The sequence below is a fragment of the Nicotiana tomentosiformis genome, chromosome 4 (assembly GCF_000390325.3).
Source record: "Nicotiana tomentosiformis chromosome 4, ASM39032v3, whole genome shotgun sequence".
Classification (NCBI taxonomy): domain Eukaryota; kingdom Viridiplantae; phylum Streptophyta; class Magnoliopsida; order Solanales; family Solanaceae; genus Nicotiana; species Nicotiana tomentosiformis.
In genome coordinates, this window is record NC_090815.1 from 36,071,369 (window position 1) to 36,143,457 (window position 72,089).

The following is a 72,089-nucleotide window of genomic DNA, read 5'->3' on the forward strand; positions in this document are numbered from 1 at the left end:
ATAGCTCCAAATCACTCAAATATATTTCATATCATCTACATAGATTGGAATCACTCCTACAAGGCATATAATACATAATAAGTGTAAAACACTATCAATTAAAGCTCAAAACGAATAAAGTGCTGTAAATTAGAGTGCAATAAGTGACTAAAACACAGGATTATAGCCTACCATCAACTTGGTGCTGGAAACTCAGCCCATATCTATTCCTCTATATCGTATGACTTTAACAGAGTTGAAATAATTGAAAGAGCTATTTCAGGAGCTTCTTGATAAGGGGTTCATTAGGCCTACTGTGTTGCCTTGGGGTGCACCGGTTTTGTTTGTGAAGAAGACGGATGGTACCATGCGTATGTGCATTGATTATAGGCAGTTGAACAATGTTACAATTAAGAACAAATATCCTTTGCCGCATATTGATGACTTGTTGACCAACTTCAGGGAGATAGCGTGTTCTCTAAGATTGATTTGAGGTCTGGATATCACCAGTTGAAGATTAGGGACTCTGATATTTTGAAAACAACATTCAGGACACGTTATGGTAACTACAAGTTCCTTGCGATGTCTTTTGGGTTGACCAATGCCCTAGCAACATTCATGTATCTGATGAACAACGTATTCCAACCATATCTTGATTCGTTTGTTATAGTATTTATTGATGATATCCTGGTGTACTCACGTAACCAGGAGGAGCATGCACATCATCTGAGGATTGTACTACAAATATTGAAAGAGGAGAAGCTTTATGCTAAGTTCTCCAAGTATGAGTTTTGGATCAGTTTGGTGGTGTTCTTGGGGCACGTGGTGTCGAGTGAGGGAATCAAGGTGGATTCGAAGAAGATTGAGGCAGTTCAAATTTGGCCCAGACTGTCTTTAGCTACTGAGATTCAGAGTTTTATTGGCTTGGCCAGATATTATCGTCGCTTTGTGGAGGGTTTTTCATCTATTATAGTGCCTTTAACCAGGTTGACCCAGAAGGGAGCCCCATTCAGGTGGTCTGATGAGTGTGAGGAGAGCTTTCAGAAGATCAAGATTGCCTTGACCACAGCTTCAGTTCTAGTTTTGCCTTCAGCATTGGGTTCTTATACAGTGTATTGTGATGCTTCTCGGATTGATATTGGGTGTGGCTTGATGCAGGAGGGTAGAGGGATTGATTATGCTTCACACTAGTTGAAGACCCATTAGAAAAATTACCTCGTTCATGATTTAGAGTTGGCAACCATCGTCCATGCATTGAAGATTTGGAGGCATTATCTCTACAACGTGTCTTGTGAGGTATTTACAGATCATCGGAGTCTTCAACATTTGTTCAAGCAAAAACATCTAAATTTGAGGCGGTGGAGATGGTTGGAGCTATTAAAGGACTATAATGTTACCATTTTATCATCCTGGGAAGGCCAATGTAGTGGTTGATGCCTTGAGTAGAAAGGCGGTGAGTACAGGTAGCGTTGCATATATTCCTGTTTATGAGAGACTGCTTGCATCAGATGTTTAACACTTGGCCAATCAAGTCATGAGGTTAGATGTTTCAGAGCTTAGTCGGGTTCTAGCTTGCGTTGTTTCTCTGTCTTTTTTATACGATTGCATCAGAGAGCTTTCATATGACGACCCCTATATGCTTGTCCTTAAGGACAGGGTTCAGCACGGTGATGCCAAAAATGTTTCTATTGGGGATGATGGGGTGTTGCGGATATAGGGTCGGCTTTGAGTTCCTAATGTGGATGGGTTACATGAGTTAATTCTTAAGGAGGCCCACAGTTCATGGTATTTCATTCATCCAGGTGCTGTGAAAATGTATTAGGACTTGAGGCAACACTATTAGTGAAGGAGAGTGAAGAAAGATATAGTGGAGTTTGTAGCTCGGTGCTTGAAGAAATGGGAGCGTATCACCATGGACTTCGTAGTTGGGCTTCCACGGACTTTGATGAAATTTGATGGTATTTGGGTGATTGTGTATCGGTTGACTAAGTCCGTGCATTTCAGTCCAGTTGGGACTACCTATTCTTCGGAGCGGTTGCCTGAGATCTATATCCATGAGATTGTTCGCCTTCACGGTGTGCCAGTGTCCATTATTTCAAATCGGGGCACATAGTTCACATCGCAATTTTGGAGAGCAGTGCAGCTAGGGTTAGGCACACGGGCTGAGTTGAGTACATCATTCCACCCTCAGATGGACTGACAGTCCGAGCACACCATTCAGATATTGGAGGATATGCTATGCGCTTGTGTCATGGATTTCTGGGGTTCTTGGGATCAGTTTCTACCGCTTGCAGAGTTTGCCTACAACAACAACAACCAATTGAGTATTCAGATGGCTTTGTATGAGGCCTTGGGTTGAACAATGCTCATGAATGTAAAGGAAAATTTTTGTCGGAAAAATGCGTTTATGCGGTCCATTATGCTACCGCATAATCACTTTGCGGGCCGCATAATGGCCGCAGAAGTGAGCAGGAGAGGGCTATTCTGGAAGCAGCCATGCGGTCGACTATGCGACCGCATAACTGTTATGCGGTGCATTATGCGATCGCATAACAGTTATGCGGACCGCATAGTGACCGCATGCACAGGCAGTTCTTTTGGCTATTTTGTAACCAATTATGCTACTGATATGCGGTCCGCATAACCATTAGGCGGTCGCATATGTGACAGCAGAACCTGTTCCGGAGCTTCATTTTTGGGTTTTTAAAACCCGACCCTACTTCGTTATATACACGTTTTGGGTCATTTTTGAGAGATAATCTGACATTTTAGAGTGAGAGAGAGTGCCCTAGAGTAAGGTGTTCTTCAATAATTGTTCTTCAATTCTTGCTCATGTTTTGGAAGATTAAGAAGGCAAGCTCATTAGGTCTTCATCCTAGAGGTAAGATTCTACACCCTAAACCCTAATTTTGAAATCATTTAAAAATGGGTAATTAGCAAGATTAAATTTGGGCATGAGAGTTGATTATTTTACATGCATGTGATATCAAGGGGTGTAGGAAGATTGTTGAAGTAAGCATGGTAAAGATTGGATTGTGGGATGATGGAATCCTCCATAAAAAAGACCTTGAAACCTTGTGCACACCTAGTGTTTGATAAAATGCTCAAATGAGTTAGAAGCATGATCATCTTCCTAATTTTGGTTTAATTTGTTATATTTCTAAAATAGATTGAAGTTGCTAAGAATTCCGGAACATTTAGAGTGTAAGGAAGCTCAAGTGAGGTATGTTGGATAAACTCTTCTTTAAGAATTGGAATTCCCAATATCCTTGTAAGTTCCGAGATGTTGATTATAAGTGGAGTATTCCGATAAGTTTTGTGATGAAGATATATGTTCAATTCGTGTTTTAAATGCTCTTATCATATTGCATTATAAATTGAGGATGTGTCCCAAACTATGGATTACATGTTATAATTTCTAGTCGTGATTTTTGTGAAAGTTATTATGCCAACTTGTGTAGAGATTGTGATTGTGATACACCTCCACCCGCATGCATTGGGGTGAGGCGACATGACCGCTTTGTGTGGGGATTAGGGTATAGATATTGTGATTGTGATACACCTCCACCCCTATGTATATTGGGGTGAGGCGGCATGACCGCTTTGTGTAGGGATTATGGTATTGTGGGACTACACCTCCACCCGCATACATTGGGGTGAGGCGGTACGACCGCTTTACGTATAGTTTGGGTATTGTTGTGGCACCACCACCCGTATACATTGGGGTGAGGCGGCATAGCCACTTTGTGTAAGTTCTTAGTACTGTGGTTATACATCCACCCGCATACATTGGGGTGAGGCGGTAGGTCCGCTTGATTAGAGTTGTAGTGTTGTACGTACACTTTCAACTGCATACATCGGGTGAGGCGGTGGGGCTGCTTTGTGTGAAGATGGTTACAGAGGATCTCATCTTAAATCCTATAAATGTTATTGACAGCTCTTAATAAGCTTGCTCTGGTTTAAACGGTTATCTATATTATACTATTGTCGTACTGGTTCATCATATTCATCTTGTATTTCTGAATTCTTAAATTGGTGTTTAGTTTTCATACTAGTACTATTCGACGGTACTAATGTCCCTTTTGTCAGGGGCGCTGCATCTTTAAATGGATGCAGGTGGTTCCACAGCAGGAGATATTGATCAGTGATAGCAGTATACCTACTTCCCAGCTGACTTGGTGAGCCCCACTTCATCCCGGGGTCATGTATCTTTTGTTCTTTGTGTATTCTATTTGAGGTATAGCCGGGGCCTTGTTGCCGGCATTATCATTGTACTCATCTTTATCTATAGAGGCTCCGTAGACATAGTGTAGGTTGTGTATTGGTGCTGGGAAAGACAAACTATGCTATGTTGTGGTTGTATTACTTGTCCATTTGAGACTTTAAAAATGGTGAAACTTATGGCAAGAAATTGGTAATTGCAGACATGACCACTTTATTATTTAATTAAGGAAAACATATATTCTCTTTATTCATGAATGAGTTTGGGTAGAAGGAATCTAACAGGCTTGCTCGGTTGGGTTCACTCGATTGAGCGCCGGTCACGCTCCTCGGTTTTGGGGAGTGATACTTACAAGCTTACATTGCCACTTAGTCTATCGAGTGGTCATCTAATGTTTCATGCTTCCATGCTACGAAAGTATTTTGTTGATCCGTCACATGTCTTGGACTTCAGCACGATTCAGTTAGATAGGGATCCGACTAAGAGCGTGATGCAATGATGAGTGAGAGTTGTGACAGTCAGATTGAGTACTCTAAGAGCGTGAGTACCTGTGATTATCACTGTGATGCATTGAATTTGACATGCATATTTGATATATAGACATATAGATATATCATTCCTCATGCTAGCTATACTTGGCATATTTTACCAGTATTGAGCTTAATTGTTGAATTTTAAAGCATTTCTACATTCCTGTACTGTGTACGAACCGATTATGGATTTCTCTGAGTTATTACTGTCATATCCCTATTTTTTTGTACTGTTATTATCTGGATTTGGACTGTATCATTTTGAGCTCTTCACTACTTTCAGCCCAAGGTTAGTCCTGTTACTTATTGAGTACATTAGGTCGATTGTACTCATATTACACTCTGCACTTCATGTGCAGATCCAGGTACATTTAGACCTGGTGGTTGCTAGACTTGGAGCAGTATCTGCTTGGAGACTATTGAGGTAGCTGCTATGGCATTCTCAAACCTCGACTCTCCTTCTTTTTAGTTTATTTAGTGTTGTTCTATCTTTCCAGATAGTTGTATTAGAAGTTTTGACTGTGTTGATACTTAGTAGCTCATGTACTCGGTGACACCCAGATTTTGGGGATTTTGTAGTTGAGTCGCAGTTATTCTTATTGGTTATTATGAGCTTTTCATTGTTAAACTTATTACATTATGTTTTAATTTAAAATGCGTAGCTATTTTGTGATTGCCGGCTTGCCTAGTACTGTGATAGACGCCATCACGATATATTGAGATTTGGGTCGTGACAATCATCCGGGGAAGGCCAATGTGGTGGCTGATGCCTTGAGCCGAAATGTAGAGAGTTTGGACAGTTTAGTACATCTGCTAACAACAGAGAGGCCATTAGCATTGGATATTCAGGCCTTGGCCAACCAGTTTGTTAGATTGGATGTTTTGGAGCCCAGTCGAGTCCTGGCTTGCGTGGTTTATTGATCTTCTCTATATAATCATATCAGAGAGCATTAGCATGATGACCCCCATTTGCTTCTCCTTAAGGACACGGTTCAGCACAGCGATTCCAAGGAGGTTACTATTGGTGATGACGGCGTGTTACGGATGCAGGGCCGGTTATTTATGCCCAATGTTGATGGGCTGCGTGAGTTAATTCTTCAAGAGGCCCACAGTTCATGTTACTTTATTCATCCTGGTGTCGCTATGATGTATCAAGATTTGAGGCAGCACTATTGGTGGAGGATAATGAAGAGAGACATAGTGGAGTATATAGCTCGGTGCCTAAATAGTCAGCTACTGAAGTATGAGCATCAGAGGCCGGGCAGTTTGCTACAGCGACTTGAGATTCCCGAGTGAAAATGGGAGCGTGTTATCATGGGCTTCGTTGTTGGGCTCCCACAGACTCAAAAGAAATTTGATGCGGTATGGGTGATTGTGGACAAGTTGACCAAGTCGGCTCATTTCCTTCCGGTAGTGACTACTTATTATTCAAAGCATCATGCTCAGGTTTATATCCACGAGATTGCCCGACTTCATGGAGTACTAATATTCATCATATCTGACTGGGGTACACTGTTCACATTATATTTCTGGAGAGTTGTACAGCGTGAGATAGGCACACGGGTTGAGGTGAGTACTACATTTCACCCTGAGACGAACGGACAGTTCGAGCGTACCACTCAGATATTGGAGGATATTCTTTGTGCCTGTGTTATGGATTTCGGTGGTTCTTGGGATCAGTTCTTGCCGCTTGCAGAGTTTGTCTACAACAACAACTACCAAGCGAGTATTCAGATGGCCCCTTATGAGTCCCTATATAGGACGCAATGTCGTTCTCTAGTTGGTTGGTTTGAGCCGGGAGAGGCTAAGTTTTTAGGCACAGATTTGGTTTGAGATGCCTTGGAGAAGGTCAAATTGATCTAGGATCGGCTTCGTATGGCCCAATCTAGATAGAAGAGTTACTTGGATCGGATAGTTCACGATGTTGCATTCATATTTGGAGAGCGAGTCTTGTTCCGGGTTTCACCCATGTAGGGTGTGATGAGGTTCGGGAAGAAGGGCAAGTTGAGCCTAGGTATAACGGACCTTTTGAGATCCTTGAGAGGATTGGTGAGGTGGACTACAAGCTTTCATTGCCACCTAGTTTAGTTGCGGTTCATCTGGTGTTCTATGTTTTTATGCTCTGGAAGTATTATGGTGATCCATCTTATGTTTTAGACTTTAGCACAGTCCAATTAGACGAGGATTTGACTTATATTGAGGAGCCGGTGGCTATCTTGGACTAACAGGTCCGGAAGTTGAGATCAAAGAACATTGCTTCAATAAAGGTTAAATGGAGGGGTCATCCGGTCGAGGAGGTGACCTGGGAGACTGAGCACGACATGCAGACTCGTTATCCTCATCTATTCATCATTTCAGGTATGTCCTTGTGGACGTTCGAGGATGAACATTCATTTTAAGAGAGGTAGAATGTAACGACCTGGCCGGTCGTTTTGTGTAATTGCGCCCCGTTACCCTTTATGCTTCACACATGTGTGTTTATGATTTTATGACGTGCGGGGTTGGTTAGTTTCGTTCCGGGAAGCTTTTGGGTTGGGTTGGACCCTTTGATTTTTTACTTAAAAGATTAAATTAGAAATGTTAACCAAATTTTAACTTTTGTGAAAACGACCCCGAAATAATATTTTGATGGATCCTATACCTTCGTATCGTTATTTTGGACTTGGGCGTATGGCCGGAATTGATTTCGAAAGTCTGTAGGTTGATTTGCTAAAATTTGGCAATTTGAAGTTGAAATATTTGACCGTAGGTTGACTTTTAGCTATTGAGTTCGGAATTTAATTTTGGGACTTGGAATAGGTCCGTTAAGCTATTTAGAACTTGCCTGCAAAATTTGGCATCATTTGGACTTGAATTGGTAGGATTCAGACGTCTTGTTGCAATTCTAGAAGTTATTGAAATTTACTTTGAAACTTATGCATTTGAGTGTTCAATTTGTAGTTTTATATGTTATTTTTGTGTTTTTATCGTGCGAGTGAGTTCGTATGATATTTTTAGACTTGTGTGGATGTTAGTTTGGAGCCCCGAGGACTCGGACGAGTTTTAGACATGTTTCAGAAGGGTTTGAGTTGAATTTGAACTGCCGGTGCTGCCGGTGCTCAGGTGTCGCAATTGCGAGCACCAACATTGCAATTGTGAAGGTGACAGTGGGGGCTCAGATGTCGCAATTGTGACTTCCCCTTCGCATTTGCGAAGTCTGTCAGATTTTTCCTTAGTTCGCATTTGCGAACATTTTTTCGCTTTTGCGAGGTTCCCAGCTTTGCAATTGTGAAGGCTTTTATCGCAAATACGATTATGCATGAGGCTGTCAGGGATCCCAAATACGAGCCCTGGTCTGCAATTGTGAGCCCTGGTCCGCAATTGCAAGTATTCGCAAATTCGATCTCTATGTCGTAAGTACGACAACTGCAACTGGTACAAAGGGCTGGGAGACAGGACTTTTGAATACATTATCTCATTGTTGAACCCTAGACTCGGTATGAGGTGATTTGGAGAGGGGATTTTTCACCTACAAACTTTGGGTAAGTGATTCTAATCTATTTCTAATCATATTCCATCAATATATCTTAGATTTTAACATCAAAATCATGTGAATCAAAGTGAAAATTTGTGAAACTTTATCATGTTTTTGAAAAATAAGAATTTGAGGTTTGAGAGTCGATTTGGACTCGAATTTTTAAACTAATCACATATATGAACTCGTGGGGTCATGGACTCATGGGTAGTCAGAATCTACCATTGGACCCAAGTTTTGACTGGATGAACCCCGACTTAACTTTTGTTTACTTTTTGATAAAAGTGTAAAGATCTTAGCTTTATCTATTTTAATTGATTTCCCTAGCATTGCTTGTTGATATTAAGTCGATTTTGGTTAGATTTGAGCTGTGTGGAGGCAAATTTTAGGGGTAAACCTTTTTTTGAGGGTTGAATTGGCCTAGTTGAGGTAAGTATCTTGTCTAACTTTGTGTGAGAGAACTACCCCTTAGGATGTGTGAAAGGTGATGATCAGGTACGCGGGTTGTACGTGGTATTTGACCGGTTTAGGCTACTTAGACTCTTTCCATGCTTTAATTGAATTGTTGTATCATGTCCTAAAGTCTCATAGTCGATCTATTCTTACTTGTTTTAGTCTATCCTTACATTCCTTAAATGATTTCATTAACACTTGCTCTACATCTTAATTGATAAATTACTCTCATGCTTTAGTTGAACTTGTCTCTATTATTGTTACATGTTATCTCTTTCATTGTTGATTATCACTATTTGAAGTTATTGTTCGTGTTATCTCTTTCATTATTAATTATCATTACTTAAAGTTATTGTTCGTGTTATCTCTTTCATTATTAATTATCATTACTTGAAGTTATTGTTCATGTTTTCTCTTTCCTTGTTGATTTCCATTATTTGAAGTCATTATTACACGTTATCTCTTCCATTGAGAGTTATTCTTATTTAATATCGTGGTTATACATTATCTCTCATTGTTGAGTTATTGGTGTTGAAGTTGTGAAAGTCGTTATCACGTTGAGGCAAAATTATTATTGTTGAAACATCTTCCTTGTTGAGCATTTTACATTTATTGTTGTTATTGATATTCTTGTACACGTTGTGGTGGAGCCATGAGCTATTATTGTGGAAACATTGATATTGTTGATTGTTGGCAAGTTGTGATATATGGTCACTTATGCTGCGAGTTGTTATTGTGATGTGATATTGACGCACATGCGGCAGTATAAGGCTTGGGGTTAATGTGCATACGACAGTATAAGGTGGGACTTATGTGCGTGTTGCTTGTAAGGGAATTACATGAAGCCACACAGCATCATAAGGTGGGCTAAAGTGTGTATAGCTATTTCTGGAAAAATATTTTTAAAACCTATTTAAATGTAAGGCTCACGCGACGGTATAAGGAATGATTGTGATTGAAATTGTGAATTGTGAATACGAGGCGGTACCTCGGTTGTGATTTGTGATATATACACGAGGTAGTACCTCGGTTGTGATTCTTATTGTAAACAAGGCGGTACCGTGTTGTGATTCTTGTTGCTTATCTCATGGTGCAAAGTGTTTTGGTGGGAACACTTCTTGTTGTTTTGTTTCTTCCTTGTTCTATCAGTTGTTGTCCGGATACCCTCATTGTGGTTCACTTTACTTGCTTCCTTTATGTTATTTCCATACTTAAAATTTTCGGTATTAGTTCATGCTATTAACTTGTTTTGTATCAGTTATTCTTCGCCTTCCATTATTTATCGTTCTTATGTTTTCATACTTTTTAATTTATCCTAGTAGGTGTCTTGGCCTAGCCTCGTCACTACTCTAGCGAGGTTAGACTTAATACTTACTGGGTACCGTTGTGGTATACTCATACTACGCTTCTGCACATTTCTTGTGCAGATCCAGGTATGTCTGCCTGTGCCGAACGCTAGAGTTGATTTGAGTTGCTGTTCTTAGAGACTTCAAGGTATACCTGCTCAACATTCGCATGCCTCGGAGTCACCTTCCTTTTCCTTACTTCCTATTGTATTTTCATTCAGATAGTGATGTAGTAGACATATTAGCTTACTCTGTAGAGCTTATGGCTTAGTTCCACCGGTTTTGGGAAGGTATTTGTTAAGATTCTATTTCAGGAGTTTATATCAGTTAATCAGACTTATTTTAGCATTTTGTTGATTATTTTTGTCAAGTATTATTAAATGTTAGGCTTACATAGTCTTAGATATTAGGTGTCATCATGACATCCTACGGAGGGAAATTGGGGTCGTGACAAGACCCTATCGATATTCTTTTGAGCAGAAAAATATAATTAAAAAGAAATAGTAGCTGAAATGCTTAAAGCTAAAATAGTAACAAAAAATGTATCCATTTTGCCTCTCCGGTTCTTTTGGTTAAAAAGGACTCCAACAGGAGAATGTGCGTTGACTATTTCAAATTGAATGACGCTACGATGAAAAATAAGTATCCCATACTAGTAGTGGGAAACTTATTAGATGAGTTTCATGGAGCCAAGTTTTACTCTAAGTTGGATTTTAGGTTATCAACAAATTTGAATGCGCAAAGGTGATGAGTACAAAATAGTATTTTGAATCCACCATGGGATTTGGAAATTCAGAATGATGCTCTTTGGGTTGACCAATGCACTAGTCAGTTTTCAAGCTTTCATGCATCATAGTTTTGGCCAATTCCTTCGATAATGTGTTAGTACCACACTCAAATCGGTGGATAGTCCGAAAGGTTAAATAGGTATTTGGAGACAAACCTCTGATTCATAACTGGAAGCAAGCCCAGTAAATGGCTGGCCCTCACTGGTTTTTGGTACAATTCTAACTTTTAATCGGCTATTGGAATGAACCTTTTTCGAGCCTTGTATGGCTACGACCCCCCCCCCCCACAACCTACATTTGACTTGATTGCTAGATCTAAGTTGGATGCGACTGATCTGGTGCTAAGAGAGAGACAACCGATGTCCAAAGTTTTTAGAATAATATCACAAAAGCACAAGCAATAATGAAGGTTTATGCCGATGGGAAGAGAAAAGTACGAAGCTTTGAAACTGGGGATTGTGTAGTTTTTGTATTTACATCCTTACCAACAATCTTAGTAGTTTTTTGGCGAGAATTCAAAGTTGTCAGCTGGGTACTTTAGCCCATATGAGATAATTCAAAAGATTGAAAAAGTAGCCTATGAACTCAAATTGCCAATTGGATCCAAAATACACTATATATTTCACGTCTCACAGTTGAAAAATATGAAAAAAAAATTGCAACCCAAGATCTGCCTTATGCACCATAGACAACCAGATGCCAGCAGAGCCTTTGCAGATTTTGGAGCAAAGGATGGTCAAAGAGAAGAACCGAGTTGTGGTTGAAGTACTTGTTCAATGGGCAAATTTGGCACCAAAGAGAAGCTACATGGGAGGAATCCTCCTTTTTGAATAGCCAATTTTTGAGTTATGAACCTTGATTAACACCAATTTAATATGGTAGAGGAGCTCCGATTGACTAAGTTAGAGAGATGAGGTAATACGATTTAAGTCCTTTAATTTTCCCTCTTTTTTTTATACTATTATTAAGGTAGTTTTGTAGCCCCGTTCCCTCATTCTTTGCTTCTTTATGTTCATTTGTTGTTATATGACTTGTCAGATGGTTGGTTTGGTTCTGAGGATGTTTCAGAGTGAATAGGGATATTTGGTCCCAAGGTTGGAAGCTTAAGTTGAAAGATTTAACCGGATGTTGACTTTTGTGTAGACGACTCCAAAATGGAGTTTTGATGATTTTGATAGATTTGTATGGTGGTTTTGGGACTTAGAAGTATGTCCGGATATTGATTTAGAGGTTCGTAGGTCGTTTTGTCTTGAATTGGCGAAAGTTAAAGTTAAAGGTTTGGAAGGTTGAGAAGTTTGACTTTATTGATATCGGGCTCGGATTTTAATTTCGAAAGTTGGTGTAGGTCTGTTGTGTCATTTATGACTTGTTAGCAAAATTTGAGGTCAAACGGAGTTGGTTTTGTATGATTCGGCATTAGTTAGGAAGCATCTAGGTTGCTCAAAGAGATACACGCCGGAACCTGCAGACCTCATATGAATGGGTTCGTTCTAGCCAAAAGGATATTAAGGACATGATATTTTTGGATGACCATGGAAACTTATTACATCAAGTATGTACAAAAGTGTTACCAATGTCAGGTGCATGCTAATATGATACGAGTGCCTCCCAATGAACTCAATGCGACAATTTCACCTGGCCTTTCTCCGCCTGGGGCATGGATATCATTGGCCCAATCGAGCCCGCTACCTCCAACGGGCACAGATTCATCTTGGTAGTCATCGATTACATCACAACAAATATCGCTATCTTCAGACGCTCTAAGCATCTAGCAATATCGACCACCTCGTCAAACCTCGTACCTACCACAACCTCAAGCCATAATGAAGTGTAATCCATAGTTGAGGCCATCAATGAACCTCCTAATCTTCTCCCTCTCAGTGGGAACCAACCATACCACGTGATGATCCAACTCTGAAAACCTTATCTCATACTAAGTCATGGTCATATCCTTCTAGCGTGGCTATTCAAACTACCTACGTAACTCCTCTTTGCGAGTTTGTGGGACAAACTTCACTAGGAAGAGAAGTGAGAACTCATGCCATGCAAGTGGTGCCACATCGGCTGACTTTTTCAACTCATAAGCCTTCCAACATCGGTAAGCTTCCCCCGTCAGTTGAAAAGTAGTAAATAAACCCCAGCGATGTCCAAAATATTCGTTATGCGAAGGATCTGCTAACATTGGTCTATAGAATCCTGAGCATCCTCCGACTCTGCTCCACTGAACTCTGGAGGCTTAAGCCTCCCAAACTGCTCCAGTCTCTTCTATATATCCGGATAACTTAGACGACTCCGAAATGGAGTTTTGATGGTTCTGATAGATTTGTATGGTGGTTTTGGGACTTAGAAGTATGTCCGGATATTGATTTAGAGGTTCGTAGGTCGTTTTGTCTTGAATTGGCGAAAGTTAGAAAGTTGAAGGTTTGGAAGGTTGAGAAGTTTGACTTTATTGAGATCGGGCTCGGATTTTAATTTTGAAAGTTGGTGTAGGTCTATTGTGTCATTTATGACTTGTTAGCAAAATTTGAGGTCAATCGGAGTTGGTTTTGTATGATTCGGCATTAGTTAGGAAGCATCTAGGTTGCTCAAAGAGATACACGCCGGAACCGGCAGACCTCATATGAATGGGTTCGTTCTAGCCAAAAGGATATTAAGAACATGATATTTTTGGATGACCACGGAAACTTATTACATCAAGTATGTACAGAAGTGTTACCAATGTCAGGTGCATGCTAATATGATACGAGTGCCTCCCAATGAACTCAATGCGACAAGTTCACCCTGGCCTTTCTCCGCCTGGGGCATGGATATCATTGGACCGATCGAGCCCGCTACCTCCAACGGGCACAGATTCATCTTGGTAGCCATCGATTACTTCACAACAAATATCGCTATCTTCAGACGCTCTAAGCATCTAGCAATATCGGCCACCTCGTCAAACCTCGTACCTACCACAACCTCAAGCCATAATGAAGTGTAATCCATAGTTGAGGCCATCAATGAACCTCCTAATCTTCTCCCTCTCAGTGGGAACCAACCATACCACGTGACGATCCAACTCTGAAAACCTCATCTCATACTGAGTCATGGTCATATCCTTCTAGCGTAGCTGCTCAAACTACCTACGCAACTCCTCTTTACAAGTTTGTGGGACAAAATTTACTAGGAAGAGAAGTGAGAACTCATGCCATGTAAGTGGCGCCGCATCGGCTTACTTTTTCAACTCATAAGCCTTCCACCATCGGTAAGCTGCCCCCGTCAGTTGAAAATTAGTAAATAAAACCCCAGCGATGTCCAAAATATTTGTTATGCGAAGGATATGCTAACATTGGTCTATAGAATCCTGAGCATCCTCCGACTCTGCTCCACTGAACTCTGGAGGGTTAAGCCTCCCAAACTGCTCCAGTCTGTTCTATATATCCGGACAACTTAGACAACTCCGAAATGGAGTTTTGATGGTTCTAATAGATTTGTATGGTATTTTTGGGACTTAGAAGTATGTCCGGATATTGATTTAGAGGTTCGTAGGTCATTTTGTCTTGAATTGGCGAAAGTTAGAAAGTTGAAGGTTTGGAAGGTTGAGAAGTTTGACTTTATTGATATAGGGCTCGGATTTTAATTTTGAAAGTTGGTGTAGGTTTGTTGTGTCATTTATGACTTGTTAGCAAAATTTGAGGTCAATCAGAGTTGGTTTTGTATGATTCGGCATTAGTTAGGAAGCATCTAGGTTGCTCAAAGAGATACACGCCGGAACCGGCAGACCTCATATGAATGGGTTCGTTCTAGCCAAAAGGATATTAAGGACATGATATTTTTGGATGACCATGGAAACTGGTTACATCAAGTATGTACAGAAGTGTTACCAATGTCAGGTGCATGCTAATATGATACGAGTGCCTCCCAATGAACTCAATGCGACAAGTTCACCCTGGCCTTTCTCCGCCTGGGGCATGGATATCATTGGACCGATCGAGCCCGCTACCTTCAATGGGCACAGATTCATCTTGGTAGCCATCGATTACTTCACAAAATGGGTCGAAGCCGCTTCCTACAAAGCTGTGATTAAGAAGGTCGTAGTAGATTTTGTCCGGGACCGTATTGTCTACCGGTTCGGGGTTCCTGAATCAATCATTACCAACAACGCCGCCAATCTCAATAGTGATCTAATGAAAGCCATGTGTGAAACATTCAGGATCAACCGAAACTCTACAACATATAGGCCGCAAATGAATGGAGCCGTAGAAGCCGCCAAAAAGAATATTAAGAAGATATTAATGAAGATGGTGGACAATTACAAACAGTGGCACGAGAAGCTACCATTTGCTCTGCTCGAATACCGCACCACGGTCCGAACATCAACTAGGGCAACTCCTTATTTATTGGTCTACGGTACCGAACCTGTTATACCCGTCGAGGTTGAAATTCCTTCCTTGAGAATCATACAGGAGGCCGAGCTTAGTGATGCAGAATAGGTACAAAGACGATATGATCAATTGGCTCTTATTAACGGTAAAAGAATGAACGTGATGTGTCACAGTCAACTCTACCAGTATAGAGGCAAGGGCTTTCAACAAAAAGATCAGACCGGGGCAATTTATAGCGGGGCAATTAGTGTTGAAGCGGATTTTTCCACATTAGGATGAAGTGAAAGGAAAATTTTCACCTAACTGGAAAGGGCCTTACATAGTTCATCGAATGCTGACGGGAGGAGCACTCATACTTGCAGAAATGGATGGAGAGATATGGTGAAAACCTATCAATTTGGACGCCGTCAAGAGATATTATGTTTGAGATTGTATTTGCACTTTCTTTGATGTAACATGAACTATGCTTCACCTGATTCCCATTTAAGAAAGGATACGTAAGAAGCCTTGTAGGTTCGGTCACATTATTATAAAATCTTCATTCCCCTCTATGGTCAGAAACTGGGGCAAGATTTTGAGTTTCGTCAATCTCATTACGTCAAGGATCACCAAAAGAGTACTGCTGTAAGTATACATCAAAATTGGGGCAGAATTTTGAGGGAGTCCTCAAAATTTCAAGATAAGGATGTCACAATGTCTCAAAGCATGTCACGGCCTATGATTCGACTAAATTATATATTTTATGCATTATCTTTTAAAGCTGCATTTTCTTACAAATAATTTATCGCAAATGCATATCTTCAAAATTTCCAATTCTGTAATGGTCGGATGCTACCCATGATGACTCAAGCACAAGGCGTCAAGATAAGAGAAAGGACAAAATAAGGAATCAAAAGCACGAACCAACCTTCCCTCGACTTACAATTTTTCATTGGATCTAGGAATAAATGATACAACGTTGTCAAAAATATCGACGAGGGATGCACAACAAATATCGCTATCTTCAGACGCTCTAAGCATCTAGCAATATCGACCAACTCGTCAAACCTCGTACCTACCACAACCTCAAGCCATAATGAAGTGTAATCCATAGTTGAGGCCATCAATGAACCTCCTAATCTTCTCCCTCTCAGTGGGAACCAACCATACCACATGACGATCCAACTCTGAAAACCTCATCTCATACTGAGTCATGGTCATATCCTTCTAGCGTAGCTGCTCAAACTACCTACGCAACTCCTCTTTGCGAGTCTGTGGGACAAACTTCACTAGGAAGAGAAGTGAGAACTCATGCCATGTAAGTGGCACCGCATCGGCTGACTTTTTCAACTCATAAACCTTCCACCATCGGTAAGCTTACCCCGTCAGTTGAAAAGTAGTAAATAAAACCCCAGCGATGTCCAAAATACTCGTTGTGCGAAGGATCTACTAACATTGGTCTATAGAATCCTGAGCATCCTCCGACTCTGCTCCACTGAACTCTGGAGGCTTAAGCCTCCCAAACTGCTCCACTCTCTTCTACTCCTCATCACTCATATGGGGACCGACCGCGGCCCTATCGGCAGCAATCGGCTGAACTGGCAGTACACCCTATGTTTGGAGTCCCTGATCTAGCTGCTCTGGAGTACGAGCGGCAGGAGTTTAGGCACCTCCTCCAGCTTGTGAAGTGGCTGGTGCAGATGGAACTGAAACTGCCTGAGCCAAGCTCGTGCACACAGTCAAAATCTAGGTTAAGGCCTCCTAAAGGCCAAGAATCACAACGGACACTACTGGTGCCTAAGCTGGTCCCATCGGCTCAATCACATCTGGCACCTACTCCTGAGCTGGAGCAACTTATGGGTCCACAGATGTTGCTCTGGATATAGTATGAGCCATACCTTGGCCTCTACTGTGGCCCCGATCTCTCGCGGCCCTAGCTAGTGGTACTGGTGGCCTTCCACTTGATCCGACCGCATGTGTCCTCGCCATATGTGAGAGAATAGAAGATTCAAGTTTAACCTTTGGACATAACAAGTCTGCACGATAATAATACAAGAAAGTGAAGTTTTCCTAACAGTTCGGTAGCTTCTCGAAGAGAAAGCCAGACATCTCTCTACCGATCCGCAAGACTCTACTAAACTTGCCCATGACTTGTAATACCTATGAACCTAGGGCTTTGATACCAACTTATCACGACCCAAAATCTCAACCCATTGCGATGGCTCCTAACACACCGGCTAGGAAAGCCAAAACATAACAATAAAGAACCAGAACAATTATCATAGAAATAGCATAATTCTAAAACCTCAATATAACAAAATACTGCCAATAAAAGGTAAATCCCCAGAAACTAGTAAATATGGAGTCATAAGATCTACATCGGAATATAGTTCTGAAAACTAAATAGCAATACTGTCTGAACTGAAACAACAGTACATAAGAAAAGACAAGTCAAGACTGTGGCCAAGATAGCAGCTCTACCTCACCTCTCGAAGCTGGGTCCAATAAGTAAATCTACCACTGATAACTGGTCTCACACCTGGATCGGCACAATTAAGTGTAGAGTATAGTATGAGTACAACTGACCCAATGTACTCAATAACTATCGTAACTAACCTTAACGAGGTAAAAGAAGCAAGAACTATAAATGATACTTGCTATAACCTGTGAAGTTTTGTCATTCTTTTACAAGTACAGAACAATAATAAAAACAAGTCATAAAGCACATGAAGAAGCATTTGTGTGTGAATGTGTACAATTAGTCAAATACTCTGGTCAGTCAACGTTCAGCATATAGAGATAATAATCCATGGAAATTTGCAAGTAGAGATGAAATGCAATTCCAAACAACACTAGCCAGACTTTCCTTAATATCTGCGTATACACCATCAAGAGAGAAACATCACAGTGTGAACCTAGGGGGATAGATCTGTATCCATATGCTGAACGGACATCTCACGTGCTGCACGGACAACTCACGTGCTAATAATATAAACTGCACAGACAACTCACATGGTGCACGGATAACTCACGTGCTAATATTATCAATATCTAGATCCGCACGGACAAATAACGTGTTGCATGGATAACTCACGTGCGAATAATGTGAACCGTATGGACAACTCACTGCCAACAATCACAATCTACCTGGCTAGGTCACAGCGGACCAGTGTAGCTTATAACACAGAGAAAGCAAAGGTACGAGAATACATGTACATGATCAATGATTACCAATCTCATACTCCTAGACTGGTATATCTAGCATGCTATAGTGTAGGCATGTGCAATGTGTGCTATCATATATAAAACAGATAATTTCATCATGGGATAGCAATTTATCAGTTCCAACCGGGAAAGTAATCTCAATGAAACCTCAACGTGGTACAAATAGCTCACAGAGGGGTACAAATAGGAGAAACATCTCAGTTGAAACTTAACAATCAATTCAAGGCATGACATAGCCTAAATATTACCCCGAGCATGTAAATAGTACCCTGGTGCACGCATATGGGCTCAACCCCACACATACGCGCCACTCATAGCACGTAGTTATCACAAATAATTCTGGCAATTAGTGCGTCAACTAGTTTAGATAAGATACTTACCTCAAGCAAAACAAATCACTCTACTAACAAGCTCTTCCCGTGCATATCAACCTCCGGAAGGCTCGAATCTAGATAAAATAACGTAATACTATCAATACAAGCTATAGGAAGTGATTCTAAAAGATAAATCTAAGATCTTTAACTCAAGTCAAAATTTAACCCTGAGCTCGCACTCGAAACCCGACAAAATTAACAAATTTCGAACACCTATTAAATTATGAGTCCAACTATACCAAAATCATCCAATTCCAACCACAAATCAACCCTTAAACCTCCATATTTCATTTTTGAAAGTTTCCACAAAATCCCCATTTCTTCACTTTAATTCACTAATTAAATGCAAAGACAAAGATGAAATAATGATTTATTGACAAATCCGATTCAACAATACTTGCCCCGATCAAAGACGTGAAAATCCCCTGCAAAATCTCCCAAACTCTAGCTCTACAACTCAAAATATGAAATACTAACTCTAACCCTCGAAATGAGATTTTAAAACCTTCTGCCCGGTTATTACCCTTCGCGATCTCAGAAAGTCCCTCGCGATCGCGAAGAACAAAATTCTCTAGTAGGAAAATCCTTCTACGTGAACGCGATGACCAAGTCGCGAACACGATGCCCAATCAGCAACACCTATACGATCACGATGGACAAATGCGTGAACTTCCCAAGCCTACCCTTCCTTCTTCGCGAACGTGTCCCCTCACCCGCGTTCGCGTTGCACAAACAAACAAAGCTTCACGATTGCGTTCTTTACCTCACAAATGCATTGAACAAAATCCCACCTGCCAGAATTGACCCTTTGCGATCGCGTCCCTATCTTCGCGATCGTGAAAGATGAAACTAGATGCCCAGAAATCAGCAACTCCTCCAAGTCCAAAATGAGTCCGAACTTGATCCGAAACACACCTGAGGCCCCTAGGACCCCATCTAAACACACCAACAGGTCCTAAAACATGATACGAACTTAGTCGAAGCCTTAAATAATATCAAACAACATCGAAATCATGAATCGCACCCCAATTCAAGACTAATGAACAAATAAACTTCCAACTTCTAGGCATCGACACATCTTAGCAATCCCAAGTCGAGAGTCCTTCTGTACATAATTCCTCCACTATAAAGAAATGTTAGCTAACCTCCAAAGCGTGCGCTTCTGAGTGTGTGTAGCGTTTTGTGGGTATTCTATTTTCTCCAAGTAATCCTTGATATTGTGAAACCAAGGATTCCCATCGAACTCTTCTTCGATGTGAGCACAATAAGCAGCCTGTTTGCGAATCTCTATTGGGATGGGATCAATGTAGTTCTTGTTTGGATGTTGTATCATGGAATACAGGGTGTCTAGTGCATCCACGAACTCGTTCTAAATTCTGGGAACATGCTTGAACTTTATCTTTGAGAACCTCTTAATCAAATCCTGCATACAGTGTAAGTATGGCAATATCTTGGTATTCTTAGTGGTCTATTCTCCGAGTACCTAATTTATTAGTAAATCAGAATATCCGATTACCAATAATTCTTGGATATTCATGCCGATAGCCAATCTGACTCTCAGAATGCAAGCCTCGTATATTTCCATATTATAGGTACATGGGAACCTAAGTTTGGCCAATACTTGCTGACCGGTTTTTGATACTAAGACAACTCTAATACCCACTTCTTTGAAGTTTACGGCTCCGTCGAAGAACATCCTCCAACCGTTATATGCCTCGACAATATCTTCTCCTATGAAGGACACTTCCTCGTCAGGAAAATACGTTTTAATGATTCATATCCCCTGCCCATAGGATTTTCTGCCATGTGATCGTCCAACGCCTGACCCTTGGCTTCTTTCTGAATCACGTAGATGATGTCGAACTCGCTTAGTAATATCTGCCACTTTGCTAGCTTGCCCGTAAGCATAGACTTCTGGAAAATGTACTTTAGAGGATCCATTCTTGATATTAGGTATGTGGTATATGCATAGAAATAATGCCTCAACTTCTGGGCTATCCATGTCAGGACGTAACAGATATGTTCTAATAGAGAATACCGAGCTTTGTAAGTTATGGAATTCTTACTCAGATAGTATATTACTTTCTCCTTCCTTCCGGTCTCATCATGCTACCCCAAGACGCAACCAAAGGCTCCATCCAACATAGACAGGTACAGTAATAAAGGTCTCCCGGGTTCCGGTGGGACCAACATAGGAGGTTTGAATAGATACTCCTTGATTTTATCGATGGCTTTTTGACACTCCTCAGTAAAACTTGTTGCAGTGTCCTTCCTTAACATCTTGAAGATTGGTTCACATATTATCGTCGATTGCGCTATGAAATGGCTGATGTAGTTAAGACGGCCCAAGAAACGCATTAAGTTCTTTTTGCTTTTTGGCGACGACAGATCCTGAATGTCTTTGATCTTTGACAGGTCTAAATCGATGCCATGACAACTGATGATGAAACCTAGTAACTTCCCCGCAGGGACTCCGAAAGTACATTTTGTAGGATTCAACTTCAGATTGTACTTTCTTAGTCAGTCGAAAGACTTTCTCAGGTCTGTTATGTGATTCGAGCTCTTCTTAGACTTGATGATGACATCATCCACGTACACCTCTATTTCCTTGTGTATCATATCATGAAAGAGAGTGGTTATGGCTCTCATGTAGGTTTCCCCGATGTTCTTCAGACCAAACGGCATTATCTTGTAGCAGTATACTCCTCATAGCGTAATGAAGGCTGTCTTTTTTGCATCCTCTTCGTCCATCTAAATCTGGTGGTACCCTGCGAAGAAATCAACAAAGGATGGAAGTTCATGGTTGACGCAGTTATTGATCATTATGTGTATTTTGGGCAATGGAAAATCATCTTTAGGACTTGATTTGTTCAAATCTCGATAGTCAACACACACCTTGACTTTTCCGCCTTTCTTCGGTACCGACACAATATTGGCTAACCAGGTTGGATACATGACCACTCGAAGGACCTTGGCTTTTATTTTCTTGGTAACCTCCTCTTTTATCTTCAAACTCATGTCCGACTTGAATTTTCTGAGTTTTAACTTTACTGGTGGACACGTAGGGTTGGTAGGTAGCTTGTGGGCCACTATAGATGTGCTCATGCCTATCTTATCATCATAGGATCGTGCAAAAATATCTTCATATACCTTCAAAAATTTGATATACTCTTCCCTGTCTGACAGTGATATATGAATGCTCGTGCGAGCTTCTTTGACTGTTTCAGAATCCCCTAAATAAACCGCCTTAGTTTCTTCTAGATTGGACTTTGGTTTGTTCTCAAAATCCTCCACTTCCTTGACAATTTCCTCAGGTATTACATCATTTTCCCATTCTTCTAAATCACTCTCATCGTGTTGCGTTATCTTATTACATGTCATAGTTGTAGATTCAATAGGATAGGTAATAATTATGCTAAAAAAAATGCAGGAAGATAATAATATAAATAAACGAAAAGAAATGATGCATTAATTAAAACTTAAAAATGTCAGACAAATACGACTCGATGCCTCGAGTATTTATTTCAAAACAAAATACGAAAATGTCTTAAATGCTAGAAAATAATATTAAGAAAATCATGCTAGTATTGCCAAAGCTACCCAGGTGCTCGGCGAGCCCGAGATGGTGCAGCGGTCCAGTTCCTGAGAACAATTCCATCTCCCACTGTCTGGAGAGTAAGTTCTTCCTCCTCCTCCTCCTCCTCCAATATTAGACTGCAATCCATATCTTCCTCGTTTAGGAACATGTTCCTCATGCCAGCCAAGATCTCATTTTAGTTTGAACTCCAAATCATGTCGGTTCTGTGGAATGTCTGGTGTAGTAGTGGTATGGGTTGAGGCAACGGGCAGGGAAAATCCATCCATGGTGGTGACCATTCATTATATTCTTGCACAGTGTATTCATACCCGAGACTAGAGATTGTGCCCTGAGTGCATGGTCGTATCGGTTCTGTTATCCCTTGAAGCTTAGGACCAAGACTCTTGTCTGTTTCAAATCCTAACCATAATAACATTCTTAGCACCTTGTTGTTCCACCATCGTCCTTTCTCGATCGTATTTACCTGATCAATGATGTGGAATGTTTTTCCTTCTAAGTTTCTTCTGTTCTCAACTACTGGTACAGTCTGGTTGGTATATGTAGGATTGCTTCCATCCCCGTGGATAACCACCTCTTAATGATTCCACTCAAACTTCACGGCTTGATGCAAAGTATAAACAACTACTCAACGATGTTTATCCATGGTCATCCCAATAATAGATTATAGGTGGTAGAGATATCCAACACCTGGAACTCGACATCAAACATGGTCGGGCCTATCTTCAGATCTAGGATAATCTCTCCAATAGTAGCTCTTCGGTACCCATCGAACGCTTTCACGATCATACTTCCCATCCGTATCTCTGGTATACCTATACCCAATCTTTTCAGACTAGTCTGAGGGCATATGTTCACACTTGAACCTCCATCAATCAAAATTCGAGCAACGAATTTGTCTTCATACTGTACGGTGATGTGTAATGCTTTGTTATGACTCAACCCTTCCGGCGGCAACTCATCTTCATGGAAGGTGATCTTGTGCGTCTCCAACACATGTCCCACCATGTTTTCCATCTCTCCACTAGTGATACCATCAGGTACGTAGGCTTTACTTAACACCTTCATCAAGGTGTTCTTATGTGCGTCTGAATTTTTTAAAAATGACAAGATGGATATTTGAGCGGGAGTTTTGTTTAGGTGATCAATCAATAAATACTCCATTGCTTTTACCTTCTTCCAAAGATCATCAGTTCCCATCTCCATAACAGTTGGTCTCAGTGGGCTCCATAACAGTTGGTCTCAGTGTGGTCTCTTTGCTAGTTCCCCCGAGATTTTCAGGTGTGTAGACCTTGTATGCTCTAGTCATTCCTTGGGCGGCACCCATTTCTTCCATCTTGGCTATTCCTTTCCTTCTTGCCTATTCCAAATAATCCCATGGAATAACGTCAGGTTTGTAGGACGGCGATGGAGCTACCATAACAATGAACAACGGCCTAGATATGGCCACCTCAACCTCGAAAGGCGTCTTAGTTTGCACCACAATCAGCGAGAGTGTGACAGGGGATGTCATATAAGTGTCTCCCTCTCAGATAAGACCGATGAATCTTTCCTGGTACCATTCTTCATTAGTCTCAATCACATTTACTCCCTCACCCCTGTGATCAGAAGGGGGTTATTGCTAACGTTCGGTGCAGATTCTTTTGCTTGTATTACCTTGGTGTCAATCAATGTATGGATCTTGTCTTTTAGCATGCGACATTCCTCGATAGTATATACCTCCATGTCTGAGTGATAGGTAAAAGTCTTTTTGGGGTTGACTCGCTGAGAAGGATTTTCAATAGCAACTGCAAGAATGAGAGTGACATAACTGGTGGCATTCAATCTCTCATACAATTGGGCTATGGGTTCAGCAATAGGGGTGTATTTTCTAGGATTTTTGTGGTCAAAGTTTGGTCGAGGTTTTGGATAGTTCTGATAAGTAGGGGAGATGAGTGGTAGTATGCTGGTTGGGTATTGTATGTATGGTAGGTGGTAGCAGGGTAATGGTAATTTGGGCGGTGAAGGCTGATATGCTGGTAGAGGTGTTTAATAGGTGAGGGGAGACTTAGGATCTTGGGCAACCATCACGGCACCCACTTCATTCTTCTTTGAAATACCTCTAGATTGAAAGGCTTTAATGGTAGCATGTGGAGCTTCAAGGTTGGTAACCATACCACTCTTGAGGCCCTCCTCGATTCTTTCTCCCAACTTGATGATGTCAGATAATTTATGATTTTCTATGACTATCAATCTCTCATAGTACTGCGGATCCTAAGCTCTGATGAAAAACTTATTCATTTTTCCTCTTCTAGCGGCGGACTCACTTTGGGAGCTTTCGATCTCCAACGGTTAGCATACTCACGGAAGGTGTCTGTGGGTTTCTTTTTGAGGTTTTGTATATAGAAAATGTCTAGTGCATTTTCTGTATTGAACCTGAATCTGTCCATATAGTCGGATGCCATACTTACCCAATCTTTCGGTTCTGACTGATGTACCAGGATAATGCATCCCTAGTGAGACTTCGCATGGACAACTTCATATCTGCTCGTTCTTGCCTACTCCCATGAATTTATCACAGTAAGTCCTTAAATGCACCTTGGGATCACCGGTGCCATCAAACATCTCAAACTTTTTAGGTTTGTAACCCTCCAGTAGCTCCACGTCTGGCTGGATACACAAATTTTCATAATTTAATCCCTTGATACCTTTCCCTCCCTCGACGCTCTGGACCCTTCCGAATAACTTTTTTAACACTTCAGCCATATTCCGGATGAGCATTTCCTTCTCGATTAGTTCAGGTAGGTGTAGTGTTTGTTGTGGGGTATGTGGTAAAATTTCCACATATATAGGGTTGCCTTGGTGTGTTCCTGGGACTTGAGATTGATTGAGGTCTGGGGTGGAACGGGGGTGGATCGGGGGTAGGTTGTGGCATGTTCCTAGGGGTATGGTGGGTGGCGGTTTGCGGATATTTGGTTATATTATAGTGGTGTTGCTGAGGAGTTTGTAATGGTGGAGGGTTAAGGTTTTGGGGAGGGTGGGTTCGGGGTTGTGGTATTGATGTGTAGTAGGGGGTTTTGCGGAGCTAGGGGTGATGGATTTTGAGGTTGTGGGTTTTGGGGTGGTGCATGGTTTTGAGTGGTAGCATTCTGATGATTGATGTTAGGGATGTTCAAGGTAAGGGAGAGGTTTGCGAGGTTGCAGACCTGCTCGATTTTGCCTTGTAACTCCAAAATCTTCTGATCTAACCACAGAACTAGTTCATTCTGTCCTGGTGTACTTCTTCCTTTTGAAGTCTCTACATTCTCTTCTATGGGAGCATTGTCTTTTCTATTACCACTCAAATCGTCTGTCTTTCCTTTGCCCTTGATTTTGATGTCATTAGGTAGAGGAGGAGGTGGTGGACCTCTAGATCTGGTGTGATATGCTGATGTCGCTAGAATGCATGAACCAACCTTTGGGAATGGGAATAATCAAGAGAAAGAAAACCAAAAGGTAGCCAAGTTAGTAAGATGAAATAAAAGAGTCTTGAAATATTTAAACAGGTAACATGTAAGACATGTAATAGTTCATGTCCTAATTTGGGGACCTCGTTATGCCCAAGGTAGGCCTAAGAGACAAGTAGACTTGAAGACAATTTGTGCCAACGTAGCCTCATTCCATTAATGTGAAGAATAAATCAAATGTAAGGCCCCGAAAACGTTGCCAAGGAATTTAAGGTTTTGTGGTGTCGAGGTAGGCTTATGTGTTTGAGGGTTGTAGAAATTCTTCACAGCTCGCAAGCTCGTCGCGGTACAGACTTTTTGAGTTGAAGAATGCATCAAGGTGTTGGGGGCATTTCTTTTTTGCTGAAGGGCCATTTATGCGGTCAGATTCACGATCGCAGATCCATTCTGTGGGCCGCATAAGCGTCGTAGAGTTGAGCAGGGAGTTGTTGCATTTTGAGGATTGTTTCGCGGTCCATTGTACGATCGCATAACTATTTCGTGGTCCGTACTTTTATCGCAGAGTCAGCATGAGGAAAATTTATTGGCTGATTCTTCGGCCCATTCTATGGCCGCATAAGTGGTCTGCGGACCGCAGACTTGTCGCAGACCGGTCCAGAGCAGCCCAGTTTTTGGGCATTAGTTTCATGGTCCTTTGTGCAGATCCCATACCTGTTATGCGATCCATTCTACGACCGCAGACCTGAGTTCGGAGGGTCTATTTTCTTATTTTTATAATCTGACCCCATTTTGATAAATAGCCTTTGGGGCTTATTTTGGGGCGATTACCTGGTGATTTTAGAGAGAGGTAAGAGTATTTTAGAGAGAGAAGGAGGAAACCTAATACTCTAATCATCCAATCTTGCACCAGCCTTCAAGAATCAAGGAAACCAATCACTAGATTATCATCTATACGGGTAAGTCCTACTTCTAAGCTTTCATGCAAGAGGTTATGAGTTCTAGTATATTGTGGGGGTTAGAAATAGGCCATGCATGTGACCATAGGTTGTAGTGTGTGGGATTAATGAACCATTTTAGTTAGTTTCTTGTTGAAATTGGTTGAGGGAGGAAGGGATTACCATTGTAGAGCTTTGTAGTCTATTTTGCAAAATTCCTAAGAGAGTTAAACCATGTGAATCCTTCTAATTATTATCCGATTTTCGCTATCTTCCTATAGATTGTTATTGCTAGAAGTGTTGGTACATTGTAGTAACTTAAGGAAAGCTCAAACAAGGTATGTTGGCTAAACTCCTCTTTTAGAATTTAACCCAACAATGGCCTTGTAAGTCCCGCGTTGCTCATTAGAAATTGATTATTCCGAACAAGCCTTGTGTCAAAAGATATATGCGTTCAAATTGTATTCCAAACGTTCTTCTTTGTTGAGTTACTATTTGAGAAGGCGATTAAACATGGGTTGTGTGTTAATATGTTATGATTTGAAGCGTGATTCTAATAAAAACTAGGATGTCGAATTGTGTAACAAATCACATGTGTCTAAGACCCTCAATTTGGTTAGTTGCTCAAATGTGTATCTAAAGTCTTGAATTAAACACCTTGTTGTTAATAATCAATAAGGATGCTTGAAAGTGAAGGAAAGGGGTCGGAGATTAAAAGTGTGGCCATCGTGCCAACAATGAGAGTTATACTTGTGCCCAAACGTGGTTGTTTTAACTAATGCTATGCTTTGTAAATGTTTCCAATGTGTCGTTAGCTCTTTTATATATATATATATATATATATATATATATATATTCATGAGTTGACATTGTGTATTGCCCTTTTTGGAAAAAGTACTTCAAGATTAAAAGATGTGTTACTCGTTTATGCTTCTAACTCGTGCTGCGATTGCCAACCATTTTACTCCATTTCTTGGAAAGGAATTCATTATGGTTAAAGTGTTCATTACTAATAAACTTAAAGTTCTGATTTACGGAATATTCTATATGTTGATGTTTGATGGTGATCTTTGAAAGTAAAGAAAATAAAGTGTAGAATATGAAATATGACCGTCGTGCAATGAATAAAGAATCTTGTGAATGGCCAAAAGAGCCAACGAAATATTGTTGTTTTGAGTGGTTGAAAATACTAATGAAGGTTAATACAATGTGAAATATAATGAGGTGAATATATTTATAATTATACTACCTTAGTGTGCAAAAGCAAAAAATAGTTTTGGGAGTATCATTAGCAAACCGAGGAAGTGTGGGTCATAAGGCCCACACCCGAAACTACACGTGCCGGTGTAGGGGTGGATTGTGATGGATTGTGATTATTACCCTTATTTGGGATGTGATTGATATTAGCTATGAATTGAAAAGTCAACCCATATGGCATATGTGGGAAAGCGGCCTAGCCGATCGGGTGGAGATCAGACGTTATGTTACACACATGGTTGTACTACTCTTGGTAACACCTTTCTTTTGCACCACATGTCAAACCACATTGTTCGTGGGGAGATGGCAAAGACGATCGGGCGTGATCGGACTCCGTACTAAAAATACGGTGGTATATCGGTGCTAATGATCTCCCAACCCAAAATATATATTATTTTCATAATTTAAAAATTGGTATGTTTTAACTGGAATTTGGATATTGTTGTTGTGACTTGCTGTTTCTATGGTTTTCTCTTTCTTATATTGGCATTCTATTTTGAAAGTGGACATTTAGATTTACATACTAGTACTATTCCATATGTACTAAAGTCTCTTTTGCCGGAGGCGTTGCATCTTCAATGGATGCAGGTGGTTCGTCAGCAGGTGGTTTTGACCCTCGTTAGTGGTTACTCTCTATTCAGCAGATTTTGGTCAGCCCAACTCTGTTCCGGGTTTGATGTCATTTGACATTGTAAGTTACATTTTGAGGTATAGCTGGGGCCTTGTCGTCAGCACATCCATACTACTCTTCTGTTGTACTTAGAGGCTCCGTAGACAAGTTATGGGTGGTATATGATGTTGGGAATTAAACTAGGAAGTATTTGGGCGAACATGTTTTCATCATATCAGTACACTTGTTATATTTTGGAAATCATAAATGAATATCCTTTAGTAATGGAAAATATTGTGGAACACTTTATTCTTCTCATGTCTATCACTTGTATTGGTTCATACATTGTTAATGGGCAAGGTTGGGTAGAAGGTATCTAACAGGCTTGCTTAACCGGGGTATCTCGGTTGAACGCCGGTCACATTCCCCGAGGTCAAGTTGTGACATCAAACCAATCTATTACTAAATTGAAATAATAATATAGATTCACTAATGGCATGAAGCCTTATTACATTGTATCTAGACGAAATCTAACTATAAAAAAATAAAGAGATTTTCCTATTCTATTTGGTCCCAGACGGACCTTCTTCATGCTTTGCCCTCTTGGCCTTATCGATCACATTCCCAACATCGTGCATGTCGAGCAGCAAGTATGTCATTTCCAGCTTTCCTCCCTCATCGTAGCCCATACCTTGGCAATCCCAAAGCCTCTTCATCATCTTTCCTTTCAATTCCATCAACCCTTTCTCTAAATGTTCCATCATTTCTGTTGACTTGTTCGTGGTCTCCTTCCATTCTTTTATTGCCTCCATGTCTATCTTATGCTGTTCTATATGCTTCGCCTCAGATTTAAAAACCTTTTTGTGCAGCCTTTTGTACTTTACCTGGGCTTCGGCATTTCATCTATGATTTTTCCTTTCAAGTTGACTCCAGATTTGACGTTCCCGGTTATGTCGTCCTCTAGCCACGAAAGGTAGTAATACATATGCCCAGCATGGTACCTGTCTGGCTCTACAGTCTCCCCATCTACAATGATATTTTGATTCCGCATGTGCTGAGACTCAAATTTGAAAGGAATGACATCCCATTTGAAGTCTGCCTTATATTGAGCCATATTAGACACCCGAGTTATAAACTACTTCCTCCCAGCTTGCCTCATTACCCTTATAGGAGCGTAAGGGTAGATTCCTTGCAACCCAATCAACACCAAATGGATGGCCCTTTGGACCTGATTATGAACTCTTTGATGGGAAACCACTCAAACATCCAGTGTACCTGTTCATCAGTCAAGTTACTGAAGAGACGTACCTATTCTTCAGTATTTCCAGGTTTTACAAATTAATAAGGAGAAAATGTCATCTTCTTGGGATGATGATTGGCAATATAATCATTTAGTGGCCTACGCAGGAACTCTTGACGGCAGTCTCCCCTTTGAAAATGTTCTAGCAACCAAACCTATAGCAGAAGATTGCACCCCTCAAAATATCCAGCCCCATGCTTGTATCTATCCAAAGCTCGATATATCTCAGCTAGTATCATAGGAACAATAGTGTATTTTTGTCCCTCGATTCCTTCTATCATGGTCATGGCGACCATGGGTAAATGAGGGTGAATTTTCCCTCCTTGCATTGGGAAAATTAGCAAACCTAGAAAGCAGACTATGAAGACATAAACTCGACGATGAAACCATCTAATGGAGGTAATAGCCAATTCCTCAAAATGCAAACAGTACAATTCATTGTGCCCGTAGTGTTTAGAGAAACTCAAAAGGAATGTAGGACTTCTTCAAGAAACCCAACTCCTCATTCTTCTTGGACCCAATCATTTTCAAGAAAGCGTGTGGGGTAGAATTTTCTGGCACCAATAGACCCGGACTATTCCATGGAAGTTTGGTGAAGCCCCCAATTTCTTCTAAAAGAGGAGTCATCCCTATATTCCCGAACTGAAAGACTACTCCCTTTTCATCCCAAAACAAAGTGTCTGCCTCAATTAGTTCCTTGTTTGGCTGAATGTTCATCAAGGACGATAAGTTACCAGATACTCTTCTTATGTGGTTTATGTTACATGGCGCGAGGTCGTTCCACCAATAAATTAGCAGAGGTGGGATATTCTGGAACATGCCAAACCTGGAAATTTCATACTTCATTTTGTGCATTAAATAAAAGAGTTAGCCCTTCCCCCTCCGGATTTGACTAATTACGCAATAACAGTCAACATGTTGACATATTTTCTCCAAGTAATGCACATACCATGAGTGTGTCCCTCAGGATTGTAGAGATTCCTTTGGACTTTGGACAAGGTTTATCTAACCGGATTAGCGTACCATGGGCTTTTAATTCATCCTAGGTTTTAACATGATGCATGCATATTTTCAAACATAATGGGATTTCTAGAAGGGTCTAGACTGATACTGTCAAGCGGACTACTTGAAAAGTAAATGTACGGGACCGTCGATTGCACCGCTGATCAACTAGTCTACCACTAATAAGCCTTTCCAATTTATCAATGATTTTTTATGGAAAGCATGGATACTCATCAAGCTCCACTATGTTGATAGTAGGCACGAGTGGAATATAATGTTGAAAGCTTGTTTTATGAGAAGGTACATGTAAAATAATTTTCATGGTGAAAGCACACAAAGGCAGTATAAATAATGCAATAAAGTAAGTAAGACAGAAAAGAAAAGACAAAGGATAAAAGTTAGCATAGTTCATAAAAAATCAACAACATAATTAAATAAAGGAGGTGGGGAAGGGAGGTTCACGATGTAGCAATTTGAAGAAAATAAGGGGGTGGGAAGATGGAGGCACATAAATAAAGTCAAATAATTCAATAATCCACATAAGCAGAATTCTTTATGGAAAGAGCCTAAGCATATCCCCAGCGAAGTCGCCATGTTGTCGCGCCCCGTTTTCTCGCGAAAGCGGGTTTCGACGCGTGACAACTCTTTTAAATGGGTATTAAATGGGTATTAAATGGGAAGAGTTGCCACCTAACGGTTTAAGATGCATTAGGGTACCTATTTGTAAATAACTCTGTTTTACCTAGTCCATGTTACCAAAGATCGGGTAAGGGCTGAAATTACCTCAAAGAGAAGGGGTTAGACACTCTTCGAGGTCCACAACTGTGATTCCCGGTAGAATTTTATGCTATGCGGATTATCAAATTATAATTACCCTATGTGATCGGGTCTATTAAAAAAAGAGCAGAGAGTTCAAATATCAAATTATTCAAGGTGAAGAATAGGATAGAACAAGCGATTAAAAGAAATAACACACAAATGAAAGAAAGGACTCGTCCACTAATAAGTAATTGGTACAACTCTTTGAGAATTACAATATACATCCTAGTCCCATCTAAGTTCAATAAACAAGTGTACAAGTAGTAACCATGTATGGGGGGTCCTATGTTTTTTAGCCTAAAGGATCATCCCGTGCAACATAAATAATACTTCGCAACTTTCTTAAGCATAAGGGTTGCTCATATTATTCAGCGGGCATAGACTTTCATCTCCTTCTACCCGATTACTATCTTGAAGTTGTTTACCTAAAGTGTTCTAGTTCAATTCTAAGTCGCGTTCCATGCCTATGGTCCAGGAGGCTTTTGGATCTACTATGTCGGTGGTTCTAGACTCCCTTAGGCTGCTCAAAATGATTAAAAAAATGGACTTCACACCATATGCAAGTAGCAGAAAAGGCTCAAGCTCACCTCCTCATATAGACTCATGTGCACGCAATCATTCAAACAGACCATTATCAATTATGTTAAACATGCTTAGATGGACGGGCATACCTGGAATTAGAGCATGCTAAGTAGTTCAAACCTATATGCATGGTTTCTATGCGAGTGGATATGACTAGGCGTTTCAACTATTAATATAAGTCCTATAGGCAGGATTTCTAGATGGCCAGATTTGACGATAAATCTGCTTTAAAACAAAATTTTGTTAAATGATCCTATAGCCATGCTTTCTAAGTGAATGATAGCATCCTATAGACTTAATTTCTAAACGATTTACATCGGGGAATGAGGTTGTTTCAAGTGCAGATTTGTTTTCTTATTCCTATAGGCATGATTTCTGAAAGGGCCATGTAACAGAAGAAAGATACCAACAAGAGCAGTTTTTGATGACATAGATTGATATCCTATAGACATGATATCTAGGTGAGTCACGTAATTTGAAGGAAATATACCAAAGCGAGCAGTTTCAGTTATCCTATAGACATGATATCTAGGTGCAAAATGAGCAGTTAAACAAGCAATAAACAAGTCCATTTCCAGATCATATAAGAATGATCTTAATGCAAATTAAGACATTAAATAAGTTGAAAGCCCTAAATCATGATTTCTAAGGAAATAGGTGAGTTTAACAACATATAAGACAGATAATTCTCAAAGGATAGGACATTGCAAGCAAATAAGATGCTTAGAATCCTATAGGAATATTTTCTACCCGTTCATGCAAGAAATAAAGTATCCTAGCCCCCACTTTCACTATTTCCCCATTATTCGTTATTACAAAATTATTACAGGCCCAAACTAAATAATACAAACCAAATAGGACAGTTACAAAATGAAACAATTCCAGGCTCAATAGAATAGTTGCAGGCCCAATACAAAGCAACCCGGTGATGTTTCTGGGCCTTCAACAGCCTTACTCTTCGCACAACCAGCAGGACCAAATCCCAGGCTCACAAGGACAATTAGAGTACGCCTTAATCAGATGCTTAGGGTCCAACAACACATGTGGCCCAACAAACCAGGCCCAAACGAATGCCTTACTTACCCAATCAGATGCCAGACTAACCATACAAGTGACAAACTACATACTGGGTCAATTAAACAAAACTCTTGGAATTCACACACTTAATTCTTAAGGCTGTAGCTAACAACAGTTTCAAACCAAAGACACATAGATAGGGTTACACAAAGTCTTGGCAGGCATACAAGGCATACGCAAGATACGCACATGCTATATTTTCAGACAACAAGTTCAAAGTAGCATGATTAAACATTATAAGATAGCAAACCACTCCAAATAGAATTTCAAAGCAAAGCATGATCCAAAATTAGCCTAAAGAGGACTTTAGACATAAGATTCTTGACATGAAAGTCTAACAGAGTCATAGTCAGGAACAAGTGAAATAGTAGTTTTCACATGAAAGTCTTTAACATGAGAGCCTAATGAAGACATAATCACAAAAAGTATAATAAACAGGCTAGTGGGTATGGTCTACAATAGTTGACAAGCAATCTGAGCATAAGAAACTTAACATGCTAACTATTAGTCATAACACAAAGATTCAAAAGCTAAAAGAACACATGGTAGGTAAAAATATATTAACTCTAGGTTAACAGGACAAGCAAACCTCAGGACTTATGACAGTTGACCACACATAAGAGATAAAGCTAAATATATTGGAATTCACCCAGAAGTCTTAGGCAATACTAAAGAATATAGGATTAAACAAGTTAGGGAGAACAACATTAGAGTTTATAAATAGTAGAGAAGCAAGTTTCGCTAAATATTAAGATAGTATTTGTCACAGGGGATTCACATGATCATGGGTTAATTTGCAAAGAAATAGTAGATTATACATAAAAGATTCAGCAGAAAGAGATTCATTAAAGCAAATTCTGGGTAGGAATTAGTCCCCTAGAAGTTTCAATATGAGAGTTCAAAGTAAGGCATGAGAAAGGACTCATAACAAACAGTAGGTATAAGTACTCAGACACGCACAATCATAATAGCTAAGCAGGCTCAAGGTAGGCAGAAACCATTCATGTTGAACGCATATAATGGGAATACATCAAAGTTTAGAATTTAGGCAAGTTTAGATGATAGAAAAGTACAGGGCCACTGAATAACCTCAAAGCAAATAGGACTACAAACAGAGACAACACAGTAGCATATTGGTTCACAAAAGCTTAAGTGACATAGATATACAGATCATGAACACATGCAAAAGAGAATAAAATTGCGACAGTCAAAGATACTTACCAGTTACAAATTAATGAACAAGTAAATGAGAAGAGCAATTTTCAACAGTAATTCAATTATCAATAGCAAATAGAAAAAGACCTCAAACCCAGTGCATCAGAGTTCGCAAGGTCTTCAGATGAGTCCCGAGAACTGCTCGTACTGGGAAAGGTTGATAAAGCAAATTTCGGTGTCCTTGGCTTTTAGCCGGCCAAGAACCAGTAGTTTCAGAATAATAGAGTGAGTAAGTGAGGGAGTTAGAGTGATTCAAGTCTGTCCAAAGGGGAAATCGGGGGTGGGTTTATATAGTGTTCGATATGAATAAACCAATCGTGGAAAATAATTAATTAAAAATAAAGAAGAAAAGAAAAGATCTCATGCAATCAGAACCAGTAAAGGAGATGAAAATATCAAACCCTAGTTGGGTCCAACCAGCTTTAAATCGACCAAAGGTGCAAAATCATTCCTCGTTGAGTGCATTAGACGGAATCATCATCCAAATCCCACAGATTCAAGTCAGCATGGTTCGAATTTTTAGATGGCACTTGCCAAATCAGGCAAGTACCTAAGTAATATCATAAAAGAGCGACCAGTAGCGAGATAACACGAATATGGTAAGCAAATAATGGGTGAATCCCATTGTTAATGATATTCGGAGAAGGGTTGAAGGGGGTGGCGGCTAGGGCTTTTTAGAGAAGAGGGGAAGGTTCAAGAGGATTTGGGGCGGCTGGACGGAGAAAATGGAGTCTAGGGTTTGAATTATGGGGATATAAGGAAAGGGAGGGATTTGTTGTGGGCCGTTGATCATTTGAGATCAACGGGCGAGATTAAAGGGAGGCAGGGCAGTTTAAATTCTGGTCCCCAATTGGGTTAGAGAGAAATGGTCGTTTGGCTTGGGATCAGGGTCGTTGGGCTAGTGGTTTGGGCCTGTTTTTGATCCAAAAAAAGGCATTCACTTGGGCCAGATGTTAAAATACACCAATTAATCAAAAAATAAATTATTAAAATGGCTAATAAATAATTAAAAAATATTATTTATGAAATTAATACGCTTAAAAAGAATAACTCAAAATTATAAAAATATAGGATTCTATTTTGACATAAATAATATAGTACACGTAATTATTTGTAGAATATAGACTATTATTGCAAATAATATAAATAATAAGTAAGAATACAAATATAATTATATAAAATGAAGTAAAATATTATAGAGTACACATATGTGCATAAATAATCAATTTGGATTGTTAGATCACTCAAAATAATTTGAAGGAGTAATCAATGAATATAGGACAATTTAGAAAAATGCAAGAAATAAAATTTAAAAGATTTAAAAATTATAGAAATCACCCACATGTCCTCTATAAATTGGGTAATAATGCAAAATAATATTTTAAAAGCATATGAAATACTTTATAAAATATGAGGGCAAAATTGAGTATCAACAAAGAAAACCGCCCATCCTCTGATGCTAGTACTTCACCTGCTGACAGTTCAAGCACCGAGCCATATACTCCACTATATATTTCTTCATTCTTCTCCACTAATAGTGCTGCCTCAAATCCTGATACATCTTAGTGGTACCCGTAAGAATGGAATACCGTGAATTATGGGCCTTCTCAAGAATCAACTCACGTAACCCATCCACATTGTGTACACAAATCTGACCCAGCATCCGCAACACCCCATCATCTCCAATAGAAACCTCTTTGGCATCATCGTGCTGCACCGTGTCCTTAAGGACAAGCAAATGGGGGTCATCATACTGACGCTCTCTGATGCACTCATTCAAAGAAGACCGAGAAACCATGCAAGCAAGAATTTGACTAGGCTCCGAAACATCTAATCTCATGAACTGATTGACCAAGGCCTGAACATCCAATGCTAGCGGCCTCTCACCAACTGGAATATATGCAAGGCTACTCATACTCTCAGCCTTTATGTTAAGACATCAGCCACAACATTGGACTTCCCGAGATGATATAAAATGATGATATCATAGTCTTTTAAAAGCTCCAACCACCTCAGTTGCCTCAAATTTAGATCCTTTTGCTTAAACAAGTGTCGTGGACTCTGATGATCTATAAATACCTCACAAGACACGCCGTAGAGATAATGCCTCCAAATCTTCAATTCGTGAACAATAGCTGCCAACTCTAGATCATGAACGGGGTAGTTCTTCTCATGGGGCTTCAACTGGAGCGAAGCATAAGCAATCACCCTTTTTCTTAAAAAAGTGTTGTAGACTCCTGCATCAACACACCCAATACCAATCCGAGAAGAATCACAAGAAATCGTATATGAACCCGATGCTGAAGGAAAAACTAGAACTGGAGTTGCGGTCAAGGCAGTCTTGAGCTTCTAAAAACTTTCCTCACACTCATCAGACCACCTAAATGGGGCACCCTTCTAAGTCAATTTGGTCAAAGGTCCAGCAATGGACGAGAAACCCTCCACAAAATGGCGATAATATCCGGCCAAACCTAGAAAACTCCGAATCTCAGTAGCTGAAGACGGTCTGGGCCAACTCTGAACTGCCTCAATCTTCTTTAGATCTACCTTAATCCCCTCACTGGATACCACATGACCCAAAAATGACATTGAATTAAGCCAGAACTCACACTTTAAAAATTTTGCATATAAATTCTTCTCCCTCAAGGTCTGGAGCACTATCCTCAAATGTTTCACATGATCCTCTCAGCTGCGAGAGTATACCAGGATGTTGAAAATGAATACGATGATGAAAGAATCAAGATATGGCTGGAATACACTGTTCATCAAAAGCATAAATGTTGTTGGGGCATTGGTCAGCTCAAATGACATCACGAGAAACTCGTAGTGACCATACCAAGACCTGAAAGTAGTCTTCAGAATATCCGAATCCCGAATCTTTAACTGGTGATACCCAGACCTCAAATCAATCTTAGAGAACACTCTAGCACCCTAAAGCTAGTCAAATAAGTCATAAATGTGCAGTAGTGGGTACTTGTTAATAATTATCGAGTAGCTCCTAAAGTTTTTCTTTCAATTCTTTCAACTATGCTGGTGCCATATGATATGGTGGAATAGAGATGGGTTGAATGCCCGACACCAGTTCAATACCAAAATCAATATCCCTGACGGGTGGCATGCCTGACAAGTCTGCAGGAAACACATCTGGAAAGTTTCTCACTACCGGAACGGACTCAGTGGTAGAAGTATCAGCACCAACATCCCTCACATGGGCCAAACAGGCCAGACATCCCTTTTCAACCATTAGTTGAGCCTTCAAATATTAGCGTCAACGTCACAGTCTTGGTGTGACAATCCACAATAGCGTGATATGGTGACAACCAATCCATGCCTAAAATCACATTAAAATCAACCATGCTAAGCAGTAAAAGATCGACTCTCATCTCTAATCCCCTAATAGTCACCACACACGACTGATACACACGGTCCATAACAACAGAATCACCTACTGGTGTAGATACATGAATAGGCATAGCAAAAGAATCACGGGGCATGTCCAAATAACACACAAAGTATGATGACATGTATGAATAAGTGGAACTAGGATCAATTATTAAAAAGCATCCCTGTGGCATACTGAAACAATGCCTATGATCATCGCATCTGAGGCAACTTCCTCTGGGCTGGCTGGAAATGCATAGCAATGAGCCTCACCACCACCTGATCGACCTCCCCCTCTAGGGAGGCCTCGAGCCGAATGAGCCCCACCCTGAGCTGGTTGTGCATGTGGTGTAGCTGCTGGTGCTGGAATCATAGGTTGTGAACTCTGCTGTGGAATCCTACCCAATAGTTTGGGGAAATCCCTCATGAGATGACTCAAGTCTTCGCACTCAAAATGACATCTCCTCTGACGGAGCTGCTGCCCCTTATAGCCTAAATAACTCCCCGCGGAACCCTATGCAGATGAAGCATGGTAAGAACTCTGTGTTGGCAACGCACTAAATAATTACTGAGCTGGGCATGCACAATATGAATTGTGGCTAGCTAAAGAACCACGAGAAACATGACGAGCTGCCAGAACGGGTCTAGAAGAACGACCCCTGCTGTAATGGGACTGACCTCTAGATGAGGCACTACTGAAACCGCCTAAACTACGAGGACTCTTAGCCTCCCGCTACTCATGCTCCTACCTACGAACCAACTCTAAGCATCTAGCAATATCAACCACCTCGTCAAACCTCGCACCCGTCACCACCTCCCGAGCTATAATGAAGTGTAATCCATAGTTGAGGCTATCAATAAACCTCCTAATCTTCTCTTTCTCAGTGGGAACCAACCATACCGCATGACGAGACAACTCTAAAAACCTCATCTCGTACTAAGTCGTGGTCATACCCTCCTTGCATAGCTACTCAAACTACCTACGCAATTCCTTTCTGTGGGTTTGTGGGATAAACTTCTCTAAGAAAAGAACTGAGAACTCATGCCATGTAAGTGGCGCTGCATCGGCTGGCCTGCTCAACTCATAAGCATGCCACAATCGATAGGCTGCCCTGGTCAGCTAAAAAGTAGTGAATTAAACCCCATTGGTGTCCAAAACACCCGCCGTGTGAAGAATCCGCTGACACCGGTCTATGAAATCTTGGGAATCCTCCGACTCTGCTCCACTGAACTCTAGAGGCTTAATCGTCCCAAACCGCTCCAGTCTTTTCTTCTCCTCATCACTCATATGAGGACCAACCTTGGCCTTAGTGGTAGAAACTGACTGAACTGGCAATACACTCGGTTTCTGGAGCCCCTGAGCTAGCTAATCTGGAGTATGGGCAGCAAGAGTCTAGGCACCTCTTCCAGCTTGTGAAGTGGCTGGTGCAGCTGGAATTGAAACCGCTTGAGCCAGGCTCGTGCAAACAGTCAAAATCTGGGCTAAGGCCTCCTAAAGGCCATGAATCACAAGGTGCACAACTGCTCCCACTGGCTCAACCACATCTGGTACCTGCTCCTGAATTGGAGCAACTAGTGGCTCCAAAACTGCTGATTTGGCTGTAGTATGAGCCACACCTCAGCCGCTACCGCGGCCCTGGCCTCTCAAAGCCCTAACCGGTGCAACTGTTGGCCGTCCTCCTGATTTGGTCGCACGTGTCCTCACTATCTGTTAGAGAATAGAAGATTCAAGTTCAAATTCCGGAAATAACAAATCCGTACAACAGGAATACAAGAAGTGAAGTTTCTTAACAGTTCGGTAGTCTCTCAAAGATAAATACAGACGTCTTCGTACCGATCCGCAAGACTCTACTATACTTGCTCATGACTCTTAATACCTATGAACCTAGGGCTCTGATACCAACTTGTCATGACCCAAAATCCTAACCCATCGTGATGGAACCTAACACACCATTTAGGCAAGCCGAAACATAGCAATAAAAAAATAGAACAATGAAACTTATAGAAATAGCATAAGTCTGAAATCTCAATACAACCCAATACTGCTAATGCAAGGTAAATCCCCCAGAAACTGGTAGATACAGAGTCAGAAGATAAACAACGGGACATAAGTCTTAACTAAATAATAATACTTTTTGAACTAAAACAACAGTACATAAGAAAAGACAAGTCAAAACTGCGGCTAAAAATGCAGCTCTAACTTGCGTAGATCAGTCTAACAAGAAAATCTATTATTGATAACGGGTCCCCACACCTGGATCTGCACAGTTAAGTGTAAAGTATAGTATGAGTACAACCGACCCAATGTACTCAATAAATATTGTAACTAACCTCGCCTAGGTAAAAGAAACAAGAATTATAAATGATACATGCTATAACCTGTACAGTTTCATAAAAATCCAACAAGTATAGAACATTAATGTGAACATGTATAAGGTATTGAAAGGGATTGTCTATGGGTCTGTACGATTACTCAAAATAAATAATCAGTCACGGGTACGACATATAAGATGATATACAGATAAATCAGATAATAAACCATGAAAATTTCAAGTACAGATGAAATGCAATTCCAAAACAACACTGGCCAAACTTTCCTCAACTTTTCCACATCCGTACCAAACCACTGATCAGTTTTTCTTAATAACTGCGTGTACACCATCAAGAGAGAAACATGAGAGAGTGACCCTAGGGTGATGGATCTATATCCACACAATGTACGGACAACTCATGTGTTGCACGGACAACTCATATGCTAATAGAATCAACCGCACGGATAACTCATGTGCTAATAATATCAATAACTGGATCCGCACGGATAACTCACGTGCTAATAATCACAATCTACCCGGCATGGTCGCAAGCTACAAATCTAGCTCATAACACAGAGAAAGAAAATATGCGGGAATACATGTACATTATCAATGGTTATCAAGTTTCATACTACTGGACTTGTATAAATAACATGATATATTGTAGGCATGTGCAATGTTTGCTATCAGAGCTAAAACAAACAATTTCCATCAAGAATTATCAATTTTTGGTACAAATAGCTCATAGAGGGGTACAAATAGGAGAAACATCTCAACTTGAAGCTTAGCAATCATTTCACGGCATGTCATAGCCTAAGCAGTACCCCGAGCATAAAAATAGTACGTCGGTGCACGCATATGGGGTCAACCCCACACATATGTACCACCCATAACATGTAGCTATCATAAATAATTCAGGCAACTAATGCCTCAACCAAGTTTAGATAAGATACTTAACTCTAGCAAGCTAAATCACTCCTCTAACCAAATCAACTAAATATAATCAATAAAAGCCATAGGAATTGATTCCAAATTATAAAGCTAAGATCTTCAACCAAAATCAAAATGTCAATCCAAAAAGTCAATTCCGGGCTCGCACCTCAGAAATCGACAAAATTTACAAATGCCAGACACCCATTCAATTACAAGTTCAACCATACCAAAATCATCCAATTCCGACCTCAAATCGACCTTCAAACCTCCATTTTTTATTTTTGAAAAGTTTTCACAAAATCTCCCATTTCGTCACTTTAATTCACTAATTAAATGCTAAAAACAAAGATGGAATCATGATATAATAACAAATCCGAGTCAAAAATACTTACCCCGATCCATATCTTTAAAATCCCTTCCAGAATCGTCCAAAACCAAGCTCTACAACTCAAAATATGAAATAATACTATAACCCTTGATTTGGGATTTTAAAACCTGCTGCCCTGTTATTACACTTCGCGATCGTGGAAAGTCCCTCGCAATCGCGAAGAACAAAAATCTCCAGTATCAAAAATCCTTCTATGCAAATGCATTAACAAAGTCGTGAATGTGATGACCAGTCACAAATAACTACGCGATCGCTAACAGCCACACGCGATCGCGATGAACAAACCCGTGGAATTCCTAGGCCTCCCCTTCATTCTTCGTGAACGCGTCCCCTCACTCGCGTTCGCATTGCACAAACACTCAGAATTTCGCGATCGTATCCTTCACCTCGCGAACGCATTGAACAAAAACCCACCTGCCAGAATTGACCCTTCGCGATCACGACCCTATCCTCGCGATCACGAAAGAGGAAACCGGATGCACAAATATCAACAACTCCTCCAAGTCAAAAATGAGTTTGTACTTATTCCGCAACACATCCTCACCCCTCCCCCCCCCCCCCCGACCCCATCCAAACATATCAATAGGTCAAAAAATATGATATGAACTTAGTCAAAGCCTCAAATCACATCAAACAACACCAAAATCACGAATCACACCCCAATTCAAGCCTAATGAACTAATGGGCTTCCAACTTCTAAAACTAATGCCGAATCATACCAAACCAATTTCAAATGATCTCAAATTTTGCACACAAGTCAGAAATGACATAACAGACCTAATCCAACTTCTGAAATGAAAATCTGGCCCTGATATCGATAAAGTCAACTCTCGGTCAAACCTCGCAACCTTCCAAACCTTCAATTTTTTAACTTTCGCCAAAAAGCATCAAACCATCCTATGAACCTCCAAATCAACATCCGGATATATGCCCAAGTCCAAAATCACCATATGAAGCTATCAGAACCATCAAAAATCTATTCCGGAGTCATCTACACAAAAGTCAAACTCCGGTCAACTCTTCCAACCTAAACCTTCAACCTTGGGACTAAGTATCCCAATATACTCCGAAACATCTACGGAATCAAACCAATCACCCCGGCAAATCGCATAACTACAAATGAACATATAAGAATAGATAAATAAGGGAAAGAGGCTACAATACTCAAAATGACCGGCCGGATTGTTATATTTACCCAGCTACAGACATCGCATTTGCGAAGTCTTATTCGCAAATGTGATGTCCTCAAATACGACACACTTATCGCAAATGTGATCAGTGCATCAGGCCAAAAGAAGTCGCAAAAGCGACATATTTATCGCAAATGCGAGAAGCCCACCTTTGCAAATGCGGATAATTGCTTCGCATATGCAAAGCTATCCTACATGCCCAGTGGTCGTAAAATGAAACCAAAATATTCGCAAAAGTGACTGGTCAGCTTTCACAAAAGAGAACTTTCTGTCGCAAATGCGAGGTCACCTAGCCTAGTCCCTATGTCGCAAATGTGATCCATTGATGGTAAAACTGAGCTAGATCTCGCAAACAGACCTGAAACACCAACAGTTAGCACTAGCAATCCCAAACCATTCAGCAATGCACCTGAAACTCACCTGATCCCTTCGGGCTCCAAACCGAAGATGCACACAAGTGTAATAACTTCCTATGAACTTGATCTCTAGCTCAAATCATTAAAATAACATCAAATAATAAGAATCAATCATCAAAACTCAAAAAGCTTCAACTTAAACTCAATTTTCAAAATATTTCACATAACGCGCCGAAATACGCTCGGGTCACCTCGGACCCCAACCAAACATGCTTACAAGTCAAAAAACATTATACAAACCTTACAGAATCGTCAAAATACCGATTCGATGTCTTTTATCTAAAATGTTGAGTGTGGTCAACTCAAGTGTCATTTTAAACCAAAAATCATATTTTTTTTAAAATTTTACAAAAAAGCTTTCCGAAAAGCGATCATGCACGCAAATCAAGAAATATCAAATAAAACTATGAGAGGTCTCGGAACACTGAAATTAAGGCTAGTGCTCAAAGCGACCTAAGGGTGTGTCACAAGAATATTGAATATACAAGGGACATATTATAGAACTATTATTGACCATTCCAGATGCCAATTCATTACCGGGGAGGTCTATATTATGGCATTTCTTAAGCTTGGTTTCATTTACACAGTTTTCTCATGGCAACAACTAGTTAGTATCGATCTCACTTTATATCTGCTAATAACTCTACCTTAATGTGGTTTTTACAATGTATGTATGTATGCACGTATCTCTGTTCATGAAATATAAATATGTTTTATCTTGTTATATATATTTTAATGTAATTTTGATAATTATAATGGGGATATTTTTCAGTTAATTTGATGTGTTTCTTCAAGATGCAAGTGATGGTTGCACGAGATGCTGGTTATGATCTCCCAAATATCCAAAGAAGATTACTCCCTCAACTTAATACTTGTTTTAGATCTTGTCAATGGGACAGTGATTGCAGGATTGTTGGGTTTGCTGTACATGTTTATTCGCAACATTCAATACTCTCCACTGTGGTCAAGACGAGGGAGGCCATATATAACAGTACATCCTATTGAAATAATCTTCTTTTTCGAGATTGATTTAGAAGAATGATTCTCATTTTAGAAGCTTTAAATGGGAAGAGTTGACCAAGTTTGACTTTTTACGTATTTGATCTCGGATCAAAGTTTTGATGGTTCCTTTAGGTCCGAATAGTAATTATGGACATATGAGTATGCTTGGAATTAGATTTGGAGGTTCCTAGGTTGATTTGAGACTTTTTGGCGATTGTTTGCAATTTAACATAAATTTGACCATGGTTTGACTTTATGGCTATCGTGTTTGAATTTTGATTTTGGGACATGGAATAGGTCCTTTTTGTCATTTGTGACATGTCTACCAAATTTGGTATCATTCCGAGTTGGTTTGATAGGAATCAAACTCTTGGTTGTGATTCTAGTAATTCTTGAGTTCATTGTGAAATTTCGGGTGTTTTGATGTTCCATTCATGGTTTTGAATTTTTTTTGATCGCATGATCGAGTTTGTATGATGTTTATGTACTTGTGTGGATATTTGGTGTGGAGCCTCGAGGACTCGGGTGAGTTTCAGACGCATTGCGAATTGATTTGGCCATGTTCATAGTTACTGGTGCAGGGCAGGAGTTGCATGTCTCGCAAATATGATTGAGGGGTAAATCCCCGTGCTGATGTATTGAGATTGTTCCCCTTAATGGGATGATATTGATGTGTTGAGATTTTTTCCCTTGATTGGGATGAGATTATTGCTAACCTTGGATTGGATGTTGACTCACACGGCACATGTGGAGAGACGACCTAGCCGATCGGGTCGAGATCGGACGCTATACTGCGCACATGGTGGTGTTGTGGTCGGATGTCTTGGGGCGAAATGGCTTAGCTGATCGGTATGAGATCGGACTCCGTGTTAAAAGTGCGGTGGTATTGTAATTGAATGTCTTTGGGTGAGATGGCTTAGCCGATCGGGCCGTGATCGGACTCCGTGCTAAAAATACGATGGTATATCGGTGCTAAAGATCTCCCAACTTAAAAATAATCATATTTATTTGGAAAATTTATCTTTCTCTTAACTTGATGCTTTAACACTGTTTGAGGTTCTCATTGATTCCCTGTTTCTTTCTCCTTATTCGGCTACTCGATTCATTGAGAGGGTGTTCAGCCTTACATACTAGTACGATTCTGTATGTACTAGCATCCCTTTTGCTGAGGGCGCTGTATCTTTAATGGATGCAAGTGGTTCTACAGTAGGCGGCATCGATCAGTGATAGCGGTACACCCTCTTCTCAGCTGACCTGGTGAGCCTCACTTCATATCGGGGCCTTGTCTCTTTTGTTCTTTATGTATAGAGTTTGAAATATTGTCGGTGCCTTGTTGTCGGCACCATCACATTACTCTTTTATATCCAATAGAGGCTCCGTAGACATGGTGTGGTTTGTATTTTGAGTTGGGAAAGTCAAAATAGAAATGTTGTATTTGTATCACATGTTCCATTTCAAACTGTGAATGTGTAATGTATTTTTGGAAATTATAAATGTAGTAACTAATGGTAATGGAATTGGTGTTGTTCAGAAAATTCTCTTATTGTTTAATTACTGGATTACATCTTCGCTCTATTCATGGGTAAGGTCGGGTCTAAAGCATCTAGCATGCTTGCTTGACCGGGTTATTTTGGTTGAGCGCCGGTCGCGCTTTCCGAGGGCGGGGCATGACAAAGACCCTTCTAGCAGACCAACCCCTGACTATTTTAATGCCTATAGATTCTCCAAAACTAGACCACAAATGCTTAGCAGGTGCACTGTCTACAAAAATATGGTGCATAGTTTCCAGTTTTGGTAAAGGACAACAAACACACCTAGATAGAATATTGTCTCCAAACTTGTACAATGCATCATTTAAAGATAGTTTGTTATGTATGAGCCTCCAAAGAAGGAAGGACATTTTAAAGGGTATATTGGGGTACCAAACCCGGGATGTCATGTAGTCCTTCTCCTTGTTATTTGTAATGCACTGCCAGGCTGATTTAGTTGAGAAAATTCATACGTACCAAGTTCCCATATTGCAAAGTCCGCTTTGCTTGGATCACCAATTGTTATTTTAGCAATATGTTGAACTAGGTGTTGAGGGACCACCTCAGAAAGTTTCTCCAGGTCCCAGTCCAATTATCCCATCAAAAGTTGCTTCCCTCTTCTTGGATCTTCCATATAATATGTTGTTCAACTTTGTCTCTTATTTGCATCGGCTTCCTCTAGTTATTCGACTGAGGAGACCTGTTAGATTTGACTACTGGGTGTACTCTTAAGCAATACTTTACCTTTACAAAGGATGACCAAAGAGACTCTTGTGTTCTCAAATTCTACCACCTTTTGTAAGCAAAACTGTCACCGGTTTCCTCCAACAATCTGATCCCAATTCCCCCTTCTTCTTTGTCGCAACACAGGTTACTCCACGAGCTCCATCGATACTTTGGTTTATCATTATCAACCACCCAAAAGAAATTAGCCAGATGTCTTTTAATTAACCTGAAAGTACATTTTGGGGGAGACAGTGTAACAAGTGTGTATGTTGGGATAGCATATAGAACATGCTTTATGATAAGCACCCTACCCCCATATTAAAGATACTTCCTATGTCAACTAGAGAGTCTCTTTGTAATTTTACTAACTAAGTCATCAAAGTATGCAATTCTCTTTCCTCCAGCATAGAGCGGGCAACCAAAATAAGTGAAAGGGAACTGGTTGTGCTTAAAGTCTGATTTATCAATAATTCTGTTGATCCTAGATGGTGAGGCTTTGGGGGAAGTGCATAAAAAATGTTTACCTTCATTAACTTTTTTACCAGATCTCCTTTCATATTTTCTCACCTGCTTTATAATTAATTTAATCACCTTGCTCTTCCCAGCACTAAATATGACTGTGTCGTCTGCATAGGCCAGGTGATTCACCATAGGGCCATTATTATTCATAGAGAAGGGAATGAAGTCTTGATGATCATGCGACTTGTTGAGTAACCAGAACAAGACTTCAGAACCCAAAATAAAAAGTGAGGGGGAAAGTGGATCTCCCTGCTTTAGGCCTTATGCTAAAGTGAAGAAACCCCTTCTTGAACCATTTATTATAATTGAATACCACACTCGAGGAATCAATCTCCAAATAATTTCAGTCCACCATTCAGAGAATCCAAACCTCCTAAGAACGGAGGTGAGGAAGGTCCAAGAGAGCCTATCATACGCTTTAGCCATATCTAGCTGAATCACCACATTGCCCCCTGTTTGATTGTAAAATTTCATGTACTATCTTCTGTGCCAGTAGCACATTATCTGTAATCAGTCTCGCTTTCACAAATCAATTGTGATTTTGCAAAATCATGTTGGAAACTAGTGTATTGAGTCTCCTTGCCAATAACTTAGAAATGATATTTTCAGAAAAATTACTAAGTTTGATGGGCCTTAGCTTAGAGAAACTCGCATGAGATGTCACGAATCAACACAAGACATGTATGAAAAAACAATATTGTCAGATTATTCCCATTAAAGAAGCTTTGAACAAATTTAACTACCTTTGATGATATCCCAGCATTTTTGATATAACATTCCATTGAAGCCATCCAGACCTGCAGAACTAGTTACAATCATGTCGAAAACTGCTTCTTTGATTTCTTCTTCATCTGGATGTTGCGACAGGTAAACATTATCATCTTTTGTTTTACAATTGGGAATACAGTCTATCAGATTTCTATCTACCACTAGAGTTGGTTGGTTAAAAAGCTTCTCAAAGTATTTCACTGTTGCTTTGTATATTTTCTCATCCCCCAGTATCCATCTTCCCCTGTAATTTTTAATTCTATGAATTTGCAATTTTCTTCTCCTATCCTTTACAACATTATGGAAATATCTACTATTAGAATCACCATCCTCAAACCATGTGATTTGAGATTTTTCCTTTAGTAGAGCCTCCCGTAGTGTCATCCATTTAACAGACTCTGCCTGGACTTTGTTAAGTTCTGCCCTGGATTCCTCTTTGTTAACATTTAAATCCTGATCCTCCAGTCCTTGTACAATAGCTTCCCATTCTTCCACTTTTTGATTTATCTCCCCTATTTCTTCCTTTGACCATGTGCTCAGTCTTCTTCCTAAAATTTTTAATTTCTACTGTAAAATCCACATTGGGTTGCCAGAATGTGTATTCCAAGATTCCTTCACAATTTCATAAAACCCTGCCTTCTCCACCCAAAAATTTAACAACCTAAAATACTTAATGACTGTCTGTTGATCATCATAGCATTTCAGCAGTAATGGCATGTGGTTTAAGCATGTTCTATTGAGTATCTTACTATAATATTTTGGAACTTATGTAGCCAACTGTCATTAATGAGTATCCTATCCAACCGCTTCCAGATTCTCTTACTAGGCCTTCTGTTATTACACCATGTGAAATTAGAACCCACAAATCCAGCATCTTTAACCCCACAATCGTTCATACAAGTAACAAAATCAAAACTTTTGTATGCTCTATTTGGTATGCCTCCCCTTTTCTCTCCTGGTTCCAATATGATAATAAAATCCCCCTTATAAAACCATGGTCCATCTACATGAGCATTCAAACTTGTCAAACTATCCCAAAGCTCCCTTCTTTCAGTTGTTGTGATCTTGGCATGGACAGTAGATATGTACCCACCATTTGTTCCAATACCATTATCAACGTACCATGTAATATATTGATCCTCGCTAGCTAGCATAGGAGCATGTAGATTCATAGTCCAAAAATACAAAATTTGCCATATCTCATTACTAAGACAGTGTTAAAAACCTAAAAACTTTTTGTATCCTTCATTCTTGTCTTTGCTTACAAATGATTCAAAGACAACAACAAATTTTATATTGTTAAAAGTGATCAGGCTTTTCATCATGTGTATTGCTTTCACTCCTATGATGTTCCAAAATATTGCACTGATCATTGGGGTGAAGATAAAAATTTATTTGTGTCCTCCCCTCAGTCAAAGGGTTGGTCTTTTCTCTGATTTTCTTTTCCTTTTTCCTGTGCCAGCACCTTCCTCTTCTTGCCAGTGATAAACCACCCTTTTGTATGACTTCTTGCAAATGGTCTCTAGCAGGATCATCTGGTTCACCTTCTGAAACCTGCTAATTTTAGGGGAAGAGGCCTCTATGAGGCTTTCTGCTACCTCCTCATCACTATTTGTATTAATGTCCTCTATACGCCGTTGCTCAAATAATTCCACAGTGATGTCAATTTCTTTTTCATTTTTGATAACAGAATCTAAACTGGAGGATATCATTAGCCCATTGGATTCTACATCCCTATTGTTATTCCTTCCTTGCATCTCTTGTATGGACTTTTCATTAGTGTCTCCTTTGATTTCTTTTGTCTGATTTTGGTTATTTATCTCTTCAACTTGACAACTTTGTAGTGTTTGGATTTGGAATGTATTCCCCTTCCCCTACCTCTAGCTTTGTACCTGGGCATTCTCCAGTTCATTGTGACTGTCACTTCTCCGTTGACTAATCCCTTTTTACAGATTAGCATTTTCTTGAATCAATTATTTTGGCATATTCACCTTCTTTGCTTTGCCTTCACCTGTATGCCTGGTGATGTGTTTATAGTGGACCTTCTATTTTATTTTTTTTGTTGTACCCTTCTTCTTTTTTTTCTTCTTCAATCTTGTCTGAATTGTGGTAGTTCCGGTATGCTAGATTTTCTTTTCCTTCTCAATCCCCTCTATGTTCTTCTATGTTTAGCCCCTCGTATCAACCTTTATTCATGTGCCATCACTCTAACTTGCATTATAATCTTGTGCAAAGGCATAGGATGTTCTTTACCTTAAATTCTATTATCTTGATTCTCTTGTTCAGAAGCAAGCTTATTAATTCTTTCTGCCTCCTTAGCTTCAATTTTCCTCTGCCTCTCCACCACCCTGCAATTGATCAGGGCATGCCCCAATTTCTTGCAATGACTACAATACTTAGGTATTGCTTCACATTTCAATCATCTGTGTAAATTCTTTTAGTGGAAAATCTTCATCCTCAGATCCAACCCAAACACTATTAGGCAGAGGCTTAAGTAAATTTACTTCTACCCTCACATTTGCCATACTTGGTCGAGTTCTTCCTCTGGTAGTTATATCAAGCTCTAATGGTGTGCCCAATTTGCCTTCAATCTTCTCAACGTGATTCCAAATGTGCATGTGAAATGGAAGTTGAAGGAAGAGGATCCAAATAGGAACTATTGGGATATCTTCCTTCGGCTTGAAATCGGGCATCCACTTTTGTAGCCACATATGCATTCCCTCAATGTCCACAACTCTTTTGAACCAAATCATGTTAAAGTCGTCGTCATTTGTGAAGTATATAAATACATTGTAGTTATCATATACACCAATCTTTACAGAGCCTTTCAAAGCAAATTTCTCGGCAAACCTTGACCTGATTTTCTCTATTTGGGGCATAATCTTTAGAAATCTTCCAACAATCGTTTTTCTACATTCTGAAGCCATTATTCCATAGTAGTCTTTTGCCTTAAATATTATAGCCCGCATCCCATTATGTGTAGTCCTTCTTGCCACTACCGATTCATGCTCATGTCGGGTCGTCGCTGAAGTTTGAGCAGTGGTCACTACATTAGCATAAGTGCTTTTCTCTAAATTTCTTGCGGGCTGTTGGGTTGCCATAGTTGAGTGGTCAATAATTTATACCTTACGCACCTTGGGGGCGTCGTCCGGTGGCTCCATAAGGTGGAGCGTACGCCGCAGTCGTTATTGTGGAAGATGGTTAATGGGTTATATTTTATCGGGAGTACGGGGCGCGTTCTTTTGATAGAGCTTTGTTATTGTTCTATTCAACTATATAGACCTATCTAAAGCCTCAGAACAACAATTGGATTCCAATAACATCAAATTCAACTCTTTGTCAAACTTATGAACTCTTAAGTTCTTCAAATTGTCAACTTTCAACAAATAGTTCTTCTAAGAACCTCCGAAACCAAATCCGAACAAACAAATCCAAAATCATCATATGAACCTATCAGAACAATCAAAACCAGATTCCAAATCTGTTTATCCAAAAGTCAAACCTTGGTCAACTATTTCAACTTAAAGCTTCTAAAACGAGAATCATTCTTCCAAATCAAATACGAACCCCTCAAAAACCGAAATCAACCATACATGCAAGTTATAATACATAATATGAAGCTAATCAAAGTCTTAGACCACCGAATGGAACTCTAAAGCACAAAATAACCGATCGGGTCGTTACATGGCACTTAGTCTCTAAGACTAGGTATGCCTAACATATATTGAGAATTTAACAGAATTAACAACTACGATGATAAATTTAAAATGATAACTTTCATAATGAAACCAAAATAGTACAACAGTCAATATATCCCTAAAACCGGTGGAACTAGTCATAACCTCTAAGAAGTACACTAGAAATTTCAAAATACAATAATGTTTGAAGTGAACATAAACAGTAGAAAAGATAGTAGTAGAAGGTGACTACGAGGCCTGCGAGCGTCAAGCAGGTATACCTTGAAGTCCCCGAGATATTTGAGTCAATTCACTGGCGTCCGGCACGAGTAGAAGTACCTGAATATGCACAAAAATATAGAGAAGTGTAGCATGAGTACACCACAATGGTACCCAATAAGTATCAAGTCTAACCTCGGTAGAGTAGTGACGAGGCAAGGTCATGACACCTACTAGACATAGAAATCTGAGCAAATTATTAATATAATGTAATAATGGAAGACAGAGAAATAAATGACAACAAAATAGGACAATGATGTAAGTCTAACAACGGATATTAAAGCAATAAAGGACAACAAAGAATGAACATATGATAAGAATAACAAGTAATCAAATATAGTCAAAATACAAGTAAAACAAATGAAGTAATAACAATGATCGTTCCATCAACAAGCCTTTTTAACATAGAATGTACAACAATAATCACAACTGAGGCACCACACCTCATATTCACATTTAAGAATTTACAATCACAATCTTCCTTATATCACTGTGTGAGCCTTGCATTTATTTTAAAAATATTTTTTCCCGAAATAGCTACATGCGTTTTAGCCCCCTTATCGCACCGTGTGGCTTCATGTAATTCCCCTACTATCAATACGCGTATAAATCCCACCTTGTCTCACTACATGCGTTTCAATACCAACCCGTATACCACCTCATGTGTATTAATATCACAACACAATAATCAACTCGCACCAGATGTGGCCATATGCCACAACATTACCAAATCAACAATAACAATGTTACCCCCAACACATACTCCACGGCTCAACCATAATGTATACAAGAATCTCAATAATAACAAAATAAATGAGAAACAACTCAACAAGGAATAGATGTCCCATTAAACAACACTTCAACCACAATGTGTTAATAGCTATCACAACTACAACCTCAATAACACAACAATGAAGGTATTCCAATGAAATGGAAATTCCCAATTCAAGTGCATAACATAAGATTAATGATGAAAGAGATAGCATGAAGTATCAACTACGACTAAATGCATGAGAATAACTCAACAATGGGGAGGGTAGCATGTAACAACAACTAAAAATAAATGCATATAAGAGTAACTTTGATAATGGAAACTAGACCATGTAGTAACAACTTCAATTAAGGCATGTAAGAATAAAATTGACAATGAAGGATAGAGCAAATAATGATAACTTCAATTAAGTGCTTATAAGTAACCGACGAATCTAAACCGGTCAAATATTACATATAAGCCCAAGTACACACTTGTCACCTCGTATACATGTCTTCCACATAATTCAAATAATACAATCAACCCAAATCCTACGGGGTAGTTCCCCGACACAAAGTTAGGCAAGATACTAACCTCAACTAGACCAAATCAACACTCAAAAATAGCTTTTTTCTTAAAATTTGCCTCCACACGACTCAAATCTAACGACTTAATATCATCAAACAATGCAAGAGAATCAATTTAGATTAATAAAGTTAAGATCTTTATATAATTCCCCAAAAGTCAACAAATGTTAACCTCGGGCTTGCCCGGTTGAAACTCGGGTCCAAAGATAGATCCCGACTACCCATAACCCCATGAGTCCATATATGTATTTTGTTTTCAAATCCGAGTCCAATTCAACACTCAAATCCTAAATTTTTAATTTTTTCTCAAAACATAGACAAAAACTTCCCAAAATTTCTCTTTAATTCTCATAAAATTGATATTAAATCTCATATATAATCATGTAATATAGTTAAAATTGATAAAAATCACTTACCCAATGATTGTTGGTAAATATTTCATCTCCAAATCGCCTCCTACCAACTCTAGGTTTCTAAAATGAGAGAAATGAAATCAAATCCCGTCTGCCCAGTCCTTTTTGCTCAAGTGCAGATGTCGCAATTGCGACTCTAGGTTCTCAATTGTAACAACCCATCCAATCGTTTTATGTATTTGAGACCTGATTCCCTTTCTGATGCTTCACACATATGTATTTACGGTTTTATGGCTTGAGGGGTTGATTAGTTTTGTTTTGGGAAGGTTTCGGGTTGATTTGGACCCTTTAGTTCTTGGTTTGGAAACCTAAGTTAGAAATGTTAACCAAAGTTAGAGTTTTTTGAAAATGACCGCGGAACGGTGTTTTGATGGCTCCGATAGGTTTGTATCGTGATTAGGTACTTGAGCATATGCTTGGATATAAATTCGGAGGTCCCTAGGTTGATTTGACTTGTTTTGCCGGAAGTTGGCAATTTGAGGTTTAGAAGATTTTTGAAGTTTGACCGTAGGTTGACTTTTGGCTATTGGGGTTGCAATTTAATTTTGGGACTTGGAATAGGTCCGTTATGCTATTTAAAACTAGTCTGCAAAATTTGGTGTCATTTGGAGTTGATTTGATAGGATTCGGGTGATTGGTTGCAATTCTAGAGGTTCTTGAACTTTTCTTTGAAATTCATGCATTTCGATGTCCGATTTATAGTTCTATATGTTATTTTTGTGTTTGATAGGGTGAGCGAGTTCGTATGATATTTTTACACTTATGTGGATGTTTGGTTTGGAGCACCGAGGGCTCGGATGAGTTTTAGAGGTGTTTCAGAATGATTTTGAACTGAAATAGGTTGCTGGTGTCTCTGATGTCGCAATTGCGAGCAGCAAAGTGAACAGGTGAGGGTCAGGTATCGCAATTGCGATGCCTCAATCGCAAATTGTGAAGTGTATGCCATTTTGGGTAGGTTCGCATTTGCTACATTTTAGTCGAATTTGCGAAGGGAGAAAGGCTTGCAATTGCAAAGCCTATGTCGCATTTGCAACTTCCACTTAGGTTGTCAGCAGCTGCAATTACGAGTCTTTCTTCGCAATTGCGAGGGTTTGCAATTGCGAACCCAGTGTCGTAAATGTGACATCTGCAGCTGAACAAAAGGGCTGGGAGTCGGGATTTCATATTATTTTCTCTCATTTTAGAACCCTAGACTCGGTAAGAGGCGATTTGGAGAGGGGATTTTCATCTACAAATATTGGGTAAGTGATTCTAATCAATTTTCAACTAAATTTCATGATTATATCTTAGATTTAATATCAAATTTATGAAAATCAAAGAGAAAATTTGGGATTTTTTTCAAAGCTTTGAAAAAAATGAAGATTTGAGTTTTGAGAGTCTTGGACTCGAATTTGAAAACAAAACACATATAAGGACTAGTGGGTTTATGGGTAATTGGAATCTACCCTTGGACCCGGGTTTTGATAGGGCAGGCCTGGGGGTTGACTTTTGGGGAATTGAATAAAGATCAGAGCTTTATCAATTGTAATTGGTTTCTCTTGCATTGTTTGATGTTATTAAGTCATTTTTTGATTAGATTTGAGCCGTGTGGAGGCGAGTTTTAGGGAAAAAGCTATTTTCGAGGGTTGATTTGGCCTAGTTAAGGCAAGTATCTTTCCTAACTTTGTGTAGGGAAACTACCCCTTAGGATGTGGGTTGATTGTGTTAATTGTATTATGTGGAAGACATGTACACGAGTTGACGAGTGTGTACACGGGCTTTATGTGGTATTTTGACTAGTTTAGACTGTTAGACTTTTTCTATGTATTTAATTGAATTTTCTATAACATGTTATATCTTTCATTGTTAAATTTACTCTCGCGTGTTTTAATTGACATGGTTAGCATTTGTTCTATCCTTTATTGTTGTAATTTCTCTTATAGGCTTTAGTTGAAGTTGCTACATCCCTTAGTATCTTGTTACCCCTTTTTATTGTTGAATTACTCTTACATGAAATTGTTATTTCAATGATTATCTTCTTGTTGGGTTATTGATTATGAAGTTGTGAAACCATTATCATATTGAGGTTGAAGTTTTTTATCATTGAGATATCTTTCCTTGTGGATTACTCCTCATCCATTTTGTTGTTATTGAGATTTTTGTACACATTATGATTGATCCATGGGCGTTAGTTTTGGTAACATTGGTATTGTTGATTTTGGCAAGTGTTGTGGCATATGAGCACATATGGTGCGAGTTGATTATTGTGTTGTGATATTGATACGCATGCGGTGGTATAAGGTTAGGGGTTGATACACATGCGGTGAGATAAGGTGGGATTTATACGCGTGTTACTAATAAGGAAATTACCCGAAGCCATGCGGTGGGATAAGGGGGCTAAAACGCGTGTAGCTATTTTGAGAAATTATTTTTAAAAATAAATGCAAGGCTCACGCGAGGATATAAGGAAAGATTGTGATTGAAATTGTGAAATATGAATATGAGGCGTGGTACCTCGGTTGTGATTCTTGTTGTACATTCCATGTTAAAAATGCTTGTTGGTTGAACAATTCTTATTATTTTGTTCATTGTCATACTGGTATTTGTTCGTATTTGACTATTTGTTGTTCTCATCATGCGTTCACTTCTCGTTGCCTTTCTTGCCTTAAATTTTGTTATTAGCCTACATTATTGTGCTTCTTTGTTATCATTCATTTCCCCATGTTCCGTTATTGGTCTTTATTATACTTTGTTCAGTTTATCTTGTCCAAGTAGGTGTCCTGACCTGGCCTCGTCACTACTCTATCGAGGTTAGACTTGATACTTAATGGGTACCATTGTAGAGTACCCACACTACGCTTTTGCACATTTTTATGCAGATCTAGGTACATCTGCACGTGTCGGACGCTAGTGATCATTCAGCTACTTCCGAAGACTTCGAGGTATACTTGCCCGACGCTCGCAGGCCTCGAAGTCACCTTCCGCCATTCTCTTTTTATTGTTAATCCTCTATTCAGACATTGTTGTATTAGAGATTTTAGTACATTTCTGTAGAGCTTATGACTCTATCTCACCAGGCTTTGGAAATATTTTATTGGGGTTCTATATTGAAGTTATTATGAGACTTATCAGCTTTATTTTGGATATATCCTCGTATATGTTAGGCTTACATATTCTTAGAGACTAGGTGCTGTCACGACCCGATCGATCGTTTTGAGCTCTAGCGTGTCGTTCGGCGGTTTGAGTCCATGAGCAGCTTCACTTCAGGTATTATGACTTGTACGCGTGGTCGGAATTGAATTTCGGGAAGTTCGGAGTTGATTTGGAAAGAAAAGTTCTCATTTCGAAAGTTTTAAGTTGGAAGAGTTGGCTAAGGTTTGATTTTTTGAGTAAACGACCTCGGAATCGGGATTGGAAGATTCCAGCATGTTCGTATGATGATTTTGGACTTAGGCGTATGTCCGGATCGGGTTTTGGATGACTCGGGAGCGTATCGACGCCTATTGTGGAAAGTTGGCATTTTGGAAGGATTTCATAAATTTGGTTTGAAGTGCATTTCAATGTTATCGATGTCCGTTTGGGATTCCGAGCCTGGAAATAGCTCTGTATGGTGATTCTGGACTTAAGGGTGCGTCCGGTAGTGGATATGGAGGTCCGTAGGTCTTTTTGGGTCATTTGGCAAAAGCTGGGAATTTGAAGTTTTTTTGAGAAGTTTGACCGGGAGTGGACTTTTTGCTATCGGGGTCGGATTTTGATTTCAGAAGTTGGGGTAGGTCCGTAATGTCGAATGTGACTTGTATGAAAAATTTGAAGTCAATCGGACGGGATTTGATAGGTTTCGGCATCGAATGTAGAAGTTTGAAGTCCTAAAGTTCATGAAGCTTGAATTGGGTGCGATTCATGATTTTGATGTTGTTTGATGTGATTTGAGGCCTCGAGCAGGTCCGTGTTATATTATGGGACTGGTTTGTGTGATTGGAACTGCTGTGCTGGTGTCTGGTTTCCTCCTTTACGAACGCGAAAGGAGTCATGCGTTCGCGAAGAAGGACGTTGAGGCTGTTGAGATTTAGCCTTCGCGAATGCGGACAAGGCAATGCGAACGCGAACGAGAAGGGGAGGGAGCTGGGCATAAGGCTCTTTAACCTACGCGAACGCGAAGATGGGAACACAAACACGATGGGGCAGGGCAGCTGGCCTTCGTGAACGTGATCAGAGGGTCGCGAATGCGAGGAGTGATTTCTGGGTGTGAGGTTGTTGAGCTTCGCTAACGAGAGGGTTGTGCCATGTTCGCGAAGAAGGGTCGGACAGGGCACTGAGTTGTTTTAAAACGGGATTTTGGCCCTTTTCACTTCATTTCCGCCATGGGAGCCGGTCTTGGAGCGATTTTGGAGCTCCATCTTCAACATCTATGTCAAGGTAAGTGATTCCCACCAATTTCAAGTTAAATACTTGGATTATATATGGATTTAGACATGAAAATTTGTAGAAATTTTGGATTTTGAAGAAAAATCTAGAAATTGGTATTTTTGCATTTTGACCACGAAATTGAACATGGAATTTGGAATAAATTATATATTTGAGTTCAGGGTGTTATGGGTAAAGTTTATTTTTCGAAGAGTTTCGGAATCCGGGCACGTGGGCCCGAGGGTTGATTTATCGACTTTTCGAACGGAGTTGGGAATTTGCTTATAATGATTTGTTGGGAGTATTAGAGTATATTTTTATGGGTTTGCACATTGTTTGACTAGTTTTGGAGCGATGGACATCGGTTTGAGTTGTTGGAAAGGCTTTGGAGCCGATTATGGAACTTCGGAGCGAGGTAAGTCTCATTTCTAACCTTGTAAGAGGGAATTAACCCCATAGGTGAATCAAATTATTATGTGCTTCTATTTGTGGGGGCTACGTACGTACGAGGTGATGAGAGTCCGTGCATAGCTACTATCATGCTTATGTCCGGGTAGTCTAGGACCCATATCATGTTGTATTTGCGATGTTTGCACCCTACTTGTTAATTTGTCTGTTTAAAACATTTCGAAACTCGACAAAGGAATTCTAAAAAAGGTTAAACTTCATTTACTTGACCGTTAAATGAGAATTGGTAATTCTTGGAATATTTGCCCCTTAATAAATCTTGAATTGGTTGTTTAATGTGTTTTCTCTTTTATGGAGCGGGTCGAACGCCTCGGTAGCAGATAGATGCATCTATGGTTTACGCCATTCTACCCTCGGCAGTGCACAGTTTAAATATTTATGTTGGATCGGGTTGTACGATCTCGGCATGATTTGCGCATAATTGAATTGGTTGCTTTGGAATTTATAATAAATGATATTGCTTCATTGGCCTGAGATACAAAATGATAAATGATGAAAATAAATTTTGAAATTTCCTATTAACAAAAGAATTGTTTACTTACTTCATGTTATTGAGTTTATAGCCGCTCTATACAATCCATGCTTAATTATATTATCGATATTTTATTGTTAGTCCATAGTAAGTGTCGAAGTCGACCCCTCGTTACTACTTCTTCGAGATTAGACTGGATACTTACTGGGTACGCGTTGATTTTCATACTCATACTAAACTTGCTGTACATTTTTTTGTACATGTGCATTTATGTCTAGTGGCCCTATAGGCGTAGAGACACGGTTATTGCGGGGACTCAGGTGAGCTGCATTCCATGTTACGAGTCCGCAGAACGCACAGAGTCTCCATTCGAGTTATTTTGCTTTCTCCCTGTCTAATTTTGTATTCTAGACAGATGTCGTATTTTATCATACTTCCTAGTTAATGCTCATGCACTTATGACACCGGATTTTGGGGATGCTTTTGGGCTGTTCTGTATTAAAGTTGTAAGAATATTGTCATTTACTCTATAAATTCTATTCCTTACTATTTAATTGAAGAAAAATCATGATTTCACAAATACTAGATGAGCAATGAAGTAAATCATTTAATTGTTGGCTTTCCTGACAGCAGTGTTAGGCGCCATCACGACCCTTAATGGATTTTGGGTCGTGACAACATGGTATCAAAGCCAGGTTGGTTCACTTAGGTCTTACGAGTCATGAGCGAGTCTAGTAGAGTCTTGTGGATCGGTATAGAGACATCTGTACTTATCTTCGAGAGGCTACAGGACTGTTAGGAGCACTTCCCTTCTTGATTCCTCATCGTGCGATTTGATTCCTTTGAGGCTTATGCCTTCATTTCCTTCCTATTCAATCTTATGCGACGTGAAGCGCTTGTTATAAATTTGGAATCGAGGAATTTTAATGGTACTACAGATGTGGTGCAGGATGTTTCTCCCTGCATATTTGATTGGGCTATTATCGTCACCTTGCGGAAGGTCATTTTGTCGTTTCAGCTCAGTATCAGTATTACTTAAGGTTTTGAGATTTGGCATTGATTGTTATGATGATTCGTGCATTGCTATCGCACAATGTTTGTGTAATGGTAGGATGCTTGTCTATGCGTCGAGGCAGTGAATGACTTGAAATGAGGTTTTACTCAGTGCATGATTCAGAGATTCAGTATTTTATTTCCGGCGGAGGAAAGGCAATCGAGCTACGGTTGCTCAGGTTTGGGTCGATGGGGTAACAAGACTTGGTATTTTTTAGCGTGGTAGAATTTTCATCTGTGATGTGGTGTCGTCGTCCTTATTGAATGCGTTAAGTTCGTCGGTGTTATGGTCTTCTCCAAAATCGCCCTTGGGAAGAGTATTGTGAATGGTGTCAGGGAAGTGGCTGTTAGGGGTCGCAGTGTGCTGTGGTTTAGAATGGAATCGATGATCCTAATGTTGATGGCTCAAGGAAGATGATCTTCAAGGAGGTTTAGAGTTGGCGGCAATCTGTTGGTTCAGGGGCTATAGAAATGAATTTTTATTTAAGGTAATAACTGGGCAGCGAAGGATAAGGAAGGACATGTGGGAGGTGTCTTGTGATGGTTAATCTTCTAGAAGGCCAAGTGTAAGAAAACAGAAGTCGGGTTGTTGCTTAAAGGAAAGGGTCTGACCAAAGTGGGAGAGTGGCCGGGTAGCATATAGGTTCTGTGGTAGGACAGCTACACGCGTTGAGGAAAGTTTAGAGTGATTTGGAACTCATTGTGGATAGTGACTAGGTCTACAGGCTTAATTTAGAATATTGGCTGCTATACGGAGAAAGGTTGGATATGACGGACAGGAGTTGCTTGATATGAAGAAGGATACAACATGACTTCAGATTGGAATGTATTTTCTGATTTTTAGTTGATGTCACTGGGGTGTGAACAGACTTGTACAGCTGGTGGATGAACATGGGCTCAGGAGGGTTAGTGATTTCGTGGTAGTTGTACCTCATGCTGCGATGTGGGAAGATATCGGTATGGAATTTTCACGGGTGGGTTATCTCCTATGAGCAGGTTAGCGGTTGCATGGTGTTAACGAAGCTTCTGCGAAGAATTCTACTGGCTACCCGGTAAGAGGTCGAGCATGTAAATGTGGCTAGTGATTTAGAGTGTTCATGAAATGGTTAACAAGAATATTTCAAGGAATTTGGCGGGTCGATTGTGCGAGGTCATGACAATGAAGAAGAAGGAATCTTGGTAGGTTCCAGGGTTATGAAATTGTAGCTTCAAGCTAAGTGGGAGTGCCCCACCGTCTACGATTGGATTGCATGGTTATCTACTTGTGAGGTTTCTTATTATCGGCATATTGGTGGGTTATTACGACTAGGGAAAGAGAACATCAATGGTGATTTGAGCCAAGGATTTGAGGAATGTGTGCTACAATTAGCCTTATCGATTCCTGTTCAGGCTTTGGGAAGACTCAGGATTTATGCTTCGTGTAGATGTGATGTACAAGGAAGGTGATTCAGCCAGGTGCTTCTTTGAGAGGGCGTTCATGTGCTAGCAGAGCCTTAGAGATTGATCATATTTGGGAACAAGTCAGAGTGGGTGACTCTCAACAACGGTCTTAGTGGATTCAAAAAGATTAAAGTGCGGTGCCTAAGGATTTTGAGTCCGTGGTATGGTTAAGTATCAAACTTTTGCAGTGGATTATGAAAGGGGCTTGGAATGTTCTATGTTATCTTCAGTCTGCGGTGTAGCATTGGAGGAATGGGAGAAAATAGCTTCGTATTCGTAGAGGAATTATCGGAATGGGTGTACCAGTTGAAGATGCAAATATGTGCACAACGAGGGTATGAGTTAGTTCGTGAGTTTTGAGGCAACGTGGTCTCGTGAGATAGGGTCACTCAGGATGAGTGTGGATTGGGTTCATTATATTTTGAATGGAGCTATTATTATTTCGAAGGCAAGTCCGGAGTAAATTAGAAGAATTCGGATCGGTTAGCAATGGTTGAATTGGCCTGATGGTGGCAATGATCAGTTCCTTCAGCGTGTTGAGTTATACATGTGATTTGTGGTGGTACGTGCGAGGCTTGACGGCCGCCGTAATTTGATTTATTTGGAGGTATTCAATTATAATGGCTTGTTATGTGAAAATGGATCCCGAAAGAGTTATGGTGGTTTAGACCACTACTTGAGGATTGTATTGTCTGCGGTCATGGGAATTCAGTAGCGTGTTACAATGGTTCTTCTGAAATGAGCTAAGTGAAAGGTTTCTATATGATAGAGTGATTATTCTATTAGTGGTTCAGGAGTTATGATGAAATTCTTATACTCTCACGTATTGGAATGTTAGGTGCAGTGAGCGGCTTAGGAATTTGAATTTGAGGATCAAGGTTGCAAATTGGTGTCGACAAGAATGTCACGAGATCGGACGAGCAGGAAAGAATTCAGATGGTTAGAATCAGCTAGTATTGTCTTTAGCGTCACTTGAGATCGGTGTCCCGTGTAAGAGGCTTTGTGTACTGATTTGCAGATTCTTGAATTTCTTTACAGCATTAATGTGGTCGGTGGTATGGATGTGCAGACGTGTTACCTGGTGTGGAAGGTCGTGGGAGCGCATCCCACAGAAAGATTGTATAAGTGTGACGTGTAGTAACTTGATTGATAAAAGATTGAAACCAAGTATGGAGATTTTGGTACTATCGCTAATGTGAGAGTTTAGGCCTGAAAGGCGCTCTATTCAGTTGATTGTGAATTGTGAAAGTTTGTTCCGGATTCGACGGTTGTTCTTGTGTGTCATGGGAAAAAGGTCATTGTGGATCCTTGAGAGGTTATTTACCCAAGCATGGTATGATCAGAATCGGTTTGAGGTCCGTTGATGGGTCCAGATGTGGATGTGTATTCTACACCAGCATGGGTGTGTTCATTCAGCATAGCATTCTTTATGGAAGAGTATTCGGGCGTGGGATGTTAATTTCGTCGCCAGCTATTTCATGTAATACACTATTGTGCCATGTGGGTTGTGAGACGGCTTGATTATTTGTACAATGTGTTGAGGTCCCACATAGCGGTGGTGTTATGTGAGCAGGATGGCTCTCGAGATGCATGTCATATATCGTACCTTAGTTGTGCTTGAGTTTTATAGCGTATGACGCTACCCGTATCCCCAAGATTTGTATTATGTGCTTGGCGTGCTTATGGTTGATATTCGGGCATTTTGTGAGTATAAGCGTTACAGCTCGATGTGTGTTTTCTTTAGATTATTATGTGTGGATCGGGTGGCACTCCACCACGGATATCATGCTTGGATCGGGTTGCACGCTGCAATGGTATCATGTGTGGATCGGGTTCCACGCTGCAACAGTGTGACGTTGAGTACAGTTTCCCATAGCTATTCTTGTGTGTTTTTTGTCTCATTCTGAGGAAGGTTCATAACATCTTTTCGGTTGTTTAAATTAGTCACGTGGGTTGAGCAGTTCTTTCCAGAGTTCATTTTTCCTTATGTATCACATGCGAGTTTGTAACTTGTTGGTGCATTGTGGCATCATATGAGACTTTTGGCAGTGTCTAAGATGGCTTATTGCCTGAACAACTTATACTAGGTGAGACAAGATTATTGGACCTGGGATTAGTGCGATCGGATTATATGAGTCATATTTAAAAAAATAAAAAGAGCAAATATCGTTATTTGGTTCATAATGAGGTAATGGGTCTTGTCAGAAGGAGTGACTCAATGATTTGTTGACTAGACAGTTGGTTATGAATTTCTACATATCTCTTCCGTCGTGGCAGTATTGCAAGAGTTGGAACAGGACTTATATGTGTCATGAAGTGTGTTGTGGGCATCGAATTCGTGGAATTGTGGCTATTGTTATCAAATGATGTTATTATGGTCATGTGAAATATGCGGTGCATGGTGTGAATTCAGAACAGGTATACAATCATGATTTGGTGCAGTGTGTAGTGACTGATGTGGTGTTCGTATGTTGGAAACAGGCCTGGTAGAGAATTTTGGATGTTGGAGCTTGGCTCTAAGTTTTTGACTAAATAAAAGGGGGGAATCTTCAGACTGGCTCGAGCCAATGTACTCAACTGGATTGTGGTAGCACGGACAGGTACTCATGGGGTTAAACAGCGATTTTGGACAACTCCAGGGCGGTTCTTCGCACGTTCGAGGACGAACGTATGTTTAAGTGGGAGAGAATGTAACGACTAGACCGGTCGTTTTGAGCTCTAGTGCGTCGTTCAGCGGTTTGAGGCCATGAGCAGCTTCCCTTCAGGTATTATGACTTGTACGTGTGGTTGGAATTGAATTTCGGGAAGTTCGGAGTTGATTTGGAAAGAAAAGTTCTCATTTCGGAAGCTTTAAGTTGGAAGAGTTGGCTAAGGTTTGATTTTTTGAGTAAACGACCTTGGAATCGGGATTGGAAAGTTCAAACAGGTTCGTATGATGATTTTGGACTTGGGCGTATGTCCGGATCGGGTTTTGGATGACCCGGGAGCGTTTTGGTGCCTATTGTGAAAAGTTGGCATTTTGGAAGGATTTAATAAATTTGGTTTGAAATGAATTTCAATGTTATCGATGTCTGTTTGGGATTCCGATCCTGGGAATAGCTCTGTAAGGTGATTTCGGACTTAGGGGCGCATCCGGAAGTGGATTTGGAGGTCCGTAGGTCATTTTGGGGTAATTTGGCAAAAGCTGGGAATTTGATGTTTTTTTGAGAAGTTTGGCTGGAAGTAGACTTTTTGATATCGGGGTCGGATTCTGATTCCAGAAGTTGGTGTAGGTCCGTAATGTCGAATGTGACTTGTGTGAAAAATTTGAGGTCAATCGGACGTGATTTGGTAGGTTTCGGTATCGAATGTAGAAGTTTGAAGTCCTAAAGTTCATGAAGCTTGAATTAAGTGTGATTTATGATTTTGATGTTGTTTGATGTGATTTGAGGCCTCGACAGGTTCGTGTTATGTTATGGGACTAGTTTGTGTCACTGGAACTGCTGTGCTGGTGTCTGGTTTCCTCCTTCGCAAACGCTAAGGGAGTCACGCGTTCGCGAAGAAGGACTTTGAGGCTGCTGAGATTTAGCCTTCGCGAACGCGGGCAAGGCAACACGAACGCGAAGAATAAGGGGAGGGACCTGGGCCTAAGGCTCTTTGGCCTATGCGAACGCGAAGATGGGAACAAGAACGCGAAGGGGCAAGGCAGTTGGCCTTCGCGAACGCGATAAGAGGATCGCGAACCTGTAGAGTGATTTCTGGGCATGAGGTTGTTGAGTTTCGCGAATGCCAGGGCTGTGCCGCGTTCGCGAAGAAGGGTCGGACTGGGCAGTGAGTTGTTTTAAAACGGGATTTTGGCCATTTTCACTTCATTTCCGCCATGGGAGCCGATTTTGGAGCTCCATCTTCATCATTTGTGTCAAGGTAAGTGATTCCCACCTATTGCAAGTTAAATACTTGGATTATATATGGATTTAGACATGAAAATTTGTAGAAATTTTGGATTTTGAAGAAAAACCTAGAAATTGGTATTTTTGGATTTTGACCACGAAATTGGACATGGAATTTGGAATAAATTATATATTTGAGTTCGAGGTGTTATGGGTAAAGTTTATTTTTCCAAAATTTTCGGAATCCGGGCATGTGGGCCCGAGGGTTGATTTATCGACTTTTCGAACGGAGTTGGGAATTTGTTTACATTGATTTGTTGGGAGTATTAGAGTATATTTTTATGGGTTTGCACATTATTTGACTAGTTTTGGAGCGATGGAGACGGTTATGAAACTTCGGAGCGAGGTAAGCCTCCTTTCTAACCTTGTAGAGGGAATTAACCCCATAGGTGAATCAAATTATTATGTACTTCTATTTGTGGGGGCTACGTACGCACGAGGTGACGAGAGTCTGTGCGTAGCTACTATCATGCTTATGTCCGGGTAGTCTAGGACCCATATCATGTTGTACTTGCGATGTTTGCACCCTACTTGTTAATTTAACTGTTTAAAATATTTAGAAACTCAACAAAGGAATTGTAAAAAAGGTTAAACTTCATTTACTTGACCGTTAAATGAGATTTGGTAATTCTTAGAATATTTGCCCCTTAATAAATCTTGAATTGGTTGTTTAATGTGTTTTCTCTTTTATGGAGCGGGCCGAACGCCTCGGTAGCAGATAGATGCATCTATGGTTTACGCCATTCGACCCTCGGCAGTGCACAGTTTAAATATTTATGTTGGATCGGGACGTACGATCTCGGCATGATTTGCGCATGATTGAATTGGTTGCTTTGGAATTTATAATAATTGATATTGCTTCATTGGCCTGAGATACAAAATGTTAAATGATGAAAATAAATTTTGAAATTTCCTATTAACAAAAGAATTATTTACTTACTTCATGTTATTGAGTTTACAGCCACTCTATACAATTCATGCTTAATTATATTATCGATATTTTATTGTTAGTCCATAGTAAGTGTCGAAGTCGACCCCTCGTTACTACTTCTTCGAGGTTAGACTGGATACTTACTGGGTATGCGTTGATTTTCGTACTCATACTACACTTGCTGTACATTTTTTTGTGCATGTGCATTTATGTCTAGTGGCCCTATAGGCACAGAGGCACGGTTATTGCGGGGACTTAGGTGAGTTGCATTCCACGTTACGAGTCCGCAGAACGCACAGAGTCTCCATTAGAGTTATTTTGCATTCTCCCTGTCTAATTTTGAATTCTAGACAGATGTCGTATTTTATTATACTTCCTAGTTAATGCTCATACACTTGTGACACCGGGTTTTGGGGATGCTTTTGGGTTGTTCTGTATTAAAGTTGTAAGAATAATGTCATTTACTCTGTAAATTCCATTCCTTACTATTTAATTGAAGAGAAATCATGATTTCACAAATACTAGATGAGCAATGAAGTAAATCATTTGATTGTTGGCTTGCCTGATAGCAGTGTTAGGCGCCATCACGACCCTTAATAGATTTTGGGTCGTGACAGCAATTGCGAAGAATGACTTGCAATTGCAGTGCCTGACAGCCTAATGGGGAAGTCGCAAATGCGACATTGACTTTGCATTTGCGAAGTCTGCTCCCTTCGCAAAATACGACCTTTTAGTCACAAATGTGCTTCATAATTGCAGTTCATGTACAACAAATGCAACCCCAAGACCCCTCCTACTATGATGCCAATTGCAATGGTGATTCTCGCAATTGCGACAACTAGAGCACCAGCACACCAACAACTTGGAATTGAATCCAAACCATTCTGAAACATGTCTGAAACTCACCTGAGCCATCGGGGCTCCAAACCAAACATCCACACAAGTCTAAAAATATTATACAAACTCGCTCACGTTATATAAACACCAAAATAATATCTAGAACAACAAATCGGACATCAAAACTCATGAATTTCAAAAGAAAACTCAAGAACCTCTAGAATTGCAACCAAGCGTCTGAATCCTATCAAACCAACTACCAATGACACCAAATTTTGCAAACATGTTCCAATAGCAAAACAGGTCTATTCCAAGTCCGAAAATCAAATTCGAAACTCGATAGCTAGAAATTCAACCTACGGTAAGACTTAAGGAAACTTCTAACCCTCAAATTGCCAACTTTCAGCAAAATAAGTCAAATCAACCTAGGGACCTCTGAATTCAATTCTGAGAATACGCCCAAGTTCAAAATTATGATACGGACCTATCAGAGCCATCAGAACACCATTTTGGGGTCATTTTCATAAAAGTCAAACTTCGATCAATATTTCCAACTTAAGCTTCTAAACCAAGTACCAAAGGATCCAAATCAACCCAAAACCTTCTCGAAAGAATATGAAATCATTTTGGACATAGAAGAATTTTTGTCCAGCTGAGGTTCTGGTACAATCGCACCTGCGCACTTTGGGACACAGGTGCGGCACCGTAAAAGCACCATGTGAGCCGCAGAAGCGAGATTTGGGGCTAGGCGAGTTGTGTCCGCAGGTGCGGTCATTTCTCCATAGAAGCGGACGCGCAGAAGTGGCTCCGCAGAAGCGCATAAGCGCATAGCGGTCCGTAGAAGTGATCTACATGGCTTAATGAAAAGTCACACCTGTGATGGATTTTCCTCAGGTGCTGAGCCGCAGAAGCGGTTGTTGGTTTGCAGAAGCGGAATAACTGGGCAGAAAAGTGCTGGATTGAGGGTTTTGTTCCTTTTTTTATCTTTTGAGTTAGAGAGCTCGATTTTGGGATATTTTGGAAGGGATTTTGAAGGAGTTGATTGGGGTAAGTATTTTTTACTCGAATTTGATTATTATTCATGAATCCATCAGTGTATTTATCATTTAATTAGTGTTTTGAGTTGGAAAATTTGGATAATTTGGTAAAAACTTCCTAAACTATAAATTGAGGATTTGAAGGTCAATTCGAGGTCAGAATTGGATAGTTTTAGTATGGTTGGGCTCGTTATTAAATGGGTATTTAGATTTTGTAAGTTTGGTCGGGATACTTGAATTTTCTACCACTTACTCTTTATTTAGACAGTGATGTATTAGGTATGTTATAGTATATTCGTATAAAGCTTATGACTCAGTCTCACCAGAAATTAAGAGTTATTGTCAGCGGTATTGTAGCTAGATTGATTAAATTTGAAGTTCTATTATTATTTCCTCTATTTCTCCATGTATGTTAAGCTTACTTAGTTTTAGAGACTAGGTGCCATCACGACATCCTCTGGTGGGGAATTGGGGTCGTGACAAGTTGGTATAAGAGCTCTAGGTTAATAGGTGTTATGAGTCATAAGCAGGTTTAGTAGAGTCTTGCGCATCAGTACGGAGACATATGTACTTATCTTCGAGAGGCTACGGAACTGTTAGGAAACTTCACTTATTTGATTCCTATTCATGCGAATTTGTTGACTTTGAAATTCTGAATCTTTGTCTTTCTATTCTCTTAGCCCGTCACGGGAAAGGCTATGTGAGTTGTCCAGTTCATTTAACATTTCTATCTTCTAATGGTACTCCGGATACTTCCAGGTCTCAGTTTGCCCATTACGCATCGCCACTGTCTAGTGCCACTACTAAAAAGCAGCAAATTTGCGATTGAATAATTCCGATCGATTTAATTCAGTCGCAATTTTTGAGTGATTTGGTCGGAAAATTTATTAAAAATACATGTTATTTATTTTAAATGTTTTGCTCAAAATTGCGACACGTTCAGTTGCTCAATTATGCGGAAAATACCGCAAAAATATTTTTATTGTTTTCGACTGAATGAGTCGCAAAAATTAAAATTAAAAATAAATTAAATTAAATGTTTCGACCGATTTGGTCAGAATCTGCAATAAAAATGAGGTTTGACTAGTCAGCGGGATATGCAACCGAATCAGTCACAATTTAAAAATTCAAATTTTAATTTTTTTTAATATACCCTAACCCGTTTTTTCTTCTTTCTTCTCTAACTTCTTTCCCGATCTTCCCCTCTCCTCTTCTGCCCCCACCTGCTCTATTTCTTGATTTTCTCTTCTAATCTAACCATATTAGGTATGATTTCCCTCTCTCTCACTCACCCGCTCCATTTCCCCCGTCCAGACCCCCCCCCCCCCCCCCCAAAAAAAAAATTGTTTCCAAGTTGTTTAACTCATTTTTGGTGAAGGAATCCGCCGACTGATCTCCCCTCCAGTGGTTGTTCGGCAGTAGATCCGTTGGTCATTTTTCAGGAGATTTTTTATATTAATTTAGCAAAATAGTATGTACAAATTAGCTATATAATTTGCAATATAGTATAGATAAATTAGCAATAATTTTTGAAATATAATATGTATATAGTGATGTTAAAAGTTTACTTGTTTAGATTAATTAGCTATGTTTTTTTTATTTTTACTTAGATGTTCTTGTGACAATGGCTAGTATACTTGTATGTATCCAATAGTAAATCAAGAAAGAAATTTAGAATAATTTGGATATGTTCTATAAGTATGAAATTCTTGTTTATATAAAAAAGAATTAAAGAAACAACTTAAGTGCTAATACTTCGTATAATTTAGGTATAATAGTTAGAGTTGAACAATATTTTAAAGAGTTAGAATTTTTATACATTCAAGTTATGTTAGTTAAGAAACAACTTAAGTGCTAATACTTCTCTGTTTTGGCTTTTCGTTTGGAAATTCTCTATTCCGTATCTATGTGTTAATTATATTATTTATTATTGAAACGAAATGAAAAAAATACAATCAATTAAGTATTAGAGCGCTATCATATGCTAATTTGAAATAATTTAGATTAAGTTTTATGTTTTAGGACTTTTTTGTCTTACAATTGTTTAATGTACATATTAATATTGAAACTACCATTTTCCATATTCAATCAACCAGGTAAAGGCGGTCCAAAATATAGTTGAAAACGATTTTTGAGTGAGATGGGTGAGTTTTCCTTCAATTTCCTTTTAAAATCTTTCAAAACTTTTTTGCGTATAATGAATTTAATGACATTTTATATGTTAAATTAAATACAGGTTTTTGCTATCCTTTCAGGCCACGCATATAGTGATGGAATCTATGAAGTCATTTTTTCATGAGTCGTGGAATTCCTAGAGACAGATACTGTACCAGATTAGAATGAATATGTGGCAACAATTTAAGGTAAGAATAAATTAATTTTTATTAACACTTATTCTCATTCGTCAAATATTATTTATTCAATTTTTCAAGTTAGGTGCGTATGGCAGCCTACACTTAATCTGGTGAATGAGAACTTCGAGAAGAGAGCACAGAAGCGGATAACAGATTCACATCATGTTGCTAAGAGAGGTGGCACCAGGCCTGATTGGATACGTGAAGATATCTGGAGTCAGCTCTTGGCAAAGTGGAACACCCCTGAGTAGAAGAAGAAGAATGAACAGGCAAAGTTAAATAGAGCTTCTACTAAGGGTGGAGCGTTGCATACTGGAGGTTCTATTAGTTTTGCAGCCCATCGTTTGAGAATGATAATTTTATTACAAAATATTCTTAGTTTTACAAGTATGCAAATTGAACATGTATATATATATATATATATATACTTCTTAATTTTCAGGAAAAGGAACGTGGAGAAGATGTGACTTATGCTGAGGTCTTTGCGGAGACCCACAAGAAGAAGAAGAAGGACGACACACGAGAAGGATGTGTCGAATCGTGTGCTTCAGAGACATTTGTATGATCCCAACACCAACACTATATTATTTTTCCCTCCTGGTTTATTTTATTTATATAACGTGTATTATTTTTATTTCAAGACAAGTATCATATTGATCTTGATGCATGGCGACAAACTCAGCCAGCCCCGGAGGATATAACTGTAATTTGGATACAGACGGCTGGTGGCGTGAATAAAGGTATAAATATTATGTAATTATCTATTTTGTTATTAGTTTGAATGTTGCGTTTTTGTTTTCTTACTTCTTTTACTTTCTTTTCTTTATTTCTCGTGAAAATAATAAATAAAGGTCGAGTCTACAGAATTGGAGCACGGCCATCCTCCAACAGCATTATTCACTAGGGCATCAGTTTTCCAAGAAGACATGGAAGCTATGCGTCAAAAAGTGGATCAAATATCGCAAGAATTTCAAGCAACTCAGGCTTTGATCCAAAAATTGTTAAACAAGAAAAGCAAGAAAGAAGTTGCAATGGAGTCTGAGTCTGAGGAGGAGGCTGATTCTGAATAGGCTATTTGAATGTTTTAGATTTGAAGTTAGAGACATGTGTAATTTATGTTGTTTGATAGTTGGTTGTTTGATTAGTTGGTTGAAATGTTATAAATATTAATGTTCATTTTGTAGTAAATATTGGATTTGGATTGTTATATTAGGTTTTTGTTTGGTTGTTAGGTGTTTGGTTGGATTTTTTATTTGGCGGGTGGTGTAATTAGAAATACAGCAGAATTTTGCTTAAAAATGTTTCACCAGGAATCACCCAGATTTGCAACTGATTCAGTCGCAAATTGAAATTTTCTAACAAAATTTAATTAAGATTTGCGACTGAATCAGTCGCAAATGGAGAAATATCGATATTTTTAATTAATTAATAATTAATATTTACGGTTGTTTCAGTCTGAATAATTAATTAAAAATTAATTTCATTTTTTAATTTTTCGACGGAATCAATCGCAACTTTTAATTTATATTTATTTTTTTAATTCTGCTCAACGACTGAATCAGTCGCTAAATTTGCAGCTGATTCGGTCGCAAATGGCCTAATTTCAAATGTCCCAGCATTTTTCAGTTTGCGACTGAATCCATCGCAAATTTTTGACTGATTCTGTCATAAATATATTGCGACCACGTATTTTCCGACTAACACTTTTCAGTCGGAATTTCGT

At 39.7% G+C, this 72,089-nt stretch overlaps 1 protein-coding gene across 1 annotated transcript; it reads right to left on the reverse strand.

Annotated features, from left to right (window-relative positions):
* Positions 1–30,349: 30,349 nt before the first annotated feature.
* LOC138909506 (uncharacterized) lies at positions 30,350–48,927 on the reverse strand. Its single transcript, XM_070200710.1, has 4 exons — positions 48,579–48,927; positions 47,731–48,303; positions 47,036–47,094; positions 30,350–30,601 (listed from the first exon to the last, which is right to left on the reverse strand). Exons 1-4 carry the CDS (start codon positions 48,925–48,927, stop codon positions 30,350–30,352), a joined length of 1,233 nt encoding a protein of 410 aa, XP_070056811.1.
* Positions 48,928–72,089: the final 23,162 nt, after the last annotated feature.

What these genes read in the sequence shown, in the direction of transcription:
- LOC138909506 (XM_070200710.1), bottom strand. Translation starts at nt 48,927, where the DNA reads ATGAATCTACATGCTCCTATGCTAGCTAGCGAGGATCAATATATTACA. An exon ending in ATGCTGGGATATCATCAAAG is followed by an intron (nt 47,095 to 47,730) that starts GTAGTTAAATTT and finishes TGGCCTATGCAG; the next exon opens with ACGACACAGTCATATTTAGT. An exon ending in TTAAATTAATTATAAAGCAG is followed by an intron (nt 30,602 to 47,035) that starts GTGAGAAAATAT and finishes ATGAACATTCAG; the next exon opens with CCAAACAAGGAACTAATTGA.